General features: G+C 38.4%; 1 protein-coding gene across 5 annotated transcripts; it reads left to right on the plus strand.

The window, feature by feature from the left end:
* The first annotated feature begins 8,953 nt into the window (after positions 1 to 8,953).
* On the plus strand, positions 8,954 to 48,002 carry actn1 (actinin, alpha 1). Of its 5 annotated transcripts, XM_052151133.1 has the most exons (22): positions 8,954 to 9,344; positions 26,855 to 26,969; positions 27,272 to 27,391; positions 29,421 to 29,507; positions 30,457 to 30,544; positions 30,666 to 30,744; positions 30,957 to 31,038; positions 32,729 to 32,814; positions 35,830 to 35,922; positions 36,592 to 36,822; positions 37,192 to 37,339; positions 37,473 to 37,623; positions 39,507 to 39,615; positions 39,805 to 39,945; positions 40,059 to 40,241; positions 40,650 to 40,784; positions 41,178 to 41,357; positions 41,433 to 41,579; positions 44,781 to 44,849; positions 45,100 to 45,165; positions 46,496 to 46,654; positions 47,103 to 48,001. In XM_052151133.1, the coding sequence occupies exons 1-22, from the start codon at positions 9,201 to 9,203 to the stop codon at positions 47,259 to 47,261; spliced, it is 2,772 nt and encodes a 923-aa protein (XP_052007093.1). In that variant the 5' UTR covers positions 8,954 to 9,200; the 3' UTR covers positions 47,262 to 48,001. The 5 variants fall into 5 exon arrangements, with proteins under 5 accessions (XP_052007093.1, XP_052007094.1, XP_052007090.1 ...); XM_052151134.1 differs by lacking the exons at positions 32,729 to 32,814; positions 44,781 to 44,849 and adding an exon at positions 34,689 to 34,774 and having other exon boundaries at positions 47,103 to 48,002; XM_052151130.1 differs by lacking the exon at positions 44,781 to 44,849.
* The last annotated feature ends 17,259 nt before the right edge of the window (positions 48,003 to 65,261 follow it).

A 65,261-nucleotide genomic window follows, 5' to 3' on the forward strand; every position in this document is an offset into this window, starting at 1 on the left:
TGATGCCATTGCATCTACAATACACACTGCTCTCTCCCACCTGGAAAAAGGAGCATATATGTGAAAATGCTGTTTGTAGACTACAGCTCAGCATTCGACAGTGGGGGTACAGTGTATTTTTATTGTATTCAGTCTTCTTTTTTGTGTATACTGTATATTATTTATTTATTTTTGTATACTGTATATTGTATATTATTAGGTGTATATTGTGTATTGTGTAACAAGATGTGCAAACTGTGTTATGTGTAAATCAGATGTTTAATGTAATTGTCATACTGCTATGTTGCTTGGAACTGCACCCAAGACTTTCACCTACTGTTGCACTTATGCATATGGTTGAGTGACAATAAAGGGATTTGTTGATTTGTACACCGGCGCCTACTGTTACATCACCGTAAACATCTCTCATTCAGAAGTTACAAATATTTGTGTTGTTTTCTACTCTGATTTGATCAAAATATTACAAAACGTCTGTGATGATCCTGTCTGTATTAATGTAAGAGCGGTGTGGCAGGGCGGAGGGCGGGGCCGGGTCGTGATTCTACACCTGGTCCCTTATCAGGCTAAACAAGCCTCCAAGAGGGATATAGGCCGACTGCCGGAGAGGCGCGGCTGTCGTCCGTTAGAGGGTGGAGGAGTGGCCGAGGAACAAGCTACGACACCGGGGAACTGGCAAGTGTTTTTTTTTTTTTCATCTTTCTCTCTCTCTCTCACTGCCGCTCCACGTTGGCCTTTTCCCTCTCGTTTAAATTTCTCGTTTTTTTGGGGGGTACTACACTGTTACAGGAAGTACCCCCCTGTAACATTTTTATTATTTCTGTTTCCCTCCCTCATCCAGGTAGACGGAGATGACCTGCCGGCAGACAGGGTGAAAGGCATGCCCCTCCCCAGGGAAAGGGGGGTACGTCATGCCGGGGGCTCCCCAGCCTGAGAGAACGAGGGAGGAATGTGGCAGGGCGGAGAGCGGGGCCGGGTCGGGATTCTACACACCCGGTCCCTTATCAGGCTAATCAAACCTCCGAGAGGGATAAAGGCCGACTGCGGAGGATGGTGCGGGAGAGAGAGATAGTTTACGGACATGTCCGTCATGTGTGTGTGTTTGTCTTTTGTTTACGTTTTTCATTAAAATATTATTTATATTGTCAAGCCGGTTCTCACCTCCTCCTTTCATTGAACTGCTTTACAAGTGGCTTTTACCTCATGAAGAATACTCAGAAAAGAACCAATGCATATTACAGTTGTACATTGTTGTCTGGTGGCGTGAATAAAGACTATGTTTCATGATCTTATGATGTGTTGTTTATTGACTGACATGTACTATGCCTATATAGTCACATTTTAGTGCTTTTTATTTATTACTATGCGTTACAATTATGACAACTTTTTATACAGTCTGGGTGTTATAAATAACATTTCCTTTATTTCCATATATCTATATATTTCCAATTGAATTGTATCTGACTTGATTATGTTATTAATATAATAGACATGTGTATAGATAACTGACATGTCTGAATAAATGAGCAAAGACCATGCTCTCTCATCACTGCTTGCGAAATGAAGCCTTGTCGACTTTGTTGAAAGAAAAATTTAAAATAAACAGCAATATCAGCTTTTGAAGTTTTAGAAATAGAAACAAAAATGTTGCCAGCTTTTACCACATCCCACAGCACGGCACAATGCAGATCTATGAAATTTTGGTCACAAACATGGTGACGTGGTCATACAGTCTTGGCAAGGTAATGTAAACCCAGTCAGTTATGTCTAAAGTATCAAATTTGTATTGGATTTGTATCAAAATGTCAGACTTGAAATGTACATTAACCAAATAGACCACTATCATTAAAAGGCTTTTTTTAAATACATTTTTCTCCCCAATACGCTCTAGGTCCTAGTGGTGGTGTAGTGACTTGCTTCAATCTGGGTGGTGGAGGATGAATCTCAGTGGCCTTTGTGTCTGAGACATCTTATCACGTGACTTGTTGAGTGTGTTACCATGGATACCTAATGCATGTCACACTATTCTCTGTGGCATCTGCACACAACTCACCATGCGCCCCACTGAGAGTGAGAAACACATTATAGTGACCATGAGGATGTTAACCCAACATGACTCTACCCACTCTAGCAACCAGGCAATTTGGTTGCTTAGGAAGACTGAATGGAGTCACTCAGTACACCCTGGATTTGAACTTGCGACTCCAGGTGTAGTAGTCAGCGGCTTTACTTGCTGAGCTACCCAGGCCCCCATTAAAAGGCTATTGATCAAACAACTATAACAAGAAAACCATTCACTGCTTTTGTCAGAACAACTTTAGTAGCTGTAAAAGTATTAATGCAATATTTTTTTTAATAATATTGTTAATCTTTTAATAATACCGACCCTTGATGAAGAGAGTTTTTTCATTTAATTAATACATTCCCAGTGAAGTAGAGATGATAAAATAATGTATAATTGTGCTCAGCCTTTATCAAGTTTTTCTAATGCCTGATAGAAAAGTAGAGCAATACTTCAGGCAGAATTTCCCCATCAGTCACAAATACACTTCAGAAAGTTGTGCATAATGCATTAGAATGAGTACACAAGTATTTATTTCTTAGCTTAAAAGATACACGAGCTAAATCAATGTGGAACATTGCATCTCTAAAGGAATACAGTGTGGCCCCCCATGTAGTACTTTAGCCCGATGTGGCCCCTGTACTAAAAAAACTGTGGCCCGTGGACCCTGTACAAAAACTTTGCCCAACTCTGCTTTGTACTGCCTCTATTGTGTTGGACATGACATGCCAAGTAACAGTCTATTTATACATTTCTTAGATTTTTTTTGCATTCTTTGCATTGTTTTGAACATAACATTTGACGCGCTACAATAACTCGCTATGTCGCCATTAAGGACAATTTAGACACTACAAATACAATTATTTTATTGTAACTGTTTCATGCATTAAGATTTAAAATGATCAATGTATTGGTCATCATCTCCCTGTTATTTTTTTGGAATCAGAATCATAGTGTTTTTCATAAGTGATGTATTTTAAAAGGTCTTTTTTAGAATACAGTGTTTATTATAAGGGGGCATATGTAATGGTGGCCAGCTGGTAGATAGTTGTGCAGTGTGTAAATCTTACTCCCTTTGTCTCAAATGGCACACCAGCAACTCTAGAGCCTGTAGCCTTTAGCCTCCTCGTAGCGTGCCCGCCTCCCATGCTGGAGACCCTGGTCAGAATCCTGCTCAGAGGGGGTCGAACAGGACCGGTTACAGTGGTGCCATGACCTCGATGGGTGTGAGGTTTAAGTGGGTGTGTGTAATGGTAGCCAGCTGGTAGTTAGCTGTGCAGTGTGTAAACCTCACTCGCCTTGTTTCAAGAGGTGCACTAGCAACTGATGTTAGAGTTTGTAGCCCTTAGCCTCCTCGTTAGTGTGCCTGCCTCCCATGCCAGAGACCCTAGTTCAAATCCTGCTCAGAGTGGGTCAAACAGGATCAGTTACACATATACTTTAGCTTTCGCAACTCACAACTCATGAGTACTTTTAAATGAGCTACTCTTTTACTCTAACTTGAGAAGTTTATAGGACAAGTAATATTACTCTACTCCCTGCATACATTAGTGATTTTCATATGAATCCATTTACATTCTTGAGTGTGTCCGGTTGTTTTTATTTTAAAAATGTTGCCTGGAATTGATGCTGATCAGTGTCCTTTTGGAGACATTTATGGTAGAGCAGGAGAGCAGCATCCCTAAGGCAGTTGCTGAAGCCAAGACCAGCAGAATCCTCCAGCATCCCTCCAAGTCAGCCTTACCCACGTCACCACTGCCTACCAAAACCGAGCCAGGTCCAAAAATGTACAAAGAAAGTGTGAATTTATCTCAAACAAAACATATGAGTGTTTCATTCTGTTTCTTTCAGAATATATGGACATTTGTGTTTAGAGATTGACAATTTTAAACACACAGAATTTATATTGTTGACACCACTCAACTCAGAAAGAGACTGAAACTCACAGATTATTGTTTTTAATTAATGAGCCCTTTAATCTGCTGCAGTGTTTACTGTTTACATAATCTTTAGCTAAAGGTTTCCAAGTTTGAGGGTTTAGATTTCGCAAACTGCAGTAGCTAGACTGATGCTGTTTCAAGTCGTATTTGCCTCTTTATATACATAAGCCTTGTGTCCAATTACAACAGAGACCGAAAGGAAAACTTCAAGTGTGAACGAGAAGTAGTCCAATGGTGGCGAACACAAACAAACGCTGGTATAATAATTAAGTTGGATAAAAGTTTTCCTTATGTTGGCGAGAATGATTTACTCCTGTGACAAAATAGCAGTGTTCAGAGTTAAATATCGTTCTCACTGTCTGTGTGCCTAACATGTGACATGACTTTCCCAAACATTCACCTCTTGGATGTTTGTCCATATAAGGAAGTGTGCTCCATTTCCAGCAATCCAGTGTGCATACATTGTGCAGAGTGCATTAACGCTTGTGTGTTTCTCACCTATTTCTGGGTATACATTTGCTGTAAATCTAATTAAAAAAAATAAATAAAAAAAATCTTCTGTAGGTATACATCCTCATATTTAAAAAAGCAAAACTATTATTTTTTATTTCTGTCATTCTAACAAAGCCAAGTTTATTTTGGTAGTTGAAAATAATATGGTATTTGCCATTTAGAGTATGCTATCTAGGTGTTTGTGTGTGTATGTGTGTAAATGTTTGTGTTTCAGGCAGCCCCTTCGGCATCTGCAGAGGGTGACTTCTTTCTACCCGGAACACATCATTACCCTACATGGCAGAAGCTTTCAGTCCCAACAAACCAAACACGACACGCTGGGCGCCATCACAATCAAACGGACCTTCTTCGGAGTTGAAAAGGGAGGCAGGAGGCGAAGTTGAACCGTCTCTTTACTCTGGGAATGTAAAATAACGGTGTGAAGTTTGACAGCTCTGACAAACATGCAACGTGACATCACCAGGGGCGGAGCTAGGGGGTGGCCAGGGGTGGCCACGGCCACCATGGAAATAATCGCGGCCACCCCACTGGCCACCCCGATCGTAATTACGATCTATTATAAAAAAGAAAGACTAAACAGAGCTCAAAGCTCCATGGATATGTTACAATGTCCCAACTAGCTGGCCGTTCTGAAAGTACTAAAGACACTTTTCGGACCAGTATATCCTACCCCATGCTTGACAAGATGCTGAGTGAGTTAAACAGACGATTCTCAAAACCAAACTGTGAAATTATGATGGGAATCCAAGCTCTGAACCCAACTAGTGCAACATTTTGCCATGAGAAAGAACTTTTTCCATTTGCCTCTATCTACTCATGCAACATAGATGACCTAAGACATGAACTTCACCAAATGAAAAGAATTCTGGAGAGGAAAGTGCAAGCTGGCATACAGAAGCCCACTAGTGTTGTAGATTTGACTGTGCTCATTGAGCCATTTAAAGAGGTATTCCACGAGCTCTTTAGATTGTGCAAAATTGCAGTTGCCATTCCTGTGAGTACAGCTGCATGTGAACGCAGCTTCTCTACTCTCAAACTGTAAAGAGTTACCTGCGCTCAACCATGCATGATAGACTGAGCAATCTAGGTGTCTTAAGTGTGGAGTCCACAAGAGCCAAGTCTCTGAACCTTGATAAATTTGTGAATTTCTTTGCTTTAAACCACCATAACCGAATCCAACTAATGTAGGTTGTTTGTACTAGTGTCATGTAATTTGGAAACAGCTTGTAAGTTTGCTGAGTTTTCATAGTTTGCACTTACATAATTGACATGTACATAATCTTTTTTATTATAGATATTGATTGCTATTTGTTAAATAGGTTTGGTCAGCCTTTTGGCTGTTGTAATTGTGCTAAATAAAAAATAAATAAATAAAGTGATCTTGAACATGATTTTCTGGTCCTGTTTAAACTGTTTTTTTTTTTTCAGCATTGGGAAATATGTATTCTGTTTTCAAAGTGAATTTCCTAAGTTTTATTTGATTAAATAACTTGAGGGTGAGTAAAATTATGACACACAGTTATTTGGTGAACTTTAATAAAAATGTCATTGTAGGCTAGCTATTGTACATTATACATCATTGTGATTTTGGGCACCTACAATACTTTAAAAATTATTTTAAGGTTGGATGAGTGCCATGTTTGTTTGCAAAATTAAGTTTTTTGTGCCACCCCAGAGTAAATGCTGGCCCCTGCCCGGCCACCCCTATGAAAAATTCCTGGCTCCGCCACTGGACATCACGCCCGGTATAACAGTCACACAAGTAAAGGCTGCAATGAAATTCTAGGAGCTGTTCAGATCGAATGCGTTCTTGCGCTCACAAAGTGTCTCGAGACCCATTTTTTAGAGTTTGAACTTTAACATTAACATTAACGAGGCGCTCCTGGTCGAGACGTGGCGCAGCCGTTATTTAAGAGCTCCTAAAATACGGGCGGAACGGTCATATACAGTACATCCGTCTAGCGCATGTTTATAAAAGAAACCAATTGGAAAAACGCCTTCGATGTGAACTGCCCCTTTATGCACGTTGATCTTTCATTGCAGTTGCATGTAGGCTACTAAAACAGCTGACACATTACACAATAACAGTACAATACAACTAATAGCTAAACTATAAAGTTTTATAAGGTATAAAAGTAAAATATCGAGAATAAATCTGTTATGAATAATTATGTAGGCATATTTAGCGTACAACGGGGCAAAAGCTCAGATTGACAGATCCAATCACAGTGGAGATTAATTTGTTACTAGAATACTTGAGATTTTATGAAATGCCAAATGTGATTGAAATCAAGAGAAAATAAAAAACCCTTTTATGAAGTGGTTATTTTGTTACGTAATTTGATACTCAAAAAACTTTACTAAGTTAACACATTTTGTTCCTGAATAGTTTGGTAAACATTTTTTTTTTTTTAAATCAAAATAACCTTCATTTATTATTTATTTCTGCACAAATTATGTTGTTGCTCCATCAGTATTTAATAAAAAGAAATGCTTTTTTTTTTTTTTAATTATTATTATTGTTTTTTACATTTTGATAAACTTTTTGACCAGAAAAAGAAAAACACATTTTCCTTAAGGTGTGCATTTTGCCAAGTTGAAGCCTATATGCAGTAGAGTGATTAGTTGTCCAGTAAAAATGGATTTGCTAAAGGAATGAAAGCCACCAGCTGTCAAGGCAGAATGTTTGGCGTGAAAGGGTGAAAAGAAAAACAATTGGAGAGGATTACTTAAAAAAAAACTAATTTCCATGCAGAAATTGCTACTAAATTTAACAGACCATATTTTCAAGTAAAGCTACACACACTTCTTGGTGGCTTTAATTTAATTCTCAAGTAAAGTTTACTTGGTAATACTCTATTTTAGGTAACTTTTGCTCACTCTTTGTACACTTTATTTAAGCTATGTAACACTGAACTAAGCCATGCTTTTGAAAGTGTACTAACATTTCAATGCATTTTTAACATATTGGTAGCATATGACACTCAGAATCCTTCCTCTGGGAAGCTTAATGCATGCATGTCTATAACTATAGCTTTAATGGCAATGGAAACAAAATCCAGAGCTGCGCCCCTAGACCTTAACATTTGGTGCACAAAACACAATGACGGTAACATCAACATATAATATTTTTTTAAACAGGTAATTTTGAGTAGAAATGAACTTCAGACTTCACAAAAAGAGAAGTTCCTAAACAGAACAACAAAGTCAACAATAAAAACGGTTTACATAAAACTTGCAAATAGTGAAACCATGCAAGCTCATTAATCAGTGCATGCTGGGAACACCAGCTTCGAAAAGTTCGAAAGTGTACTTATTTCATTTACCTGTAAAATATACTCAAATTAGCAAATACATACGGCATGGTTTTATACTTGAGAATTGGTACATGCTTATCAATTATAAAGATAACAAACAATCATACATTGAATTTACTTATAAGCTAGAGCTAGAGATTCATTTTTACATGTTTGAATTGAGTAAAAATGTAGAATTTACTAACTTATTCAATGTGGAAAGTACTTAATACTTTTCTGCTGTATTTACTTCACATACATTTTTTTCAGTGTTGGCTTAACACAAATTAACTGCTGACCCTTGTTTAATCACAAGACACTAGAACCTCAGATACTCACAGTAGGCCTATAATCACAGGGGTAAAGCGAACATTTTTATGTGTACGCCAGAGTGCCTAATAGCTGTGCAAACATGCTCTGAATAAACAAAACTAATCGTTTCAATCCTGCTCCAGAAATGACCTTCTCAGGGATTCAATGGAGGAAATCTCTTCATCTTAAGATTCACAGCCTTTCTTTCCCAAGGATGTGATGAATGTGAGGGATATCCCCTGCCAAGTCTAGGCAGACATCTTTATAGATAAGGTCTGACCACAGGTTGCATTGATCTGTGAAATATCTGACCACAATGCAGCTTCCACTTTCACTTTGTATCCATTCCCAACGTTTATAACCACATACATTTTTCTCAAGCAAATTAGTGATGAAACAAATATAGTATAAGGTGTTTTAATGGATGTGGTACCCCCCCCCCCCCCAAAGAGGAACCTGTGCGTTGTCACCTGAGACAGGTAGGTGAGACATAACAATCACAAGGGTGTGGTCACCTGAAGGGCAGGGAGGAAACCATTTGATGGATTTATAATATACATAATTAGTGTAGGCTACCACCTTCGCCATTATTTACATATCATTAAATAACTGAAAACTACAGAGTAAATCATCCCAATTTAAGCTCCACAATCCTACCTAAAAGCTTTTCAATCTACGCCCCTGCAGACAACCTACACCAATTATATGAATGGACAGCGAGATTAGCCAATCATCACCGAGTCTTTGTAAATGGGCGGGCTCCAGGACTTTTCGCGGTCGCCAATCAGACGCCCTTCCAAGTCTTTCTTTTTATTTTTTTCGAGACAGTGAAGTTTTGCTGCCGATGCTCGAGCTGGAGGTTCTGCTTACTCGCCACTCTGGATAGCGGAGGTGGAAAGAAAGGACAGAACGAGAAAGAACAAGGAGGCAGGGAATTTGGGGCGAGTGAACGGGGCAGCAGCGCATTCACCGGGTCGTTAGTTTTGTGCACGTCGTCTTTAGTGCACGAGAGTGTTACTGCGCCGCGGCAGAGCTCTGTAGGAGAGAGAGAGACCGGAGGGACGGGAACGGTAGTTTAGCATGGATCACCATAATCAGCAATATCATCATCATCATCATCATCATCATCATCAATACGATGGGGAAAACGACTACATGCAGCAGGAAGACGATTGGGACCGGGATATGCTACTCGACCCCGCCTGGGAGAAACAGCAACGAAAGGTAGCCTATACTATAGTATCTTTCTGTAAACCAGCAGAAAAAAATAACATGTGGAAATGTGGATACCATGGTGATTTATAGGGGCTGTTGGTCCAGAAACTGGCTTTGCACAGCAACGCATGCATGAATGTGTTTATATTGTATGTCAGATTTGTTTATTCATCTCTACGCCACACGTCTTAAGCATGTGTGTTTATAGATAGAAGACCGTCAAAAGGTTTTATTGCACGACACTCTAAATGTTTATAAGGCATTAGAAGCATTTAGCATAAGAAAACTTGAGGAACATCTGATGTCGAATTGCGCATGTTCCTGTTCTCACGTCCGTCTGTCCATTTATTTAAGCGTTGTCACGGGCCCGCCCCTAGTCAAACGATCTGGAGGACCCTGATCAGCGGACACCGCGCGCAACAGATGTCAGCGACACGCGCTCTGGATGCGGCTAATAAATGATCCGCTGTGCGCGCGGAGAGCTCGAGCTCCAGTCACGGCGCGGAGACGTTGTCTGGCTGGCGCTTTAATGAATATGTGGCCCATGACAGTTCCGTAACGGAGCTATTTGTTGGGGGGACGGGTTGAAATGTGAGTTTGGGGTGATTTTTACACAGAAATCTGTGAAATATGAGTCCCCCTCAGTGTATTTCCTCCCTTTTGCAAAACAGGGGGAGGGAAAAAAGCGAACAAGTACTGGAATCTGCTGCGGTTTGGGCTGGGCTTGTCAGGGAGCGAGTCTGCCCAAAAATGGTAATAACAAACCCCGTACACTGCTGCTGGAAAACTTTCACCCGTTCCCTTTTTTTTCCTTCCTCGAGAGCTTGTAGACTCCTGAGTGATGTCATCAGCTACCGGCGGGAAAGACTCATGCTCAGGTATGCAGTGGTAGAGTCCTTCAGGTCAACTCGTAGTGCTATTAACCCCTAACAAAATCATGTGGCAAAAGTTTTATACTAGATTAGACATGATCAAACTTACATAACTGAGAGATGAACCCCCTAAAGAAGTTATGCATCAGTAGTTCAGGATCATCATAATTTGAATTTTATGACACAATTGCTATTATGAACCATATGTTTTGGTGTGTTTGTGTGCTTGGTCAAATGGAAATGAGAGAGAGACACTCACACACACTCACACACACACACACACACACACACACACACACACACACACACACACCACCACCACCACCATACAAAAAAGCCTGAGGTGTTTTTTCACACAACACATGTCAGCTCCATACTGCTTTAAAGGGATAGTTCACCCAAAAATGGAAATTCTCATCATTTACTCCATCCCAGATGTCTTTCTTCTGCTGAACACAAACAAAGATTTTTACAAGAATATTTATACTCTGTAGGTCCATACAATGCACGTGAATGGTGGCCAAAACTTTGAAGCTCCAAAAAGCACATAAAGGAAACATAAAAGGACGACTCCAGTAGTTAAATCCATGTTTTCTGAGGTGATATGATAAGTGTGGGTGAGAAACAGATCAATATTTAAGTCTTTTTTAAACTATAAATCTCCAATTTCTCTTCCACATTCTTCTTTTGTTTTTAGTGCTTTGCATTCTTCGTGCATATCACCACATACTGGGCAGGGAGGAAAATTTATAGTCAAAAAAGTCTAAAATATGGATATATTTCTGACCCACACCTATTATATCACTTTTGATTACTTGGATTTAACCACTGGAGTCATTTGGATAACTTTTATGCTGCCTTTATATGCTTTTTAGACCTTCAATGTTCTGGTCACCATTCACTTGAATTGTGTGGACCTACAGAGATGAGATCCATCCATCCATCCATCGTCAACCGCTTATCCTGTGTACAGGGTCGCGGGGGGCTGGAGCCTATCTCAGCTAACATTGGGCGAAAGGCGGGGGACACCCTGGACAGGTCGCCAGTCCATCGCAGGGCCACACATAGACAGACATACACTCACACTCACCTCCACAGAGATGAGATATTCTTCTAAAAATTCTCTCAAAAATGATTTACATTTTTGGGTGAACTACCCTTTAAACAGGCAAAGTGTTGCTCATTACACTATGACTTTAATGATGCTAGTGTGTGCCAGACAAATTGGTTATTGTTCTGCATTCTGCCAGGGCTGAAAGGGCAGTAGTAAAACGAGAAAAGTCTGTTCTTCAAACACACACGTACACACTGCAGGTCTAGTGGCAGCCGTGGCCTCCAAATTACAAAAATATTTGAGGAACCATCAGAATGTTTATGCATTCAAGAACTTCAGTAATTTCAGACTGGACCAAAAGAATCATTAACACACATTTTTCAGTGTATCAACCTTTGTGTTGGTCTGTGAGAATGTGTGTGTGTTTGCGTCTTGAGGAAAAGCCCCTTGGGCTGGACCAGGTGTGAGGTAATTCACCTTAAACTGTTAGACTAAACAGTAGCAAGACCTCTTGTAAACTCCTTCTCTCTCTTTTTCATCTGAGAGGTCAGGTGTTCATTGTTTTGTTTAGGTGTTCCTCCCCCATTTACTCAGCCAATCAGAGAGCACAGTGGGTATCCAGTGTTTTGGCAGTTTCAAATTGTTGTTTACCCCACTTAAAAATCAAATGCCACAAGACAGAGTTCTAACTAGTCTCACCGACCATCCTGTGTATTGATTTGTGTGTCAGTTTACATTGATTTACACTTCTGTTCTCACTCATACTTAAAGGAATGTTCCGGGTTAGGGGTCAGTTTTCAGACATTTTCATAATCGATCATCGTGGAAATTAACGTTCAATTAATTGATCAATCAATAACATTAATACCACAAAATGCATGCGGAGGACTCCAAGTATTATGTGCATGTAGCCTACTCTTTAAATATAATTTAATTTAATACAATTAATAAATTCAAGTATTGGCATTTTCCTTTTAAAATATTTTTAGGTCAGTGTATTTTAATACATTTAGGCTATATTTAGTATGAATTTGTGAATTGTTTAATTACTGTTAATGAATAACTGTTAATATTAACTTGTTACAAGCTATCTCACTTGTATACAGTACATATTTGAGTTCATTAAAACTTCACGTTGTGGATCGTGGGAAATTTATGACCTTTGAACAAATGTTTTATTTGAAAGTAAGTCAAATCATAACACGCTGCGTAAACACAGTAGCCTTAATAACATAGAGTTTCTCTGGTGCTGATGAGATGTCAGCTGAATGTGCCTTAGTGCTTTCCCTGCAATCACTGACATAATTGTAGGTTGAGATGAAACAAGTAGAACAGCTGAACAAAAGTGCTTGTTGTCATGTTGTACTTTAACCTAAAATCATCGTGTATACAGAAAACATAATGTTAATTTATAGAGAAACGCTCCAACACTGATCACACTGAGCTCATTTCATCTTCATCTGCGCGTCTTCTTCTGTGATGTGGACAAGACATGACATGCAGCACGCATTTGTTGGCAAACCCAGATGGCTAATGGCCATGGGTTCCCTCTGGAATTTCCTATGGGTTTTTATAATGGGTAAAATAAGGTCTGTGGTAAACAGTACTTGACGTTACTTGGACGTTTCGTTCTGCAACATAAATTACACACAGTCATACCTCAAATGTAAATTGTAAAAAAAATGTTGCTAGATAAGGACTACAAATAAATACAAGCATGTGAGTGAAAGTGCCTGAAAAAATGGAAAACCGTAGTATTTCTTATCTAGCAAACTGTTTGCAACATACTTTTTTTTTTTTTTTTTAAATATGTCCATGCGTCCAAATCCGAATGTGTTTTTTTTGACAAACACCAAGGTTGTTGGTAATTTAATTACCAGCCAAATTTACATTTGAGGTATTACTGTGTAATTTATGATGTATAAACAAACACCCAAGTATCTTCAATAATATTTACCACAGACCTTATTTTAGTCATAAATCCAAAACTGATATAATAAAAACACATAGGGAAATCCAGTGCAAAAAATGCAAATTCTCTTCAAAGGTTTTGGACTACAACCTGAACAGCTCTATTCTAAATAGATTATAAAGAGATTCTAAATAGTGTTGCTTCATAAGCCTTGATAAGTTTTATCTTAACAACTAACCATAAGCATTAAACTTCGGCAACTCGTAACTTGCCCCACAATGTTTGTCATTGCGGTCATTATTGATACCTCAAATTATGTGGCTAATTGAGAAGAGGTGTGCCCTTACTTTTCTAAGCAATGGTCAGATTTAAGATTTTTGTCAGGTAGTCCATAAAACAAACCAAAAATCCTAAAGACTTATATGAAAGAAGGACCCAAGTCATATATAGAGATCAGAATATCACAGAGAATTGAGGGTGGGTTTTTTATTGATTTTGACCAGTAAGCAACCACCCAAAACACCCTAGCATCATGGCGGCAAGTTTTACACTGACAAGCACCTCTCACAATGTATTCATTCTGTAATATTGACTTGTTTCTGTAGACCGTCGCTGTATGACCACACAGCATGTTTGTGAGCAAAATTCCATTGACCTTCAGTGTGCCGTGCTGTGGGATGCGACAAAAGACGGCAGATTTCCATTTATAACGCTTGAAAAGTTGACCAGAGCCAAAATGATTTTGGACCCACTTTATGTTTGGTGGCCCTAACTACTATGTACATAACCATTTGATACAATGTACTTAATATGTACATACATGTTGTTGCATTGTAAGTAGACTTAAGGTACCTGCATTTAATTACATTTGTAGTTACACGGTTTACTTTACCCCTAACCCAACTCTAACCCCTTATCCTAACCCTATCGCAACCCTTAATTCTAAACCTACCTGTACTACAACCTCAGTAGCAGCAAATGTGGATACGTAGTCTTGTATTTAATGTTAGTACATAGTAGTTAAGGACACCTAATATAAAGTGTGACAACGTTTTTTTTTTTTCTTTCAATAAAGCCATATCTTTATAAGTGACATGGCTTTTGTTTCACACAAGTCAAGCAGCGATGAATGGGGAGAGCATGGATAAATCATTTATTCAAACATGTACAGACATGTCAATTACATTTATAAAATAATCCAATCTGATACAGTTAAACTGGAAAAGCACATAGGACGATGTTAAATTCATAACACCCAGACTGTTTAAAGGTACCGTATGTCATAATTGTAACATATTTAAATAAATTAAAAGCACTATAATATCAACATACAGTTCTATATATTTAATGTGTATGAACTAATGTTAGTCAATAAACATCATAATATTATGAATCTCAGACTTTATTTACACCACCAGGCTACAATGTAAACATATTAGTCATATACAGTTGAAGTCATAAGTTTACATACACGTAGGTTGAAGTCATTAAAACTCTTTTTTTTAACCACTCCACAGATTTCATATGAGAAAAACTATAGTTTTGGCAAGTCGTTTTAGACATCTACTTTGTGCATGTTTCCAGCAATTGCTTATAGACAGTTTGTTTCACTTTATTTCATCACAATTCTAGTGGGCCAGAAAGTTAACTGTGCTTTAAGCACCAGAAAATGATGTCAAGCCTTTAGCCAATTAGCTTTTGATAGGCTAATTGGAGTCAATTGGAGGTGTACCTGTGGATGTATTTTAAGGCCTTCCTTCAAACTCAGTGCCTCTTCGCTTGACATCATGGGAAAATCAAAAGAAAATGGTGGACCACCACAAGTCTGATTAATCCTTGGGAGCAATTTCCAAATGCATGAAGGTACCACGTTCATCTGTACAATCAAGAGTACCTGTTGTGGGGGTGCTTTGCTGCAGGTGGGACTGGTGCACTTCACAACATAGATGACATCATGAGGAAGGAAATGTATGTGGATACATTGAAGCAACATCTCAAGATATCAGCCAGGGAGTTAAAGCTCAGTCACAAATGGGTGTCCCAAATGGACAATGACCACAAGCATACCTCCAAATTTGTGGCAAAATGTCTTAAGGACAACAAAGTCAAGGTATTGGAGTGGCCATCACAAAGCTCTGACCTCAGTCCAATAGAAAAGTTGTGGGCAGAACTGAAAAAGCATGTGCAAGCAAGGAGGCCTACAAACCTGACTCAGTTACACCAGTTCTGTCTGAAGGAATGGGCCAAAATAAAAGCTGAAATAATTAATTCTCTACTATTATTCTGACATTTCACATTCTTAAAATATAGTAATCCTAACTGACCTAAGACGGGAAAGTTCTCTACGAGTTTAAATGTATTTGGCTAAGGTGTATGTTAAATTATGTCTTCAACTGTACACTAAAATGCCTCCATTGCTTTGTGTATTCTTTAAGTCAAAAGCAGCTCTTACATTTATACAGACAGAAGTTTTGTAATGTTGGGACCAAATCAGACCACAAAATATTTTAAATTTCTGATTGAGAGATGTTACTGGTGATGTACCAGTAGGTGTGTGTACATGCTGGTCACACATCAGACTTGCCGGGGTACAGAGATGAATTGTGGATAAAATATATTTAAATGTCTGTGAAAGTCAAATTTGGCAATACTTGTGCTGACTGTGGTTTTTTCTTTATATCGTTTCATGGGTGTTTTTCCATTCACTGCCATTGACCTGATGGTCACAAATATGGAGGTTGCAAGGAAAAAGTGACATCACTAAAACAGGTCAACATATACTGAAATAGATGCAGCTGTCTGCATAGTTCCATTGTGTTGAGTTAAAAGGTGTCACAGAGAGACTCACTGAAGTAGAGATGAGCTCAATAGCAGGGTTTTTGAACAGATTATTGAAACAGTGATGTAAACATCATGTGAGTAAATCCAGTTGAACAGAGTTGCAAACAGCAGGTGAGTAATATCCAGACAGGGTATAGACATGAAGAACAGATGAAAGAGATTACTCACAACAGTCTTATATTTGCAGGTAATAATGAAGACACAGGTATGTTTGACATAGAAGAAAGGCCTGGAGTCTCAGAGATACGATCCATGAGAACAGACAAAGTGTGTGTGTGAAAGCGGGGTATATATATGCAGTCGTTGATTAGCCACTAATGATATGCAGGTGCGTGGAATCATAACTCAGGGGAGAGTGAGCGCTGATGGCAGAGAGGAAGAAATAGAGAGAGAGACTGGTGGATCCATGACAAAAGGTGCATAATTGAGATATATTACTATTATATTATTATTATTAATAATAATTGTAAAGACATTCTAAACTGATTTTGCAAAAATACAACACTGGTATCGGATCAGGATCGGTATCGGCCGATACTGAGATTTCCAATATCGGAATCGGATCAGATGAGAAAAAGTGGTATCGTTGCATCCGTACTTGTTATATGGAAAATTAATAGTTCACAAACTGTATCCTTTGTATTTGCATTTAAATATGTTTGGAATTATGCTGAAGTGAAAATAAAAATTGTAAAGTTTGAGGTTGTGCTGCAAAGTGCTGCAGACATTTACAGTGTACTATTTTACTGTCACATATTCCGTTGTCTTTTGTTTTTGTGCTTTTATGTTGAAATTCTTGTTTTGTTCCTGTTTCCTGTTAGTTTTTGTAGTCCTTTGTAGTTTCATTTTATGATTGGTTTTCCCCTGATTGTTTCCACAGGTGTTCCTTGTTCCCTTGTATATTTAAGCCCTTGTTTCCCCCAGTTAGTTTGTCAGTTCTCACATGTGTTGTCATGCTCTGTGCCTGGTTTCCTGCATTTTTGTTATATTCTGAGTTACTTTGTATATCTTTTGTTTTATTAAAGCTGCACTTAGATCCCCATTCTTTGCCTGCCTCATCACATTTACATACGGAACAAGCCAAATTTCTTGCGAAGAGCAATTAAACGAATCAGGAAAATGTAGGGACAAGACTGTTTATCAATACAGCCAAATAAATCTTTCACGTGTTTCGTCACCCGCATTACTCTGTCAGTGTTTAAAAAGTGGAGGTGGAAATTAAACGTTTTAAATAAGATAGACATTAACCCGGCAACTTTTCTGGGACTACTCGACCCGTATAAATGAATAGTCATGCAAGCCCTGTGTATAAATGTATTTAGTAAACGTTGCTACATTAAAATGTGATATATTACAATTTTATTACATTGCTGCCATAATAATGGACCATTTAAAAAGTGTATGTGATCTGGCTCTCGTTTTTCTTCCCCTTCTACTTAAGAATTCCCACTCATTATGGTGGAGCGGCAACATAATTTTACTATTGTGAATGATTTCAAAACTTCCAGAAATGTGGATTTGGACGGTAATCAAATTACCAACCAACCTTGGTGTTTGTCAAAAAAACAGTAGTTAATTTGGCCGGGAATTTTCTTGTGGCAGGTGAGAGAAAAACACATACATTTCGGATTTGGATGGTAATAAAATCACTGACTACCCCCTGTAAATGCTGGACCTCACATCCCCATGTAAAATAACTGCCATACGAATAGTGCTTGAATTGAATGTTGGTGAGATTAAAAGACCATATTCCACAAAAAAATGGCAAGTAGGTCTTTCATGGGCGGAACACAACAACATCCATCAGGTGCCTTATGAACCAATTATTGTTTGTAAATCAAATGAGACAGCTCATCCAGTGTAGTCAAAATTGACTCCCAAACTGACTGACTAATTTTCCTTATGTCAAACTGTATTAAAAGATAAATATTTGCAACAGGAATTATTTTATAAAAAGTATTAAAACATCACATTTCTCTGCAATAAAGAGTATTGGCAAATAGCATGTAAATTTGATTGAAGAGGTTTGCCCAAATCATGTAAACATCTTAATCTAATTATTCCTTATACTCAGATTATTGCAATAAGTATTGGTGTAGGGCTACAAGTAAACGTAGCCACTGTTGGGTTCTGAAATCTGGAGGTCTTCCCATGAATCTAAGGTATTACTTTTGTCTTACAATCTACACTTGTCTATACATACAATGTTTACGGTTGTGATGTTGTGTGCAATAAGTATTTTCCCAGTGTGTGTGTGTGTGTTTAGGGTAGTAAAGGGTTAATTTAGGAAGAGATAAATCACCTATTGCTTTTAGTCAATCTAAAGAATTAAACTAGTTCTGCTGGTCCCAATCAATTCTCTCTTTCATTTTCGGTCTCTCTTCCTCTATTAGAGAGGGTAAGTTAAGTGTCCCATGGGGATACAGGGGCTGTTTTCTTTTAGCAATAAGGGTCTCTCTGTGGACATACTGACATGCAGAGTGTATCTTTACACATAGAACATATCTTTACCCAAAACAGATGTCCTACCTAGACACTGTTTCTGCCATTTCCTGCCCTGGAGATTGATGCAGGATGTGATGAGGTACTTTATCCCTCGCTGTGCTCTTTCAGCCAATAAAAGTACAGTCTGAATACATCTGTAACAGTTTCAAAAATGTGAGACGGTAAGCACACGCTCGAGCTAGACCAAGATGCTGTTGGATACAGTTTGTTGATGTGTGTGCATCTTTTTGTGTGTTAATTTAATCATGGTATGAAGGCTATGCAGTTTAAATAGTCAAATATTTCAATTCAGGCTTTTTATCTTAGTGAAAGTCAAACTCTTCATGCAAATAATTTATCATGAGCTGCTCCTAACATGATGATGTGCTCAAAACATGGACTTTGTTCATTGTGTTTGACTGCAGTTACCAAGAAACGGTATTAATGTTCCTCTGATAAAAAGTAAAATAAAATAACATTGCCCCAGACTTTATTGTGCTGCAGTGCTGACTTACCAAAGCCAATAAACTTTATACAGTACATATACAGTGTGTCTTTTAACTTCAATTTCAAAGGTGAAATTAGTTATCAGACTGAGTCAGCTTTTAGCTCTAACTAACTCATCTATGGTTGACAGAATGTTGCTAACTAAATTAATGATCAATTAAACTGTGTGTCTGTAAATGTAAAAATAAGAGACAAGTTCACCTTAAAAGGTGGTGGTGTGTGTAAGTGGGGATTTGTGGAATGTGTGTGGGACGTAGACAGTGGCCTGCATATCTCAGGGTCTGATTAGCACTTCCTGTCTGGAGAAGAGAAAACCAACAGACACCAACAAACAGCCCACAAATAGAGAGAGAAAGCAAATCAAACCAAAATAATCACACAGAAAAAAAGACATCTGCTTCCCAAAGTTAAAGCATATTCACATTTCCCATTTGCGCTACTGAAAGTATGTTGCATGTACAATCTTCACAACATGAGTTCTGGTCCCATGTGAACCTCTAGGAAGTAATAGTGTTCACATAAACAATGGTAAGTGCTAGGAATGCAGATTTTGCCAATTCTTTTTACAGAGTAACTGCCAGCATTAACTGGTAATATTAACCAGTTAACCGATTAGCCATGAATCAAACATGTGACCAAACAGGTTTGCTAATCCTAATCATTTTTGTTTTTAAAAATCAACATTTCTACCTGGGTATGGGTCATTATGGTATACAGCCAGATGATGGCAAGTTCGGGAACCCACTCAGAAGGGACTGACATCCCGTCTTGCATTGCATCACCCCTCCCGTTTCCCGTGCAACATAAGTTAAATGCGGGACTGTAAACATATGCTCATAGATGTAGAGGCTTGCAGATTTCTTGACATTTTTATATGGTACCATATTGTAATTGTGCTACTACTAAACTTTAAAGTCTTATTTTACAATTTGTTAGGGAACATGCCATCTTCACGGACAAAATAGTCCCACATTGCATGCTTTATTCTTTGTCATTCAGACTGAGAGGAAGACAGTGGTTTATGTGTTAACAGCTACCTCATGTGTACATAATATGCCCTACATCAAGTTATCTCTCTGTTGTTTCTTTAATTAAGCTCTTGGATAATTTTTAAACAATAGTATTAGTAAAAAAAATTGTTAATGCTAAATAACCATCTACATCCCTAGTAAGCGATATTCGGAGGTAAAATATTTTCACTAAAATAACATTTTTACTCAACTGACAATTAGGTTTAGGCCTTGGGTGAGGTTGTAGTAAAAATGCATTCTTGTTGACTATTACATCATTTACAACAAAAATACAATGCATTTTTGGCTCCTCTCTGTGGACGCTTAACCTCAACAACACTTCCATCTTCAGCCACTGGGGGCTGAAGTTTGAATTTCGATAAGCACAGACCGATTTCAGCAGCAGAATTTTCAACCTCCTATTGCCGATTTCACAGTGTAATCAGTCTTAATAGAGATTGAAAAGATTGAAACAAAACTAGATTTTTAAATTTTCTGAAGAAAATGTGAGTGGCAAAACTCAATGTTTGATTTTTAGTGGGATTGATCTCCTCAATGGCACGCATGGTATTAAGCTGTAAAAAGCTCCTAGATCACATCTGTTTTTCCACAACTCATGTTGTCTGGAACTTTTTGTCTATTGAATATTTTGTCCACAGAACAATCCAAAAACACTTTAAAATGTTGTGTGTGGTTACTGAGGAGGTTGATAGGGTACTGCTAGCTGGTTGCTCTTTGAAGCACAAGTGGAGCAGTTACATGCCACAGTTCAAAACTGAGGTATGGTGTTTGTTTAGATCCATAGACCAAAGTATGAGCAATAGTATTAACGATGCCTTAGCAAGCACCACTAATTAATAAAGATGTATTGCTGGAGAGATGGCGAGTCAGGCATTTCATCATTGTAAAGATATTTTAACACAACATTACTGTGCTGCAAACATTATACTGATAGATTGTATTTTCGTCAGTGCAAATATGAGAATAATGGGGTATATGTGCAGGAATTTATGTCATTGTGTGTATGTATTTGTGTGTGTGCAGTCAGCATTTTGTGTACACAGGTAACAGCTGTTATACCTGTCACAAAAACACCTGAGTAGGCAGACAGAGCTAATATGAGTACACAGGCCACCGTGTTGTGATACAAGGACTGTAGTTGTTTCGCTCTCTCTGTGTCTCTTTCTGTCTGTCAAAACTATGAATGTGTGTACAGTGACCCTAAAAATGTAAAAAGGGACCCTAAGAAATCTATGATAAATGTGATTGCAATAGAAACAAAATATCAAATCAGGAGGTGTGTATTTTAAAGACAGCACAAGAATACCTTTCAAGCTAAATATTATTATTTTTTTTTTTTAAGTTTTAAGTTATAAAACAATATAAGATCGGAAAGGCATTGCATAATTTGTGTTGCAGATGCCACTTGGTTTGTTAATTTGTTTCTAATGCAGTCAAATTCATAAATTTTAGGGTGTCCAAATACTTTTTGAGGCAACTATGTATCAGACAGTGTCTTTCCTGGCATATGGCAGAGTTTGTTTGTGTGTATGTGTGTCTCGGAATGACTGATTTGTTATGTAGTTTTCCTGGAATACGTAGTTGCTATAGCAACCCCACAACGAGTTGTGCTGTATTTCACACCAGAGCAAGAAAGAGTAAAAGCAGGAAAAATAGGCAAGATGGAAATAGTTATAGATGGAAATAGAGGTTATAGAGAGAGCACCCTCCTTAGCTGCAATGAAGAATTGTTCTCATGTAGGTGTGAGGAAATCTAGCAGCATTCCTTCTGAGTGAGCAGAGATGTCTGCTGTTTGAGTGACTAAATTTGCATGCATTTGTATATGTGTGTGTCTGTTTGCATGTCTATGCATATTTTTTGTGGGATTGTGTGAATGTGTCTTTTTGTTTAGGTGTAATTGTGTTTATTTTTGTGTGCATTTGTGCATGTTATGTGCTCATTGTGGAATTTATACATGTTCTGTATTCGTCTTGATACACACCTAATCCTCACACAACCCTATTTACATTTTTACATTTTCATTTAGAGTTTCACCCCCCACCCACCCACACACACACACACACACAGGGTCTCTTTTAGGTATGGGAATCATAAGAAATTTGGCAATTCCAATTGCTTAACAGTCCCATTAATGATTATACTTTTTGAGGAAGAAATATTTTGAAATAAGAATTTTTTTTTTTATTGCATAACTGCCCTCAGCAATGTGTTCCCGAATGACTAGATCATTTCAGATTTCAACTGAGCAAATTAAACTAATTGGAGATAAATTAAATACAATTCTTACAAAAGGCGAACTTACACCGAATATTTAATGATTTTTCAAATACTTTTTAGAGGCATATATGCAATCCAATAATTGTTCCTAAATATAAACAAAAATTCTAAACAAACAAAAATGTGAAAACATTTTTCATTATGCATTTTCCACAAAAATCATAATGTATAGGCCTATTTTTAACTACACATTGTCTAATGAACAACCATTCAGCTTGTGCCTCAACTTAAAATGTTGTATTAAATGTGCTTGCTAACAATAAGGAGGACAAAATCATCTTTTAAAAATACCTCTAAATGACATTCACTGAATTAAAGGAAAAATACTTTTTATTAAATTTTATTCAGTAAAGAAATTCAAGGCAAAAAAAAAAAGAAAGAGAAGCAACATTGTGGCAGCGGGGGCGTGGTCAAGCGCTCGTCCGGGAGAGAAAGCGGTAAGGGCGCTTGCACCTGAGCTAAATTGTGTTTTTGTGGTAGCGGCGCTCCCCTGGGTGGACGGTAGTGTCGAGGACTGGCATCCCTCCATGCTCACTGAAATTAGAGACAGGTGTTAGACACAATTTAGCTCAGGTGCAAGTGCCCTTACCGCTTTCTCTCCCGGACGAGAGCTTGACCACGCCCCCGCTGCCACAAACGTATAAAATATTTACATTTATGCATTTGGCAGACGCTTTTATCCTAAGCGACAGTGCACTTATCACAGGGACAAACCCTGTGGAGCAACCTGGAGTTAAGTGCCTTGCTCAAGGACACAATGGTGGTGGCTGTGGGGATCGAAACAGCGACCTTCTGCTTACCTTCAGTGCTTTAGCCCACTGCACCACCTTTAAGAGAATGTATCTTAAATATAAGTGTATTTTGTATTCAAGTGTATTTTTTACTTGTTTATACTTCTGCGAGTGCTGTAAAGACAAAATATATTTATATTGAAGATCTATTCTCTAAAAGCAAGTCTAAATATCTTATATGCTGCTTCTCAGGTGAATGCATCTTTTTTTTTAAAGGATTTTTAGATCTTTTTTAAATATATGTATTTTTAGTAATATATTCAACATTCTCAGATAACAATTTTTTCTATAGTTCCTAAAGTAAATGTACATTGTTTTAAATTAGTTTTAGATATTCTTATTGGAAAACAAACCATAAAAAATCGTAAACGTATTACCCTCTCTCACCTTTCTGTTCACTTCAATCCATATTTAACACACTAAAACAAACTCTCTATTATTAATTGGCTGTATATTGCCAATTTTCTTCACGATAAGAAATGCACAGTGACACATATATTATGATTCAATAAGTCACGAGCCATCACGTTACAATCTAGCTTTAGCGAGTGTGGGCTCGAGGGATGAGCATCCCCGCAACAGAGTTCGCATCAGCCGGGTGCTGTTTCAGACTCTCCCCCTTAGATCGGGACATTAGCGCAACTCATAGAAGAGGTACTGACCACATAGAGAAATGCCTGTTTCGGAGTTTGTAGTTAATTAAATGTTAATTAAATTAAGCTATAACGCATGAAATATAACTGCATTTAAGATGTAACAACGGGGTGTTTCCTTTAAAGAGCTCCGGCTCCACTTATTCCACAACGAGAGTGATTCTATCTTTATTTATTTGTTATTTTTGTATAATTCCCTTGTACTTTGCGATCTACATAAGCTGAAGCTAGTTGGAAAGTTTGGAGTGCATCTGTGATCTGTTTAATTCTTCCTCAGTCAGGCGTGAGCTGCAGTACTGCTCTCACGAGTCATCATTACAGTTTCATATGATCTCATGTTACGTTAAATGAGATCAAACGACTATTCAACATCGAACATTTTCGTCGACAATTTTTATTGGCGACGTTGTCGATAATGTCGACTAATCGTTTCAGTCCATATTGGCAGAAAACTGGACGTTCAAGAGCCGTGAACAGAACCGAAAGTCATGAAAATCATATGGTTCCAGAAAAATGGAACCAGTTCAGAAAAAGAACCGGCTATCTGTTCCCAAACTTAGTCTTTTGTCTTTTACATTTTGATTCACATTACTGTGGTATTGACAGTAATGGCTGCTGTATGTGTGTGCTAGTAAACCAGCATCTGCTAACTGCCTCTTAAATGAATCCAAAACACTGCTGCTTGACTCACATTTGCCTCCAGACATTCCCATGTTACAGCATTTCCTGTTAGTAGCTGCCAAATTCCACACGTTTTCTTACCTGACCTGCCCCCTGTTACCCATAATCCATCATTAAACCGCACACTCCAGCCCACCCAGTGAGATTGGATATATCCCGTCATGTAGCAGGCCCACCTCGCTTTCTAATCTAGAACTTTCTAGAAGTTGGAACAAACATCAGAGCACAGTTCTAGCCGTCGTTCCTGGCTGCCTTTAATTGCATAAATTGAAATGTCCTTGATTATATTAAGTGGCATATCAATCGTAGAAGTGTGTGTGTGTGTGTGTGTGTGTGTGTGTGTGTATGTATGTGTGTGTGTTTAGCTTCTGTTCTGCTCCACAGCTGTTCTTCATCAGCTCGCTAACATACCGAAGAATCCTGAAACCATGGATACTCAGTGCTGCCATGACAACTCACACTCCCATACACTCTCACAGTCAGGCATGATTGTAAAGGATTACAGTTTTACCAAAAGCATTGAAGTACTTGCCTAGTACAGGTGTATAAAATAAATAAAGCAGGTAAAAAAGGGGGAGTCCTGAGGATTAAATACCATAACCTTGAAAATTCGAAACTTCCATTTATTGACAGTAAACTTGGCCTGCTTATTCACACTGAGGTAATACCGTAGAAGTAGTATAGATACTGTTATTTCTAAACAAGAGGACAGCTAACGATAAGCATAAAATGTGAGAAAGTCTGTTTTCTTGGCTATGTGTAGCACCTGCTGCTTTGCATATCTTCTATAAGATACTCTAACACTAGAAATGAGTGGCTCAAGTGTATCTGGGTCCCTGATGTTTATGCAGCTTGGTTCACCATGGATTGTTTTGCAAAGAGGCTATTATTGAAGGACGGGATAGTTAACAATTTTGAAGCCGACAGCAAACCTGCAGCTCGCAACAAAGCACTGTTGCTCATTTCACATGTAAAGAAGGCATGTACTCTGAAGTCTTAAAGGAATATTTTGGGTTTAATACAAGTTAAGCTCAATCGACAGAACAATGTTGATTACCACAAAAGTTAATTTCCACTCGTCCGTCTTTAAATATAAATAAATAAATAAATAAAGCAACAAATCTGAGATATGTGAGGCTCTTACAATGCAAGTGAATGGGGCAGTCTGTAAACAGTAAAATAATCTGAAGTACTGTTTCAAAAGTATAGCCACAAAATGTAGAAAAATATACATGTTAATATGATTTTAGTGTGAAAAATCACTTGCTAACCTTTTCTGTGTAAAGTAAAATGTTACAGTTTTTTTGCCATGACGACATAACGATGTAAATACTAAAACCCTAAAACGACCGTAAAAACTATGATTTTAACATCTTTACAGCTCAAATAATTGAAACGTTTTAAAAGAAGAATTAACGTAAGTGCTTTTATAAAATGACAAGCTTCATATTTCTGAGTTAAACTCTCCAAAAATTGGCCGCATTCACTTCCATTGTAAGTGCCTCTCTGTAACCTGTATGTGGTAGTATGGTGGTGGTGTAGTGGGCAAAAGCACATAACTGTTAATCAGAAGGTTGCTGGTTCGATCCCCACGACCACCACCATTGTGTCCTTGAGCAAGGCACTTAACTCCAGGTTGCTCTGGGGGGATTGTTCCTGTAATAAGTGCTCTGTCGCTTTGGATAAAAGTGTCTGCCAAATGCATACACGTAAACCTCCATTTTTTTTATAAGAATGTTTTTTTTTGTTGTAATCAACATTATGCCACAAATTTTGTTGACTGAGCTTAACTTGTATTGAACCCGGAATATTCCTTTAAAGGCACAGCTGCAAAATGACCCATGTAAATGTAAGAGTGGGTGGAAAATTGTAATGGACAACTAAATGTGTTTTTTAAAGCAAAAAAAACAAATCATAACATTATAAGTGGACAAGAGGAAATAGGAATGAATAAATAATTAATTAAATGAACCATTTAAAAGAGTTAATAAGTTATAAACTGTCGCTCGGGCTGTGGTGGGCTGGCCATATGTCCAGGGGGTTTCCCTACCATCGGCCGAGACAGCTGGGAGCATAGGACAAGCGGCTAAAGAAAATTAATGGATGGACTGGCCATGATGTGCAATCACACAATTAGCTGATTTGGGGCAGTATAACTATATCCAAAAATAATTAGCATTTTCATTATCTATTTTTATGAGATTTGGAATAGATTTGAAAAGAATAGAATAGAAGTATGTATTGTATTTTTGTAGTGCTTACTGGATATTTTCCACATTTAAAAAAAAAAGTGCACGTGTTTCTCACTCTGGTTTGGTTTCCAGAATGTCAACATCTAGGTCATTTGTCGCATATAAATTTGCATTGTGTTTTAGTTTCATTTCTCTTCTCATGTTCTAAACCTCTCTCTTTCAGACATTTACAGCATGGTGTAATTCTCATCTACGGAAGGCAGGAACGCAGATCGAAAACATCGAGGAGGATTTTAGAGACGGGCTCAAACTAATGCTGCTCCTAGAGGTCATCTCAGGTGGTCATCCTGGTCATCCGGACATTCCATGCATACAGACAATTTGGATACTATGCATAGTATATATATATATACTATACTTCATAAGTAGTTATATTAGTATGGTAGGATGCTCTTCTGAATATAGCCACAGGTTCGAATTTGGCATGCTTTGTGCTTTTTTTTGTTAAAATGGAATTTGCACACTTAAAGCAGTCAGTATTCAGTATTCAGTTTTAGTCAACAGAGGATTGTGTGTGACCTATATGTGTGATAATATTATGGATCCTGCACATTCAGACTGTCTCTCTCTCTTTCTGTAGGAGAACGATTGGCCAAACCAGAGAGAGGAAAAATGAGAGTCCATAAGATTTCCAATGTGAATAAAGCACTGGACTTCATCGCCAGCAAAGGAGTCAAATTGGTTTCTATTGGAGCAGAGGGTAGGTCCCCCAATATCCTGCAGGCTTCCAGGGTCATGAGTTCAGTGATCCAGTATGTGGGATCAACAGCTTATGTTATCTGATGCTCTTTTTGTGTGTGATGTGTGCATATATCTCTGGCTCATGTTACATTGAGCCCCTCTCCCTCCCATTAGCATCAGAGTTAAATGGGTTAAGCATACAGTATACATCTGACATATATTAGACCTGTCTGACAGTGTGTGTGTGTGTGTGTGTGTGTGTGTGTGTACTTTTCCTGTTACCTGCTCTCTCTCTCTCTCTTTCTCTTATTCTTTCTCATTCTATAATCCAGAGCAGCATTCCCGACAGATTAGCTTTCTATAAAACCATTTGCCTCAGTCACGTACTGTTACCAGTTTGTGTGTGTGTGTCAAGCAGTGTGTGTGTAGAGTGTATTATGGTATTAGAGTAAGAAAAGAAGGTAGACAGACAAACATAGACATACTAGATATCTAGATGGGGACTTCTAATCACATCTACAGTATAGTTGTTCATATCTAATAATAATATTTTTAGGACTTTTAAGATTGTTTGCATTGTGAGATTATTTTCATTACAATTAAAGGTGCAGTATGTAAGATTCACAAACCCTTGTTATTATGATTATAAATTATACTTGTGGCCATTAAGTGAACTACAGCCAGCTACCTGTTTCTCTTGCACATGCACACACTCCATAGGGACGCGAGCGAGCAAGCGTCGACCAAAACACGAGTGAGCAGTTTTATCAATAACTGTTTGCTAAATTTGGTGGATGATGACAGTAGCTTTTTATAAAATAGACTGTACATTATAAATATGTTGACACAACTCAGTATTGACCTGATTCCATCACAACTGTAATTTTTATATATTTATGCGCCATTGTTTTATAATAATAGAATGTAAATATTTTCTGTATAACCAAGTTATGTTACACTAATGAATGGAGCTTTTTGCATTATCTTGAACATTGTCTAGCATTCATTTCATGTGTTATTGTAGTCTACCTTGCTGAATAATTATAGATTATCATTGTTTATGACAGTTACTGTGCTGGCAAGATCAAGTTAGCAGAAATAACACAGATCAATCCTAATGGCTCTATATTTCACATGTTTTGCAGTTATGTAAGCTTACCTATCCAATAAGAAAAACGCCAATTCAGGGTTTTGGTCCCCAAAACCGAACGAAATGCCCTGCCAATGTTCACTCTAGTTTTTGCTCGACCACGATCACATTCCCACTTAGCCAGATGGGATTCAGTTTGGCTTACTCAAGAGTTTGTGTAGGAGTCGGTGTTGTGCTGGGAGCTGGATGTTTGCTGGATTCCATTTCTAAGATAACGCTACATAGTATTGCAGACTGTTGTCACTGTTGAATAGCAGAAGAGAAGCTACTTTTTGAGGCAAGGCTCTCGGGAGCGTGCATAAACTTCACATCCTTTGGATTTTCCCGGCAAAAACGACCAGCTCCCTTTGCATGAAAATCAGCCTACAGGCTTTAATAGGCAAATTAGGAAGTTGTGTTATAAGCCGTTCACACATTGGCAAAAAAGGGGCAAATATTACATGCAAATGCTTACATAATGCACCTTTAAGGAAAGTAAAATAGCTAAATGCAGTGCAGAGTAGAGAATTTGTGGTGAAATGTGCTGTCATGAAATAAATGTCAATGCAAAAAATTCTAATGGCCATTAAATGCCAATTTTGTATTTTTTTATTACCTTTATGCTAAATATTGTAGAATCTTATTTTATTTATTTTGGGTTTGAAATGTAATCTTGTAATGTTTCCATGAGATTAACACGCCTACAGTTAAAAAGGAACCCAGAGAGAATTTCATCTCTACTTATGTTGTATGTTTGTTATACTTGTGTCTTGGGAGCAGCTTGCCAGTGTAATTTCTTGTTAATGCAAAATTATTTGGCCAATAACCTGCTTTCTGATTGTAATGGGGATTTTCCACGAAGCATGATCTTATTGTTGAGTTGTTAAATGCACTGTTGGTGTGTGTTTGTTCTGCTCAGAGATTGTTGATGGAAATGCAAAAATGACTCTGGGAATGATCTGGACCATCATCCTTCGCTTTGCCATCCAGGACATCTCAGTGGAGGGTAAATATCTCTCTCTCTCTCTCTTACTCTCTCTCTCACACACACACACACACACACACACACACACACACACACACACACACACACACACACACACACAATCATTATTATTCTCCATAGACATAATGATTTTTATACTGTACAAACTATAGGTTCTACCCCCAAAACCTAACCCTCATAAAATCTCTCTGCATTTTTACATTTTTTTTTTTTTAAGCAATTTGAATTATGGGGACACTACACATGTCCTTATAAACCACATTTATAGCATAATACACTTGTAATTACCAGTTTGTAACCTAAAACAAGTCTTCGTAAACCACTTAAACCTGGTTTGTGGTGTGTCCCCCCACAGACACACACTTTTTGGTTTGTAAGTGGTGTATTAGATCTTTACAAAAAGATGGAATGTTTGGTTAATAGCCTCTTTTGGAGTTTTAAATATTTCCTGTTAAATAAAAACATAAAATCAGTCTGAGTCATTTAAATGGCACATTCATCTTTCCTCTGCTTAGATGGGATTCTATTTTATATGAGAGTATGCCAGGCTCAACAGAAAGGATTTTTTTCTGTTGGGCTAGTTGTTTTCTTGCCCTCAATATTTTTACTTGCCCCCAATTCCAAGACTATCACAAGTCACTCTTCAAATTTAAATGAAGCCTCATCTATTTGGCCAGCTGTATAAGTTTACCTTTGAGATATTATTAAATCAGAATTCAATAAAACAACATTCAAAACCGAAAACCAAATGTTAAAGTTTAAAAGGCTTAAAAACACATGTACATGATCAACAAATGTACGGCTTATAGGGAAAGTTACTGCCCCGAAACTATCACATTTTAGCCTGACTTCCTTATTGTTGACCCCTAGTATTTATGTTTAACACACTGTGTGTGTGTGTGTGTGTGTGTGTGTGTGTGTGTGTGTGTGTGTGTGTGTGCACATGTAGAGACCTCAGCTAAGGAAGGCCTGTTGCTGTGGTGCCAAAGAAAAACAGCTCCCTACAAAAACGTTAACATTCAGAATTTCCACATCAGGTGAGATGACAGGAAATGAAGCATGGGAACAGACCGTGTGAGACAGAGATACTGCAACTGAATGCTGAGTTGCACAGTCATATATTACCTTTCACTTTCTTTCTCACTTTCTCTCTGTCAGTTGGAAGGATGGATTGGGGTTCTGTGCACTCATTCACAGACATCGTCCAGAGCTCATTGATTACGGTAAACTGCGCAAGGTGAGCTATCTATCTATCTATCTATCTATCTATCTATCTATCTATCTATCTATCTATCTATCTATCTGTCTATCTATCTATCTATCTATCTATCTATCTATCTGTCTGTCTGTCTGTCTGTCTGTCTGTCTGTCTGTCTGTCTGTCTGTCTGTCTGTCTGTCTGTCTCTAAAAGATTATGTCACATGCTTTGATCTTTGCTTTCCCCCTCAGGATGACCCAATGACTAATCTGAACACTGCCTTTGATGTTGCTGAAAAATACCTGGACATACCAAAGATGCTGGATGCAGAAGGTAAGACATTTAGAGAAGGTCAGTTCTCCTCTCTGTTCTGCTTCCCTGTAAAACTAGGTTAGACCAATCTAAATATAGAGATGTAGGAGGCATGCAGGTATATGTGTGTAGGTTGTATTACACCCAAATTCTGCAGACATGATTGTGGATGTTTCCTTTACAGTTGTCCTGTTTGGAGGGATTTTTAGAATTATGGTCTGTGATGCTTCATGTTGAGTTTGTTACAGTGCTTGCAAAGCAACTTACTCTATTGATAGTACTCAAACATACTGGTTAGGGCTTTGTTCTTAACCCCTAAACTTAAGAATTAAACTTCTGTAATTAATTCAGCCCTGACCACTTAACATACAGATTTCATAATTTGTTTGAGCATTTTCCTGCCTTGCAAGCACTGGTATTTCACAGGAAATGCAAATTTGGTATAAACGTGTTTTTATAAAAGGTTTGAAGATGGTTAAATTAAGGGATGCTCCGATCGATCGGCCACCGATCCGTATTGGCCAATATTCACATCCTATTACTCGATCGGTGATCAGTAATTTGGCCAATCGCATAAACCGATCACTCGTATCGCAAAAGTCGCATGGCTCCTTTAAGACATCAGAAGCACTGTCATGGGATTACGGAGTTTGGGCAATACTAGCATAGTGTTGTAAAACAATAAACTTGATTCAGCAGTTAAGAACGGTGCAGTGGGAGACGTATGGCGAATTTGAAAAGTCTGTATACTGTACGGTTAATGTAGCGTTTCACATGCAACAAGCAAAGGGAAAATAGCGCAAGCTGTGAAACGGTTCTTATTATCATTCATGGTTTCACCTTCTCAGTCTCCGCCGAGCATAGATACCTCAATAATAACATGAGTTACAAGATGTGGTGTAATTCAAACCTCGATTAAACAACAATAACAATAGTAACACCTGTAGAGTCCAGAAACATGCACTCTTTCATCTCTTGCCCTCATGAGAGAACATGTGTTCATTAAAGTTCAAGCAGCAACAAGGGAAAATGAACTATTAATACAATCATCCAACTAAATGAATAGGCAGGGAAGAATTTATAAATATAATAATTCTTAATGCAATATTAAGATATCATGATATAATGTATTAAATATAGTGCAAAAATAAAATATGGAATAATTATAATTATATGAAATAATGACAATGAATCAATAAACAAAAACGTCACATTAAGTTTAATTGCACCTGTGGGTTATCAATTTGTCTTCAGTTTTACACTAAGCGTCATTTTTATAGGGCTATCTATCTCAATTTAGCCAATAATATGTTATCCGATACTTGTTTTAAAGTCTGAAAAGTATTTTTTTTATAAGCCTTTTAAACTGATATTTCTGGGATGAGGGAAATTCAATTAATAGTGGCAGTGTGCAGAAAGCTCACATGTAGCCAGTTATTACAGAGATCCTGATAAAAGGTGAAATGATCAGGATCGGTATTGGCTGATCTGTTGACATGAAGATCTGCGATCGTATCGGCTGTAAAAATCCTGATCGGAGCATCCCTAGTTACATTTCAGCTTTGTGTCTTTTTTACATTATAGTTTTATTATAATGGATTAACGTCTCCATTCGCTTTGATAACTTTTATTTTACACAGGACATCACCTTAGATGGGCCTCTGAATTGTGTGATTGTGTGTAATGTGCTCACCCCCTTCTTTCTCTCCAGATATTGTTGGTACAGCCCGTCCTGATGAGAAGGCCATCATGACCTATGTTTCTAGCTTCTACCATGCGTTCTCTGGGGCGCAGAAGGTATCGCAGGGCACCCTTCCTCCCAATGTCGTAAACTTCTGCACTCGCCCTAAAAGCCCCTTTCTTTCTGTTTCTGCTCACTGGTTTTTGTGATTAACAGTAGCAGTGATCACTGGTTGCCAAGGGTTCCTGTTACCGGGACTACTTTCCTAACAGTCTGGCTTTCTCTGTCTTTTTGCAGTGCTAAGCTCTGACCTTCAGGGCTCATGCTTGTCCTACAGTTGCATGAGTCTTTCCACCTGTTTCATGAAGGACAATACGTTTTATGATGAAGGCATGAGTGTGTCTCCAGTCTCCTAAAAGTACTTTCAGAGACACACAAATGTTCATGTAAGGCTGGGTGATATATCAAATAGTTATAATATATAATTAAAGTTGGCGTGAAATGGAAGTTGCGACCGAATTTACTTCGGTATTGTAATGCATTTCCAACTGAAATGGCTTTTCGAACAAGAAAAAAATGAATGGTGGGGACTTGATTTTATCCATTGGTTTTTGCATACAGGAATGGAGGCAGATCTGAATGCGAGTTTGCAGTAGACTCACAGACACAAACAAACACATCTTCCAACATGCTGCTCGAGCCAGAGCCAGTTACTGGGGAAATTGAGCAGCGATCTAAACACATTGATGATCAAACTGACAACATAAATGCACAAGCACATCTTGGTCTTTGCTTATGACAAGGCTGTAGCCATTGAGAAACAAGCTAGATAAAAATGTTTTTAATACTTTTATTTAGTTTTAGAAGAACAAAGTTGCCAGACATCTTTTTAAGTTTTCATGAAACACTATTTTGATGGTTTGTCCGGTTTCCGCCTCCTCATTGCCCATTTAACCCTGTTACAGTATGCTAAGCCAAAGTAGGTATGTGAGCTTTCCTATTTCTTGAACTTCTGCTATTTGAAACCATTGCTCTTTAGTTGGTGCGTCCTCCTGGTACCATTAACATGTTACAGCCTTTTTTACTTAATTTAGTAATATTTTAAACAAATATCTGTGAACTATTTTGGGGGTATATCACCCAAATAAAGGACAGAGAAAGACACTGGATTTTGGAGACTTAAAAACTTTTCTAATAATTGACCACACATCCTCCCAGAAACCCTTAATCTTTGGGCATTGCCAAAATGTGTGAGAGTGATGGGCCTCTGAATTTATCATTAAATAGGGTAAATTTTCATTTTATGCTGTTCCACAGAAGGAAAGAAAGAAGGAAAATTAATAGTTTTACCATCCTTCCTTGTCTCACGACTTGGGAGCATGAGAGTGTTACAACAAAAATGTTTTAATGAATCGATTCAGAACTCTGATTCAGCAATTCATCAAAAAGTCATCACTTAAAAATGTTCATAGAAGCCTCTGTGTGTGATTTCATTATTCATATATTAAAACATAGGATGTAGGTTATACTGTATGTAGATAAATGGAACTGTTTATTACTACATTGGTGCATATAAATAAAAAAATATGACGCATCATTTTTCTTTGTGCTCATTCAGTGAAAAACATGTCTTGATTATTTTTAACCAGATTTTTACTTTTTTGTTTTGTATTGTTCTTACATTAAACATGTTCAATCTACTTTCCAACAATGGCTGTTTGGTTGAAATAAAAAGCACCCATCTAAGTCATTTCAGAACAAATGAATATTGTCAAAAGTCTGACAAATTTGTAGCTATTGTAGCACCCAGCCCTACATTCACGATACCGATGAGATATTCTGGAGACCTCTACATGCCTTTTATCATTCCTGTGGAACTGTGCTCCATTCACCTTTGTGTCTATGCAGTCTTTTACTCTGTGCTTTTTTCTCTCCCTTCCTTTCCACCTTTTATTCTCTGTCTTCTCCTACTCCCCTTTTCCCTGGGCAGATATCATTAGTACATTGCGTCCAGATGAAAAGGCCATCATGACGTATGTGTCATGTTACTACCATGCCTTCTCAGGCAAACAGAAGGTGAGCGCAGACCAACAGCCATTTAGAACAGAGCTTCCACATCACAATCACTGTCAAGTCACGGCAGCGAATCAGATCTCTGCTTTAATGTCCCAAACTCCAGTACCTGTTCCAGAGAATGTTTAAAAGCAACAATTTTAATTGAAAATGTGCTGATTAATTAATCGCATGTATAAATATTTGCTGTGAAAGGCCCTCAAATAACAATAATTAAATATATAATGATTAAATAATTGTAGTTTGAATAAATATAATGTATTATAATTGTAATACCGGCACTTCAAATAATTAAAATGCGTTACACTATTATTGAATTATGTGGTGTCGCACTCGCTAGTGTCAAGCAAGCCAGCTGAATTTCTTGCACCTAATCATTTTTAACCTGTTGTTTTGGTTAAAGTTTGTTACGTTTCTTGTGTATCAATAATGTGCTAGATTTATGACTCATCACACAAAGTTATTGAATGGCTTCAGACGTGTTATAGAAGGAGTATAGCACACAATGCATTTGGAATACATTTGTGGTATTTTTTGGTCCGTTTATTTTATTTGTGAACTGTAACTTTAACACTATTCTGTAGAAATGGTGAAATCAAGTTGAAAGAAAATCCGGTTAATTTTGTTTCACAACTTTAATCCACTATTCATCATTATTTTGTGCCAATATATAAGCAACAGTATTGATAAGCATTCATAAGACAATTGCCGTGGTGGGGCACAGTGCAGAACTCTGTCTATCATTGACAACTAAACTGAGCTTATCATTGTTTTTTTCCTCTTCCTTTCTGGCTTTTAAACTGGCAACTCACTTCCCTATACCCTGTCCCCCACCCCCTCCAAAAAACAAAACAAAACACATCTATATTTAAATGTATAGTTAAGCAGAAGGGCTATTTGGTGTGCACAGTAGCAGTTGATTGTTTTTGGAACAGTAATGTAATGACTTGAGCACCTCAACACACTTAAACACATATATTACCTTAACAGTGTTGCCATGGCACTGATGTGGTTTCCACAGAAACAAAGCAGATTCACTCTGTGTTTTCACCTCTCAGGCCGAGACAGCAGCCAATCGGATCTGCAAAGTGTTGGCTGTCAATCAAGAGAATGAGCAGCTGATGGAAGACTATGAAAAACTTGCCAGTGATGTGAGCACAGTCATTCATGTTCTCTCCTCTACACTCCTGTCCTCCTCTCATCTTGTCTCTTTGTCTCTCCTCTCCTGCCATCTCAACCTGTGGTCATTTAGGGGCAGTGAGATTTTTGATTATTAGCTTAACTCAACCGAAATTTGAAAAAATAATTGAAAGTAATAAAATCAAAAAAAAATAAATCAAAAAAAAGCAATGGAGATTTATAATGCTTAGTGCTGAAATATTGCATCTGCCACAAATTACTTTTTGTGACTGCAATCGCTCTCTCTCTCTCTCTCTCTCTCTCTCTCTCTCTCTCTCTCTCTCTCTCTATATGTACATTTCTGTAGTTAATATACATTTTTGGAGTTAGGCCCATCCCTAAAATATTTAGTCTGCTACCGTTTGTGCTTTGTGAGTGCAAAATCTATTAAATTATTTAAATCTTTATTCAGTATTGCAGAAAAAGCAGAAAAGAAATGGAAATGTATTAGTCAAATAGTGAGTAATTCAGAATGAAAACATCAATATATACCATATTAACAATCCAATCTCATTCTCTCTTTTTCTCTCTCTACCTCCTCCCCTTGTGTTGCTCATTCTGTCTGCTCCCAATTTTTTGCATTTTTTCCTCTTTTTTTTTCCTCTTCTTTTGTGGTGTTTTCTCTTACCTGCTCTATCCAGCTTTTGGAGTGGATTCGTAGAACCATCCCATGGTTGGAGAACCGTGTTCCTGAGAACACAATGCAGGCCATGCAGCAGAAGTTGGAGGATTTCCGGGACTACAGGCGACTTCATAAACCGCCCAAAGTTCAGGAGAAATGTCAGCTGGAGATCAACTTTAACACACTGCAGACTAAACTCCGCCTCAGCAACCGACCTGCATTCATGCCCTCGGAGGGGAAGATGGTGTCGGTGAGGACTTAACACACACAAACTCTTAAAAATAGCCTAAGATGGTTTGCTGGTTTTAGCTTGTCTTCCAGCCTGGTCAGGCTGGTTTGTTTGCTGGTTTCAAAGGGGTTTTGGGCCCTTGTCAGCTGGACAGGCTTTGAGACCAGCTAAAACATCTGAGCACCAGCTTGGCCAGGCAAAGAGAGCACCTAGACCAGTTGAAGAACAGCTTGGTGAGGCTGGAAGAGCACCTTAGACAGGTAAACCAGCTCAGTCTGGTTACGCTGGGTTTTTTTCAGCAGGGTACCAGGATACAGAGCATCGGAGTCTCTTAGAGAGTTATAACTGGATATTCAATATTGAGCAGTAATTTATCGTTTGTGTGTATAGGATATCTCTAATGCTTGGGGATCTCTGGAGGGAGCAGAGAAGGGTTATGAAGAGTGGCTACTTAACGAGATCCGCAGACTGGAGAGACTCGACCATCTCGCAGAGAAATTCCGTCAAAAAGCCACCATCCACGAGGCCTGGACTGAAGGTATCATCACACAAACACACAAGTCACACATCTGCGTGAATACATGTAAAAACATACTTTTGCTTTGTTTATTAGATTTCTACATTTTTCATTCTCTCTGTTTGGTCTGTCTTATCTTTGTGGCCCCATATAGGTAAGGAGGAGATGTTACAGCAGAGAGACTATGAGACAGCGTCCTTGTCTGACATCAAAGCTCTGCTGAAGAAGCACGAGGCATTTGAGAGTGACCTCGCAGCTCATCAGGACAGAGTGGAGCAGATCGCTGCCATCGCACAGGAGCTCAAGTCAGTTAACACACTGAAAACCTGATCCATATGCAATTTCATGCTTTAGAGGAATAGTTATTCTGATGTCATCAAATTACTCTCATGTCATTCTAAACCACTACAAATTTCTGTCTTCCAAGAACAGTAAATTTAAGGAGTATTCTGGCCGCTCTTTTCCATATAGTGAAAGTAAATGTGCATTGGTACCAAAATTACAAAAATAATCATAAAAAGTGTCATAAAAGTGATCCATATTACTTGTGCACTGTATTCCAAGTCATCTGAAGCCATATGATAGCTTTGTATGAGGAACAGCCCAAAAGTTGTTATTCACTGTGAGTCTTGCCATTCCCTAGAGCTCTAAAATCAAACATGGTGCCTTAACATGTGTTGCATCAGGTTTGGTCACAAGACATGGATAACCAATGATGTTTGTTGTCATTGATGTCATACCTGACGCAATGCATCTATAGGCACCATATTTTTATGTGCAATATCATTATGATCACTTTTATAATTATTTTATAGAGCTTTTATGGTGTGGTCATTTTCACTTACGTTGTATGGAAAAGAGTGGCTGAGATATTCTTCAGAATTTCACATTTTGTGTTCCACTAAAGAAAGATAGTGTAAGTCTAAGGCCACGGTTTTCAAACTGGGAGGTGGCCTCCCCTGGGGGGGTACCAGAGCATGTCAGAGATTGATGATAATTTCACCAATTAAAATCAAAATATACATAACTACAATATACAATTTATTGTGAAGATAAATAAAAGTTATTGGCATAAAGGACCATAGTCCAGCTTAATAGGCCTTAGCTCTATGGCTTTGTAATACTGTTAATGTCAAGAGAACCACATGCATATCATATGAGAGCACATCCATGTACCTGGTTGCGCCAGCATGAATCTATCCACTCACGCGTGGACGTTCTTGGCTGTCACTCAAAATTATCTAAAATAAAACTACACTGCTCTGAAATGTCCCTGCTCTTGCTCACAGGGTGTGTGCGCTCAAATCATGTCCTATGCATTCGCAAATGTATTATTAATCCAAACAGCTCTACCTCTGTTCATTCATATTCTGCCTCTGCGGACATCTTATTTCAAGGGAGAAACAATACTGGAGTTTGAGTAATCAACTCGCCATTTGGCTGGTAACTTTTTTGTTAGAAAGTGCATAATGCATAATACATGGTTAAATTCAGATTGTAAGAATGATATTCCGATGCTCGCTGACGATGTAAGTGATGTGAGCAAATAAAACCATCAACTAAACGTCTATTGCGACTGACATTTTCTGTCACCTCAGTGGAAAACAGATGAACAAGTTTATCCGGGGCGCAGAAAATCCAAAAATCACGCATGTCCATTATTACGAGTTCAACATGAGACCAGCGCGATGTGTCTTCATGTGTTTGTGACAGGTGCAGTTTCACATAGAGAAGGAGATTGGCTTTATCACAGATATAGGCTAAAAACTGTTAAGTGATCCCATTGTCATGAGGACAAACCAGTATTTTTAATAAAAATAATGCAGAATACGGGTACAGATTATTAATAGAAACTGTTAATCACGCATCAGTGTTTAACGCATTGGCCAAATGAGTCAGTCTGTCACTAATCAATGGTGAATTGCGCCAACACATGAAATATTATGCATTTTGATAATATTACACTATAGGAAAATATCTGATAAAACTTCAAATAAGTGGCCAAAATGTACCTGCTGTCATATACATAATAGATAGTTTTTTTTACTTTTAGCATAGGCTATGCTATTTATTATTTATTTGCTAATGTAAATGCCTATACAACTTTATTGTATGTTTGTAAATAAAAAAAAAATTATAATAAATCTTTACACTCATATGGCAGACTTGTTATTGTCTCTCTCTGTAGTGAGTTGGAGTACTATGACTCTCCCAGCGTAAATGCTCGCTGTCAGCGGATCTGTGATCAGTGGGATTCACTGGGAGTTTTGACTCATAAACGCAGTGAGGCCTTGCAGGTAAAACATCTATTGAAAATACACCCCATTAACACACACAAACACCTTTCATATACACACCTGAAATTAATAAATTTCCACGCATGGCATTCTGACCGGCAGCAAGCGGTCCCACCTCTGTGGTGACATGCTGTGTCTGGCACTTTTTTGTTTACTTTCTTCCTTTGCTCATTATTTCTCTTTCCACAGAGGACTGAGAAACTATTGGAAACGATTGATCAGCTGTATCTGGAGTTTGCCAAAAGGGCAGCACCCTTTAACAACTGGATGGAGGGAGCCATGGAAGATCTGCAGGACACTTTTATTGTCCACACCATTGAGGAGATACAGGTATTGCACATTAATCTCTCTTTAATTCATTCATTCTGGGGCCTTTGATGCAAAAGTTTAAAAGTTGATTAAAATTTGCAGAGGGGAAATGTTTGTGTGTGTGTGTATATCAGGGTCTCAGCACAGCCCATGAGCAGTTTAAAGCCACACTGCCTGAGGCGGATAAGGAACGACAGGCCATCCTGGGCATCCATAATGAAATTGCTAAAATCGTGCAGACATACCACGTCAACATGGCTGGCACCAACCCCTACACCACCATAAACCCACAGGAAATAAATGCCAAATGGGATAAGGTTTGAGCTCAGTTACACTCAGAACTTATAGCTGTGAAGTGAATCAGAGAAAGGAAAATAAAATAAATATATATTTGATCGACCTTTAATGTGTAACCATGTTTTACTATATATTTTATAGTTGTCAAATGTAACATGTTAATGTATGCAATTAATAAAATATATATTTATACATTTGACATTATAACTTTCATAAAAGTTTCATTCTGTTCTGTGGGATTTCTAAAAACTGATCAGAACCTGCAGAATGTGTTATTATTAACAATAAAAATTATACAATTTAGCTAAAATGTTCTATATATTGTAAATATATCTACAATAAAATTGGGAATAAGAAAATGGAATCAGATAGAGACTCAATACACATCTACTCTGCTTTCTTTTTTCTTTTTTTTGCTCTCCTCTCAGGTGAGGCAGTTAGTACCCCAGAGAGATCAGGCCCTGATAGAGGAACACGCCCGTCAGCAGAACAACGAGAGACTGCGCAGACAGTTTGGTAACCAGGCGAATGTCATTGGACCATGGATCCAGACAAAGATGGAGGTGGGACATGAGAACCAACATAAAAATGAAACTAACAGAAAAGCAGAGCTCTTATAGTATCGTATAAATGGTCTGCACCTATATTGCACCTTTTTAAACTTAGTGGTATTCAAAGCACTTTACACTACATCTCATTCACCCAATCACACTCACATTCACACACCAATGATGGCAGAGCTGCCATGCAAGGCGCTAGCATGCCATTGGGAGCAACTTGGGTGCTCGGGTTCAGTGTCTTGCCCAAGGACACTTTGGCATGTGGAGTCATGTGGGCCAGGAATCGAACCACCAACCCTGGAATTAGTGGCCAACCTGCTCTACCACCTGAGCCACAGTCGCCCTGACCAAATCTGCCCCAAATCTTATAGTGCTCTTTAAATCTTTTGTGTTTAGGAAATTGGCAGAATCTCTATCGAGATGCACGGGACCCTGGAGGATCAACTGACCCATTTGCGGCAGTATGAGAAGAGCATCGTAAACTACAAACCAAAGATTGACCAGCTCGAGGGAGACCACCAACTAATACAGGAAGCACTTATATTTGACAACAAACACACTAACTACACCATGGAGGTATACATACACAAACTCTCAAATGAACACATCACATTATTGCTTCTGTGTTTCTGATGTCTCTTTTCTCTCTAGCACATCCGTGTGGGTTGGGAGCAGCTTCTCACCACCATCGCTCGCACCATTAACGAAATTGAGAACCAGGTTCTGACCCGTGACGCTAAAGGCATCAGCCAGGACCAAATGAATGAGTTCAGAGCCTCGTTCAATCACTTCGACCGAGTCAGTATCACACTACACAGTCCAGCACCACACATCAGTTTAACATAATTTAGAACAGAAGGGCTTTTTGAGACTGTAACTCTGAGACCATAACTCACTTTTCATGGTCTTGAAACACATTTTAAAAATGTTATCTATTTCTAACTCAGCATGTTTCTTTTGATACAAAAGACATTGAGACAAGTGCAATAGGGCTGCAACTAATGATTATTTTGATAATCGACTAATCTAACTATTATTAGATTGATTATTCGACTATTCGGGCGATTATTGCAATGATTAATCATTAGCCCTTAACCAATTATTCAGCCTGTGGCCGACTTAAAATGTTGTATTAAACGTGGTTACTAACAATAAATAGGACAAAATTATCTTTTAAAAATACCTTTAAATAACATTCACTGAATTAAAGGAAAATAATAATAATAAAAAATAATAATAAAATAATTCAGTAAAAAATTCACTGCAAAAAATCCTATTGCTATCAATTGTTTTTGTCTTGTTTTCCATTTAAAATGGTCTAAAAACCTTAAACAAGATACATTTACTAGAGAAGAAACATATGAAATATTTAGACTTGCTTTAAAGGAATAGTTCACCCAAAAATTATAATTTGCTGATACTCACCCTCAGACCATCCGAGATGTATCAGAGTTTCTTTCTTCATCCAAACAGAATTTACGATTTTTAGGATTTCATTTCAGGCCACCTCAAACAATGCAAGTGAATGTACTCCACACGACTCCAGTCGACAAATAAAGTTCTTCTGTTTGAAATTGTTTTGGACTGTTTTAGTTTGTGAACGGCGCTTGGTCTGTGGTCTGTGCAAGTTTCTCTAGTAAACAATGACGTGCTTCCTGCCTCCTCCTCCAAGTGACGCGTGACCTTACCAATGAGCTTACGTCATACCTCTCATGAGAGCAGGTCACAGAGATGCACGGAAGCGAACATTTGTAGTTAAAAAGTATATAAGTATTGTTTTGTTTCTAAAAACAATCAATCGTTTGGTTTCAGAAGAACTTTATTTGTCAACTGAAGTCATGTGGATTATTTTAATGCACCCTAAATATGCATTTTGGACAGTCAAATAATGTAGTACATTCACTGGCATTGTATATAGGAGGAGGCCTGAAATTAAATCCTTTAAATCTTAAATTTTGTTTTGATGAAGAAAGAAATTCAACATCTTGGATGGTCTGTGGGTGAGTAAATTATCAGTAAATTTAAATTTTTGGATGAACTATTCCTTTAAGAGTATGTATCGTAAATATAAGTGCATTTTGTATATAAGTGTATGTTTTCACTCGGAGTGCAGTAAAGACAAAATATACTTATATTCAAGATCTATTCTCTAAAAGCAAGTCTAAATATGTTATATGCTGCTGCTCAGGTGAATGCATAATTTTTTAAAGGATTTATAGATATTTTAAAATATTTGTATTTGGGTTTTTTTTTCTCCCCTTTTCACGCCAATTTGGAATTCCCAATGCACTCTAAGTGCTCATGGTGGCATAATGAATCACCTCAATCTGGGTGGCGGAGGACGAATCTCAGTTGCCTCCACATCTGAGACAGTCAATCCGCGCATCTTATCACGTGGCTTGTTGAGCGTGTTACAGTGTGACAGTGCGTGTAGAGGCTTCACACTATTCCCGCAGCATCCACACACAACTCACGACATGCCCCACCGAGAGTGAGAACCATATTATAGCGACCATGAGGAGGTTACCCAATGAGACTCTAACTTCCCTAGCAACTGGGCCAATTTGGTTGCATAGGAGACCTCAGCACACCCTGGATTCAAACTTGCGACTCCAGGGGTAGTAGTCAGCATCAAACTCTCTCTTATTAATAAAGATACGTATTCTCAATTTTCTTCACAATAAAAAATGCCATATAAAGTGACACATAATGATGATTCAATAAGTTACGAGCAATCTATCTAATGTAGCTGCTGCAAGTGTGCATGCTCGAGGGATGAGCATCCCCTTGACAGAGTGTGCCTCAGCTGGGTGCAGTTTCAATCTCTCCCCCTTAGCTCGGGACACTTCATACAACTCATAGAAGAGTTACTGACCACACAGAGAAATGCCAGTTTCGGATTTTGTAGTTATTTACATACCTGCTTCCTTATTATTTGAACTTTAATAAAGCTATAACTCATTAAATATAACTGCATTTAAGATGTAATGTCGGGGTGTTTCCTTTGAAAAAAGCTCGACACGCAAGTTCCGCTTCAGCAGACGGCAGCTCTGGCTCTGCTTATTCCACAACGAGAGTACTTCTGTATTTACTTATTTGGTATTTATTTTATAATTTCCGGATACTTCGTGATCTACATCACCTGAAAGTTTGGAGTGCATCTGGACTGTGAGTTGTTTTCTTCCTCTCCTCAGTCAGGCACGAGTTGCAGTGCTGCTCTCACACACCATCATTAGAGTTTCATGTGATCTCATGTTGCGTTAAATGAGATCAAACGACTATTCAACAACAAAAATGTCTGTCTGCAATTTGTTACTGTCAACGTTATCAATAACGTTGACTAATCGTTTCAGCCATAAAGTGCAAAGACATCCTTCTGATGCATATGTTCTGTACATTGACCAACAATTAGAAAATATCGAAGACACAACTCACTCCATCATCCTCCAACCCATGGCTGATTTATTGTGTACTCAAGCATTCAAAATGAACATTATACACATTCCTAGTCTGCAGTTTTCAAGTTTCTGAGTTTTTACTTTCATAGTGATGGGTTTGTTTAATTGACCTTATGTGAGCAGAGTGTTTATGCAATATTTTTCCCACACAAGCCCCAGATTCCAGGCTGCCATGCTAAAACCTTATATTCCACTAAAAGCCCACACAGTATCACACAAGACACTGAAGCACAACACCTTAACATTGTTAAAACAACACAGCAGAGTTAAAGAGCCCCACAATACAGCTCTATACAGCCCAGGTTTGAACAGCACATGTCAGATCTATTGTCATAGTCACTCTCCCCCTCACCCCAGTCACAGCACAATACTGCACAATTTGTCCTAATGTTTGTGCACTGTTCTCTTCTTTTCTGCACGGATCAACACCCTCTTCTACCCCTCCACACGTCTGCATGACATTCCCCCACCAATCACCCCCATGCGTGTGCTGCATTTCCACCCTGCTGAACTTTGACCCTGCCCACGTATCAACACTCAGGACCACTCGGGCAAGCTGGGCGCTGAAGAGTTCAAAGCCTGCCTTATCAGTCTGGGCTACGACGCACAGGTACACACACAAACACAAACACCAGCCAGGGAGTCTTGTCATTAACCATACTCTTTTTTTCCCCCCCCCACTCTTTCTTCTTTTTTTCCCCATGTGTTATCTATTGTACTATTTCTTTCTTCTCTTTCTTTCATTCTTTCCACTTTCCAAACATTTATTCAAAAACTTCTGCCTATACCTCCTCTATACACCTTCCAAACCTTTTTTATACTACTTCCTGGGTCTGTTTGTCCCTCGTGGCTTCCTATAGAAGAAAACAGGCATGATGGATGCAGAGGACTTCCGAGCTTGCCTCATCTCCATGGGTTATAATATGGTAAAACAGAGAGTTAAAATCTTCATGGATTGTAATCAGGTTGAACTGAGAGTTATAATCTCCATGGATCATGAACTGGTAAAATGGCGAGTTATTATTGAGTTATTATCTAGTAAACCAGAGAGCTAAATTATTCAAGAATTATAATCTGGTAAAGGAGCCGGTAATAATCTACATGAGGTATAATCTGGTAAAGTATAGAGTTTTAATCCACATGAGGTATAATCTGGTAACATATAGAGTTTTAATCCACATGAGGTATAATCTGGTAAAGTATAGAGTTTTAATCCACATGAGGTATAATCTGGTAAAGTATAGAGTTTTAATCCACATGAGGTATAATCTGGTAAAGTATAGAGTTTTAATCCACATGAGGTATAATCTGGTAAAGTATAGAGTTTTAATCCACATGAGGTATAATCTGGTAAAGGACAGAGTTTTAATATGCGTGGAGTATAATCTAGTAAAGTATAACATTTTTGATTTACATAGGCTATAATCTGGTAAAGCACTTAATTTGTATCTACATGACATATAATCTGGTAAAGTAGAGAGTTTTAATCTACATGGGGTATAATCTGGTAAAGCAGTGAGTTTGAACATACAGGGGGTATAACCTAGAATATTAAGGAGTTATTGTATAATCTCCATACATTGTAATCTTGGGCCGGTTGTACTGTTGTAGACTTTTTTAATTTTGGTCTTAAATTTTTCAGTCAGTTGCATAAAAACTTAGATTTTTGTCTTAAATTAGAACAATGTAAAACTGCAGACCCATAGGCTAAATTTCGTTTACATTTCATGTTGCCATTTAAAATAACTGTCAGTTGAGCTTGTGGATTTTTTTTAATATTATTATTTGGGTTAAAATAACCACATTTGTTCATTACAATAGATTTTTAAACATTGCATTCTTCTAATAGGCAAATATTTTCCAGCAAAGGATAACCGTGTGTGAGTGCCCACTGTCGGACATTTTATTTAAGATGTTTTATGTCTTACTTTTCCCACAATGCAATGCCAATTAGGCTGTCTTACTAAAAACAACTGTGATCTTGTTTTTATGCAACAGGCTTTCTATGTTGGTTAACATGGTTTCTTTTGCTAGTCAGACTTATTGTTAGATGAATTCTTAAATTAATGGCTATGTTTATGCAACCCTGGTTAAATTTAGTTATATTCTCCATAGACTGTAATCTATGAAAACAGAAAGTTATAATTGCCATGTATTATAATCTGAAAAACCAGTTATACATTTCATGGATTATAATCTGGTAAAGCAGAATATGGCAAGTTGGCAATTTCTGAGACCCATTTCACTATTCTGTAGGGAGAGGCGGAGTTTGCTCGCATCATGAGCATTGTGGATCCTAACAGATTAGGAGTGGTCACATTCCAGGCTTTCATTGACTTTATGTCTCGTGAGACGGCCGACACAGACACTGCTGATCAGGTCATGGCATCATTTAAAGTTCTTGCTGGAGACAAGGTACAACACATTTAAAACATCCAGAGTCATTTTCCTTTATCATTTTTGAATGAATAACAAAGATGTGTTTTATATTAAATATGTCTAGATTAAAAGGGATAGAAAATAAATCTGTCATAATTTACTCATCCTCATGTTGTTCCAAACCGTATGACATTCTTTCTTCCAAATAACACATGAAGGAGATGTTAGGAAAAATGACAGCCACTTACTTTCATTGTGTGGGAAAAAGATGCAATGAATGTGATTGATGACTGAGACTAACATACTGCCTAACATCTCCTTTTGTGTTTCCTGTAAATCATACATGTTTGGAATAACATGAGGGCGAGTAAATAATTACAAAATTTTAATTTTTGGTGAACTGTACCTTGAAGATATAAAGATTACAAATATATTAATAGTAACTTTCTATAAATATCTGAATTTGAACTCTTTCTATGCATAGAACTATATCCTGGCAGATGAGCTGAGACGTGAGCTCCCCCCTGATCAGGCCGAATATTGCATCGCCCGTATGACACCTTACACTGGACCTGGCGCTGTCCCGGGAGCTCTCGACTACATGTCCTTCTCCACCGCCCTGTACGGTGAGAGTGACCTTTGAACCATAACCCCTGAATGTGGGGTCCTAAACCTGCCTTCTGCTATAAACAAACACAAATGCTCATATTCATATACACATACATTGCTTGCAAATTATGAGCATACAAATTGCTCTTCAGTGCTGTTCTAGCACCAACAAGCAGAGCAGCAGAACTGGTCCAAGATCAGCCAATCAGAGCAGCTTCCTTCAGCAACACTCAATGACATTCATCATTTTTGTATCCTCCTGTTAGCCCAGGCCCATTCTGTGTGTCATATACAACTTCCTGCTCTTTCATCAGCCATTTTCATGAAGTCTGTTTAGACTATCTTCAAGATTGTTGATCCAGAGAGGGGAAATCTCTCACCCCTATTTTGCTTGAATCTCAAAATGCAGTTTAAGAGCATCATGTCACACTTGTGACTCGTGTGAAACTGCATGACCATGTGGTTCCAATTGTTTAACTTTTTTAAATAAATGCTTGTAGTTTTTGAACTTCTTGCGATGGAGAGTCAGATATCATGAACAGATCATCATCTTTCTGCTTCCAAGTGCAATATTGTAAAACTCCCCCCGGGGGGAATGTTTTCTGTATTTTTACTTCCATTTTTTGGTTTGTTGTTTTTTCCCTCTCTTCATAAAGGAATAAAGTTAAGGTATTTTATTATACAGAACAAAAAAGGTATTTTTCTTCACCTGATTAAAAAAACTTTAAAAAGTTGTGAAAATTTAAATAAAGAAAAAAATCACAGTTGTGTGTGTTTGTGTTTAAATGCTTGGCTTAACATATGAATTAATAATTACTGATTAAATGTTACTATTCTAAGTGATGTGTTCAATTAGAAGAACTTCATTAATCATTAAAATAATTTACTTTATGCAAAAATGGAAACGTTGAATAAATCAGTTGATATTTTCATAATTGTCATTTTCATCTAATATGATTGATCTTGTGTATTACAATATAATTAAAGCTGATGTAATTTACACCAAACAGAATTGCAAAAATAAACTTTGTTTTCAAAACAACTTTCTGAACACGCCCCTCATCTGGCGTTATTCAAACTAAGTGATAGTCCCGCCATCAACGCACACCATTGGTTTGGGAACGTTGTTTGGGCGGATGTAAGCGCGTCGCTCAAAGCAACAGAAAATTCCCCTATGAATGGCTTACTTATTGCTGTCTCTGCATATTAAGCACAAATAGGAGAAAGAATTTTAACACAAAAAAATGGAAATAAATACACGAATGAAAATTTATGTTGCAATATTTTGTTATTAAAACTGAACTAAAGCTTCGATTCCCCGTCTGTCGCTCTCTTCGACGTTGTGTCGGAGAAGCGACACTAGGGGTCTCTCTTGAGGACCGAATATACCTCTGATCTATGAAAAAAGACCAATGAGAAGTTGGCAGCCAGTATTTGCATGCCCCGCCCCCAGACATATGGGTATAAAGGCGAGGAAATACTAGTTCATTCAGAAAATTTCTTCGGAGCCGATGGTTGTGCATGCTGTTCGCATGAAGACACACCCGTTCCTGTATTCCTCTGACGCTACTGCATGCAGTTGGATTGAGGGCGCATTACAGCGGCGATTTCTCTTTGCACGGCAGTGCATATTGCCCCTGGGCGCTTCGACAGCGCAGTAAACCCAAACTTGAAAGAGTTATTAAAAGAGTGATTTTCTCTAAAAGAGTGATTTTCTCTAAAAGAGCAAAAATACACAGCGGCGTTGAACGTCCTTTTCAGGACGCATCTTTATAAAGATGCCCTTCCGCCCCTGTGTAGTTCCTGGATGCGGTAGAAAGCTCTCCGCTTCAGACAGCCACAGGCGTTGTCTCGTGTGTCTGGGTAGCGATCACACCGAGGCTGCGTTTGTGGATGGTTCATGCTCTCACTGCGAGAGCATGACCATGACAACGTTGCGGTCGCGGCTCGCTTTCAACCGAAAGCAAGCCACTCCAGCCGTCCTCCGCATTGCTCCTTCTTCCCACGGGATTGAGGACGATGCGAGTGGCGCTGGAAGGGATCTGGGGATGGCAGCGGGTGTGGCTCCGTCGGGTACCGCCTTCAGACCACCCATCCCCCGGCATGCTCGTTGACTCCCGTCCGTGCTCGAGGCAACAGCGGCTCGCCTCACAGTCAGCTCGCTTATCCTCTAGAGCTCGAAGCAGATGAGCTCGCCGCTGCATCGGAGAATGCGGCGTCTGACGCGGATGACTCCCTCGGGCTGCCGCCAGCGTGGGCTTGGACTGGAATCCCCCGTCCTCCCCACAGCCATCGCGGTTGGATGACCGGTTCCTGGGGTCCGGGCGCGCCCCCCCCAGTCCCGTTTTTCCCGGAGGTGTATGATGAGCTGACGTCGCTGTGGAGGGCACCGTTCACCACACGACATCACAAAGCCACGCGCTCATCCGCTCTCGCTACCCTCGACCGCGGGGCGGCCCACGGGTACACGGCGATTCCCCTGGTGGATAGGGCTGTTGCACTCCACTTATGCCCCGGAAACCCTACCACCTGGCGGGGTCGCCCTGTACTCCCTTCCAAGGCCTGTAGGACAACATCCTCGCTGACAGCGAAGGCCTACAGCGCCGCTGGAAATGCCGCTTCCGCCCTGCACACCATGGCCCTCCTGCAAATCCACCAGGCCAAGGCGCTTAAAGAATTGCACGTGGGTAGCCCTGATCCCAACGTGCTGCAGGAACTGCACTCAGCGACCGACCTTGCCCTTAGAGCCACGAAGGTCACGGCGCAGTCACTCGGGCAGGCTATGGCCACCCTCGTGGTCGAGGAACGACACCTATGGCTGAACTTGGTTGAGATGCGTGAGACCGACAAGGTTCGCTTTCTCGATGCCACAGTCTCCCAGTTCGGTCTCTTCGGCGACATCGTCGAGGACTTCACCCAGCAGTTCTCCGCGGTGAAGAAACAGACGGAGGCAGAACCTGCCGCCTCGGGCCATGCCCCGTCTGCTCGCCGAGGGCTCCCAGGCGCTCCTGAGACGGACAACCCAGAGCCCAAGACATTAGCTCCGGAGATGGTAAGACCATTCCGTTCCCCGGTGGAGGGCCGGGAGGAGAATCTTTTTTTTAATTAATTTCATTTGCCGCTCCTCTTAACCAGGGCAGCAGTTCCCAAATTCTCAATAATAGAGCTATTTCCTTTGTCTCTGGGTCATCTGGCCCGCAAAGGCCGTTCTCACGGCACTCTGCCACCAGATCTCAACAGTCCCAGCATGCTGGACGCGGTCCCAGATCCGCCTTCATCCCCATGACTGTTCCCCAGCCGGCCGGTTCTGACGAGTCCAGAGGACACCATTACAAGACCTCCTCCTCAGTCACTAACCTGCCCCCTGCAGGGTGTGCGGAGCAAGGTAAGTGCTTTGAGACTTTTCTCAGCACCAGAGCCTCGGGACGCGTCCTCGCCTCCCGACGGTGTACTACCTGCTCCGCCCCGCTGCTCCGCCCCGCCAGGTACGTCAAAAATACTCATCCCTTTGGTGCCCCTAGCACGGAGATTGGATGCGTGGCTCTCACTTCCCAAACAGTCTTGCTGGCTGGCCCGGACATCCGACTCGGTTACGCAATTCAGTTTGCCAGGCCCCCGCCCCCCTTCGCAGGCGTCCGCTTTACCGCAGTGCACGGCCAACATGCCAAACTCCTGTGCGCGGAGATTGCTACTCTTCTACTCAAAGACGCGATAGAGCCTGTCCCTCCAACCGAAATGAAGAAGGGTTTCTACAGACCTTACTTCATTGTACCCAAGAAAGGTGGCAGCTTACGACCGATCTTGGACCTGCGAGTTTTCAATCGAGCGCTGCTCAAACTCCCGTTCAAAATGCTCACGCACAAGTGTATCTTGACATGCGTGCAGCACCTAGATTGGTTCCCAGCGGTAGACTTGAAGGACTCGTACTTCCACATCTCAATTCTGCCGCGACACCAACCCTTCCTGCGGTTCGCGTTCGTCGGCCAGGCGTTCCAGTACAAAGTCCTCCCCTTCGGCATGTCTCTGTCCCCTCGCGTTTTCACGAAAGTCACACAGGCAGCTCTTGCCCCACTCCGAGAAGCCGGCATCCGCATACTCCATTACCTCGATGACTGGCTCATACTGGCCCACTCCCGATAGTTACTATGCGCTCACAGAGACCAGGTGCTCTGGCACCTCAGCCGCTTGGGGCTTCAGGTCAATCGAGAAAAGACCAAGCTCACCCCGGTTCAGAGCATCTCCTTTCTCGGCATGGAGTTAGACTCAGTCTCAATGTCCACACGTCTCTCGCGACAGCCCCTCTCTGGCAAATTCCCCTGAGGAAGGACCTTCTTTAGACGGCAAGTCCCTTGGTAAGCACAACTTAATCATCAGGTTCCTAAGAGATGCCTGGAGGTTAAATCCCTCCCGTCCAAGCCTGTTCCCCTCCTGGGATCTCTCGGTAGTCCTCGCAGGCCTCCAGAGACCTCCCTTCGAGCCGCTAGAATCAGTTGGACTCAGGGCCCTCTCTCTTAAGACTGCCCTGCTGATCGCGCTCGTTTCCATCAAGAGGGTCGGGGACCTGCAAGCATTCTCTGTCAGCGACTCTTGCCTGGAGTTCGGTCCAGCAGACACTCATGTGATCCTAAGACCGCGACCGGGCTACGTCCCCAAGGTTCCTACCACGCCCTTCAGAGACCAGGTAGTGAACCTGCAAGCGCTGCCCCGGGAGGAGGCAGACCCAGCCCCTTCGTTGCTGTGTCCGGTACGTGCTTTGACGTTCTGAGCAGCTCTTTGTATGCTTTGGGGGATAGCGGAAAGGAAACGCTGTCTCCAAACAGAGACTATCCCACTGGGTAGTAGACACCATTTCATTGGCCTATCACACCCAGGCCGTGCCCCCCCCACTTGCGGGTCTGAGCTCACTCAACAAGGAGTGTTGCGTCCTCATGGGCACTGGCCAGGGGTACCTCCCTAGCAGACATTTGTAGAGCAGCGGGTTGGGCAACACCCAACACCTTTATGAGATATTACAGTCTCAGGGTTGAGTCAGTTTCATCCCGTGTTTTCTCAGGTCTGAGCCAGTAGAACTCGGTAACACGCTGATGGGCTGGCCGGGTGAATCGCTTGCATATAGCGCCCTTTCCCTTGGTTGAGGTGAAATTGAGCGTCTTTTTTTCCCAGGAGATTCCACATCTCGAATCACTGGTCGATTCCTCCCCAGCCCTCATGGGTCCACAGTTCAGCGGAGGAACTTGCCGACCCAATCCACTGCGAGTACTCAGTCTACCCCGTACTGGAGTAGGTGCTCCGCAGGGTGAGGACTCCTACTCGGACTCCCCCTGTGTGTATTTTCCGCGATACGGTCCCCTTACGAGCGGACCCGCGTTTTCCTTGGGTACGTTCCACCTCGCTGAGGCTGGATCTACCACCGCGCCACTTCCACTTCGCCTAAAAACACATGTGATGTATTCACCACTTTACCTCCCTGCCGGGTAGGTGTGGTCTCCGCAGGGTCTTTTCCCCCTGAAAGAATAGGATATTGGGTAAGACCCCCTTCCCTCGATGCATATAAGGGCCCCGGCTGTCTATTGCTCTATGCGAGAAACTTAGAGAGAAAAGAGGTCCGGCCAGGCTTGGCCCGTTCCCAGGTTGGCAAGCGTCGCCTTGTTCCCCTGTCTAGGGTAACCAGAAGGATTCCGTCGTCTTTTTTGGGGCATTGGGGAAGGGTATGTGCAGTCTGACACAGCCGGTCATTTGGCACGCAAGAAATGCTTGCTCCAGTGTCAGCAGAACACGTACACGGCTCAGCGCATGGCGTGATTTAAATTGGACCCCTAGTGTCTTCCCGGCCACGTCGCTGAGCCGAACCGCTGTAGTGGCCAGAACCATTTCCGGCTCCTCAGAAAAATCCTGAATGAACTCTAGTATTTCCTCGCCTTTATACCCGTATGTCCGGGGGCAGGGTATGCAAATACTGGCTGCCAACTTCTCATTGGCCTTTGTTCATAGATCAGAGGTATATTCGGTGCTCAAGAGAGACCCCTAGTGTCGCTTCTCCGACACAACGTCTCGTTCCCTGGAGGTTACATCCGTAACCTAGATGATTTCAGCTGGGCTGAAGACATCGGGTATGTTCCAAAACAAAACCATTGTGCATCAATTGTGCATCCATTGGAGGCAGCATTTTAAGGTATCATACTCCGAAGGCTGTTCCAAAAAGTAGGTATCTTAATTATGCTGCCACATAAGATATCTGGTTTTGGCCAAATTTTAAGGAAGCATTCAATATATTCAAGTTGGCGGACAAAGCGAGAGAAATTCATATTATAAATATAATCTATTCGATGCTGAAATGAATCGTTAATTTATAAATATATATATATATATATATATATATATATATATATATATACACACAAATCTAACAATTTTACCAAAATGTGTGTGCACTATGAGTATGCTCATTAGAGTATCGTGACATTCATCTGGTGTCATCTGTTTTGAAATCAGTTGCGAGTCAGTTCTCGCGTGTGATGAGCGGTATTTAAATGATGTGCGGAGCTGCCGCCTATATAGAGCGTTCCAAATCGGTCTCTTATGAGGCTTAATTTCAGTAAGGATGCTGCCATTGAAGACAGTAGCCTGTGTTGGCAGGACACAGCGAGAGAGCTCACTAAGTTTTAGAATGTGGGGCAGTGGTGGCTCAGTGGTTGAGGCTCAGGGTTACTGACCAGAAGGTCAGGGGTTCAAGCCCCAGCACCACCGAGATGCCAATGTTGGGCCCTTGAGCAAGGCACTTAACTCCAGGTTGCTCCTGGAGGACTGTAATAAGTGCACTGTAAGTCGCTTTGGATAAAAGCGTCTGCCAAATGCATAAATGTAAATGTAACATCGCTTACATATATCTCTTATTATTGGACTGATCATCTCACTAGTGGAATCCACTGACATTTAATGATATTATGGTGGAACCAATTACACTGTTTTACATGGAAGAAATAGATATTGCAAGTTGCCGTCCTTTTTGGTTGTGACAGTGTCTCGTTTGGATGGACGCGACCTCCGGAGGACGCATCCTTCCAAAAGAGTCACAACCAAAAAGTCCTCCGGAGGTCACGCCCTTTGAAGGCTGCAGTATACCGAGGGTCTTCCTTAAACAAGCCTCGTTTAAACGAGACGGCGACTAACTTATATATAGTAGAATAGTAGAAATGTTTAGTAATGCAAAACTAGTAATTGGAGGGGATTTTAATACAATATGGGATTCTGAAAATATTGTTTTCCTCCTCGTCCAAATGTTACATCTGTTCTTCCAGAATTGAATAATTTATGTTCTACATTTGGCTTAATTTATTTATGGAGACATAAGTATCCAGATAAAATTCAGTTTACATGGTGTAAAAGGAACCTTTATGGGCTGAAATATGTGCCACCAGAAACCTTACTCAAAAGTCACGTATTGATTATTGGTTAATTTCAAGGTATTTAGTGAGTTATGTTAAAGAGGTCACTATAGAAACTTCTGTTCTTACAGATAACAAAGGCATTTTTTCCTCACAAGATACAACAAAATCCAATGATGTAAAAACTATTACGTACTGGAAAATGAAACAACATATTGACAGATGAGCAGTTCAGAGATATTATAAATATCAGTATAGATTGTTGGAATGAGGAAAATTCAACAAATATATTCAGTTTAAATTGGGAATTAATGAAATATAACATCAGAGCTTTAGCCATAAGGAGAGGAAAATAATTAGCAAAATATAGGAAAAAATAAAGAAAAAATTATGTGTGAAATTATAAATCTCTCTGGAAATTGCAGTTTAGATCAAGAAGGGAAAAATAAATTAGTACAGTTACAATTAGATTTAGATCACATATATGAATATAAAGCAAAGGGTGCCTTTATTATATCAAGGAAGAAATGGTCAGAGGAAGGATAAAGACGTACAAAATATTTTTTTAACATGGAAAAAAGAAATGTAGAACTCAAACTCAAAATACTCAAACTGAGTATTAATGGACAGTTAACAGAAAAAATGATGGAAATATCAAGATATGTAGCCAAATTTATGACAACAAATTTTGTAATGCACAGTTATTCTTAGATTATATTAAAGAGGATGCTAAAAAGATAAAAGTGAGTCTTCTATGAAAATGTGTGACCAAGAGATATATTTAAATTAATTACTTTATTGTATTAACAAACTTAAAGACAATAAGTCACCCAGGAATGATGGTTTGATTGAATTTTATAAATATTTTCAAAACGAATTGTCACCTTTTTGTTAGCTGTATTTAGAGAAACTATACAATATGGTTGTTTACCAAGTTCACTGAGACAAGGTTTGATAACTTAATTACCAAAGCCCAATAAAAATGTATTACTTTTAGAAAATTTGCACCCGATTACATTGATTAATAATGATGCAAATATTTTCGCACGTATATTTGCTGAAAGACTAAAGGAGTCTTGATCCCATTATTGATGCATGTCAATTAGGATTTATGAGAGGTCGACACATCTCATTATTTGTAATAATATAAGGCTCATTTTGGATTTAATTGATTACAACAATTTTATCACAGATAATAGTTTTTTTTTTTTTTTTTTTTTAAGCATTTGATACTATTGATCATAATTTCATGTTTGAGACCTTACATTTTTGGGGGAGGGTTTGGAGAATTCTTTAAACGAGCTATTCGAACATTATATAATGACTGTAACAGCTCAATTAATTTGCCATATGGAACAACATCAAGGTTTAAAATTATAGTAGAGGCATACGACAGGGCTGCCCAATCTCCCCCTTTCTTTTTTTACTTGTAACACAAACTATGGTCATACATATTAAAAGAGATAATTTTCATGGTATTAAACTTTTGGAGAAAGAAATAAAATGCTCTCAATTAGCGGACGATACTACCAATTTTGGAAAATTTAATTTAATTTAAAAAAGCTACTGATTGTCTTAATACTTTTTCATCTGTATCTGTTTTTTTCCCCCCCTTTGAGAACTTGTTACATAAATAACATACATGGTATACTAGTGAAGGAGGTGGTAGATTATTTAGGTATGAAGATCTGTAAAGATCAAAAGGAGAAAAATAATTTGAATTTTACACCAATTATTGGGAAAATTCAACAAAAATGTAATTCATGGTTAATGAGAGATCTATCATTGAAGGGTAGAATATTATTATCCTAAACTGAATGGTTATTGTGCTTAGTGTATACAGCTCTTGCATTAGACATAACAAGAGCTGTATCCACAATCAGTCATAAAAAAAGTAAATACTATTTTGTTTAATTTAATCTGGAAGAACAGACCGCACTATTTAAAAAAGACGATTCTATGCAATCCAATTGAAGAAGCTGGTCTGAATAATTTTAATACTGCTAATTGCATATTTAAGAATAAATGCATAAATATTTATTTGTGCTTAAAAGACAAAATATGGAACATCATCCCTGACCTGATTTTTGAAAAGTTGGGAGGTTTGGAATTTTTTTTAGATGTAATTTTAATGTTCCGATAACGCTATCTTGTTTTAATAGACAGTTTTTTTTATTATGGATGCTCATTTATAAACATAACGTCTCTCCACACCAATCTGTAATTTGGAATAACAAGAATATTGTGTTTAAAAACAAATCTTTGTTTTTTAGAAACTGGTACGATAACGGTATTGTATAGGTGAGACAGTTATTTACGAGTAATGGACAATTTTTTAATTATTGTGAATTCCTTAATTACCATAAGATTCCTGTAACTGTTAAAGAGTTTGCAATAGATTTTGATGCCATTCATTGTGGCCTTATTCAACTCTTATCAGGTGATATATCCTCAGAGTGTATCTCTGTATATAATACTCAGTATTAATGATTTTAGATTAAAAAAAAATTTACAACATCTTTATAAAAACATTATGCTGAAATACATCATTATCTAAATACAAAACATATTGGAATTCATTGTATAATCAGATTGGATGGAAAGAGGTCTGGAAATTACCTAAATACTGTGTCACCAATAAAGTTAGTCACATATAAAGTTATTCATTTAATTTATACAAGTAGTCTCAAGATTTTTAGAGACATGGAGAGTACATATGTCTTTTGTAACTTAGAGGAAAAATCCATAAAACATTTATTCTTTGAATGTGTGTTTACCCATTTTTAGGGGATTGATATCGAATATCTAATACTTAAACACACAAAATTTAAGATTTGGCTATTTATTTTTTTGTATAAGAATAAGAGTTTAGAACAAAATTTAATTTAATTGAATTTAATTGATCAATTGTCACACATTATACATACATTTCTGCATATACATGGTGAAATTATTTATTTTTCACATATCCCAGCTAAGCTGGGGTCAGAGTGCAGTGTAATACTTAAACACACAAAATTAAAGATTTGGCTATTTTCTTTTTTTTTTTTTTTTTTTTTTGTATAAGAATAAGAGTTTAGAACAAAATTTGGTGATTAATCTGTTAATTATGTATGGAAAATATCACATACTCAAACAAAAATGGGCAAACAATAAACCTAACATCATACAGTTTAAAACTGGACTGATGCATTATATTGAGACTCTAAAAGATGCAAGAAATAAAAAGGCAAAACGAATGTATAGAATACTTGAAACCTTTTCTCTTGTTAATCCATTTAAAGTTATCCCCTGGCTTTATTTGGTTTATTATTATTATTTGTTGTTTTTTCTTTCTCTCTTTCTGTTTAGGCCTATACTCTTTGATGCTATATGATTGTAACAGTGAGTACATTGTGATCCTCTATATATTTTGTTTTAAGTGTTCTTGATCTATAATAAAAAAATAAAATGAAAATATGCTCCAGCACACACACACAAATTATAAATAAATAAACGAGATGGCCTTCAAAACGGAAGGAATGAGACAAAGCCACACACACTCGGGGTTTGGGAAAGCGGAAGTAAACGTTTGCAGGGTAAACTTCGACAGCGGTGAATAGGAGATCATTTAGCAAATATTATTTTCATTTGGTCCAAGACCAAAAAAATAAAAAAACATTACTTTTAAATTACTTTCCAGAAGAGGAAAAAAAATAGGTGTATTAAAGGTGAATTAAGACAATATAACGGGAGAAGATGCCAAAATTACTGTCACTCTCTCGGCAGCTGTAATAGAAATCCCCTCACAGCTGAGGTATTTTTTTATTTAATTATTATTATTTTATTTTTTTAATAATTCCAGGGTAATATGACACATATCACAATGTAATAAAAGTACACTACATATTTAAAAAATATACAATATAACAAATTGCGAGATTTACGGTGACAAATAATGCGGAAATGCGTCATCAGTCTGTAAAAAATGTCTGTTGTGGGTTTGCATAGCGGCGCCCAGTGGTCATGTTGAATTCTACCTTACAGACATTTTTCTAATTAATATGAAATTGTAGGATGCTGTACACGATCTAAATATGTGAAACCAGGTTCGCAAACTGCAAACTGCAAAAAAAAAAAAAAAAAAACACCAAAAAAAAACAAAAAAAAAAACAGGACAGGACAGGACAGTGAGATGTGGCATTTCGATGCTGACGAGTGCTTTAAAATCTATGTGATGTGTCTTAAATTAGCTGTCATAATTAACTGGTGTTGTGTTAATGTTTGTGTTTGTGTTTTTGTTGAAATGTGTGCTTTAGTAGTTCTTCTTTAAATAAAAATCAATGCCCGTTATATAGATATTAATCTACATAGAGAGGCAATCTAAATGTGTAAAAACTTTGTAATGTCATGCTAGCGTTATGTTATAGCTATGATGAATTTCTTTATTTATTTATTTCGTTGAAGGTCTTAACATATACTTCGAGGTCCAGAAATAAAAGCAATAGTTTGTTTAATTTGTTTATAAGTAAAAACCAGAAAGCATTATGCATATCAAGCCACTTATGCATAATGAGGGAACAACAAGTAAATAAAATAATTTAAATCCAAATCACACTCCCAATATATGAATAATTGAATACATACTATAGCTAATTCTTATATAAGAATGCTAGTCTGTTACAATCTAGGTCAATTCAGCAGCCCTGAGTTACAGAATTTGACAAAGATGTTTGATCTTTAAAACTATGATAGAGTCCATTATCAATAATATCAGAGCTGATTACCTGCAAGCATGATGAATGCACCTGTCTCTCTTTTACTGCTCGAGAAGAATTAATTGTCAAGCGGTTGAGTAAGATGTAAAATGTAAAGGCCTCAGGAAGAACATGGAGGTGGGTGGTTTGAACGTTCCCAAACTATTGTACTGTACTCTTGAGCAAACAATTGAATCCCTCTCTCACAAATCTTCTCTCCTGTTTATCACCTTATGTTTTGGATGTGCATGTTCAAGATGGACTCTGCCAAAGTGAATTTTCAAAAACAGTCTGTCATCCTTGAAGAAGAGTATGAGGTAATGAGAGAGAGAGTGATGAATAGATGGGCGATTGATTAGCCATCGGTCCACCTACAACCTCACTTAGTAGTGAGGTTGTGAAAGCCTGATGGTTAGATATCTGGCTTGCTACATATCTGGTTTGCTACATTCAATCTATTGAGTTCTCCAAAAAAAAATTTAATGAAAGTGTGTGTTTATCTGTTTAGTCCCAGCTAAGTACAGTTGATGGCCCCTAGTTTATCAGTCTAGATGGCTGAATCCATCCACAGCACTGCAAAAAAAAAAAAAAAAAAAAGACACCATCAGGTTGTCATTATACTGCACTGGTGACTCTCTCTATCTTTAAAATCTTAATTTTTTCCCCAGAGCCATTATCAGGGGTTACAGTGCCTGAGCTTCAGCAGTAAATACTTGTGCATTAAATTTTATCTGTCAGTACCAGACAATTAATAGAAGAGTGCTCTCTAGTGAAACCAGGGAAGTTCAGTCATTAGAAAATAATTTTCAAGCTGAAGTTAAATGTTTTTAGATCAAAAAAATTAAAATATAAAATACTTATAAATATTATTTTTAAATACTTCAAAAAAATAATAATAATACAAAATACTATATCTCATTTTAGCCAAATATAGAGAAACAAGAAATATCGTCAATTAAATTCCCCTAAAAGTAACCACTGTGGCTCTGTGGTGCTATCAAAATATTGCTCTGTTTGTTGGTGCATCATGACCAGCCTAACATAGCAATCTCATGTTGTTCCAAACCCATATATTGTTATTTTGACAGTGAAACACAAAAGGAGAAATTCTGAAGAATCTTTAAGTAGCTTTTATCCATACAAAGACTCCTATCAGGAGAAAAAAAAGAAACACCATTAAAGTAGTTTATATAAAAATATATATGTATATGTATAGTTGAAAGCTATTTGGTTCGTTAAATGAAACTTAACATTGTCTTTGTGTTTGGTTTTGAGTTGCCACTTTATGCAGTAGACTGGCAAGTCTTAGGGTCAATATTAGGTCAAAAATGGCAAAAAAGAAACCACTTTCTCTAGAAACTCATCAGTCAATCATTGTTTTGAGGAATTGCAAAAAACTGAATATTTCATACAAAGGTGTACACTACAGTCTTCAAAGACAAAAGACAACTGACTCTAACAAGGACAGAAAGAGATGTGGAAGGCCAGATGTACAAATAAAAAAGAGGATAAGTACATCAGAGTCTCTTGTTTGAGAAATAGACACTTCAAATGTCCTCCGCTGACAGCTTCATTGAATTCTACCAGCTCAAAACCAGTTTCATGCACAACAATAAAGAGAAGACTCAGGGGTGCAGGCCTTATGGGAAAAAAAAGCCACTTTCGAAACAAAAGTGAGTGGGCAAAGAAACACAGACATTGAACAACAGATAATTGCAAAAGAGTGTTATGGATATTAACCCCATTGAGCTTTTGTGGGATCAGCTAGACTGTAAGGTGCGTGAGAAGTTCCTGACAATACAGCCGGGAGTGCTACAGGAAGTGTATCTGGACAAACTGACAGCTAGAATCCTTTCCTAAGCTACCTTATGACAAAAAACAAAACAAAAAAACAGAATTGTAGTGCAAGAGTCATATAAACTAATTGTATGTACTTTTATGGCACATATTTTTTTTTTAATCTAGCTTGAAAGCCATGGTCACTATAAATTGTTGTTGAATGGCAAAGAGAAGTGAAAAGATTCCCCTGTTGTGTTATATCGAAAAAATAGTTGTATGCTGGTTTGGAATTACATGGGTAAATAATGGAAAAAGTTTTGAGTGAACTATTCCATTAACATGAGTCATTTCATTTTAGAAAGGCATCTGGTAAGAGAGCATAATGTAATGCAATTCCTTGTGCGGTTACAGAAACTGAAGGGTCTGGATTTGCAGGAATCGAAGAACATTCGCTCGCCCTGGGAGAATTCCAAAGAGTACCAGGAGCAATAGCGAGCTAGATTCAATAAAGGCACATAGAACTATAAAAAAGGTCTCCCCCTGCTGGCCTAGAGGTTTGAGACATTCATCAAACCTGTGAAGTGTGCCTGCATAAGGGTGACTGTACAATAAATCAGCTCTATTATATTTTATTATATTTGACCAAATACTTCCACTTTGGATTCTATTTCCGATTGCCTGGTTGTGGAAAGCCACTACTTATTGTTATTTTGAGACTTGGAAATATGCGTCCTCATACATTTTTTATCAATATGTGGCTGTAAATATATATTTTAAACATTCAGTTCTATACCTTTCAAATTATTTAACTTAAAATATTTTCTAATCATTTTAGATGTCTTGAATGAGTTTGTTGTATCATAATTTAAAGTTGAAGTGTGCAATTTACTTGTGTTAAAATACTTTACCCCATCCCGGCTTAATATGCAGAGACAACTATAAGTAAGACATTTGTAGGTTGACTTTCTGAAAAAATGTAAAAATATTTCCTCTGTGGTGCTATTAAAACATTGCTCTGTTTGTTTGAGCGATCCAAATTTTGGCTCAACCAATTGTGCTCGTCTTGGGCAAGACTTCTGTTTGGTGGTGCTAATGGTGCAAAAAAATTATGCAACATCTTCAAGATTAAAGGAATAGTGCAACCAAAATTTTAATTCTCTCACCCTTTGCTTGCCTTAATCCCATCCCAGATGTGTAAGACATTCTTTTTTCCTCAGAACACAAACAAAGATTTTTAGAATAATATCTCAACACTGTAGGTCCATATAATGAACGTGAATGGTGACCAACATTTTGAAACTACAAAAAGCACAAAGTCAGTATAAAAGTAATCCATATGACTCCAGTGGTTTTGGGTGAGAACAGGACAAAATATAACTCTTCACTGTAAATCTCACCATTGCAGTCTCTCGGCACGATCATGATTTGAAGCTCGAGTACACTTCCGAGTGCTCGAGTGCTAAATGGTGCCTTAGGAAGTGTAATTAAGTTTAAAAATCATGATCATCAGGAGACTGCTGATGTCAAGGTTTATAGTGAAAAGAGTTATAATTTTGGTCTGTTCTCACTCAAAACTGATTGGATCGCTTCAGAAGACATGAATTAAACCACTGGAGTCTTATGTGTTAATTCTATGCAGCTTTTATATGCTTTTTGTAGCTTCAAAGTTTTGTTCACCATTCACTTGCATTTTATATGGACCTACAGAGCTGAGATGTCTTTCTAAAATCTTTGTGTTCTGCAGAATGAAGAAAGTCATACACATCTGGGATGGTGTGAGGGTGAGGAAATGATGAGATAATTTTTATTTTTGGGAGAACTATTCCTTTAAGATTATAAGATAATGTTTAGAAATTTATGAGATTTACAAGAAATAAAATGGTTAAATATGCCAATAAATTGAACTCTTATTAATCTGGTCTTTCACTTTGTGTATTGTGGAGTGTGCTCACTGGCTATATTTGGAATAGCATACTGCCATACTACTGCTGTATCTTTCTATATACTGCAGAAAAAATAAGAGTAGTATAGTAGTATGCTATTCAAAATAAAGCTTATGTCTGTGTTGGAGGTGCTGTTAATACTAGTCAGTGCTGATAATTTCTACGTGACCTGTTCATCATCAAACACACACGTCCTACATAGAAACATCTGTGAAATGCTACACACCAGGCTGAAACACTAATACTGCTCTGTGTGTGTGTGTGTGTGTGTGTGGGTAGGTTTAAGTGGTTTACGAGGACTTTTTTTTTTAGGTTACAAACTGGTAATTACAAGGGTATTAAGCTATAAATGTGGTTTATTTGGACATTTCTAGTGTCCCCATAATTTAAATAGCTTAAAAGGCATACTAACGCTGTTTTATTGAAAATGTAAAAATGCAGAAAGTTTTTTATGAGGGTTAGGTTTAGGGGATAGAATCTATAGTTCATACAGTATAAAAATCATTATGTCTATGGAGTGTCCTCATAATGATAGCTGCACTAACGTATGTGTGTAAAATATCCCCAACCACTATTTTAATTAATGCTACACCCATGGCTGATTTAGAAGGTTTGATCTCTAGGATACACTGTGTCCAACTGTGAAGCTGCAGTCTGTCTTGATTCAGTCCTGGAGTGTACGTGTATTACCAACAGGAAACGGGCACAGACTGCCACTCTCAGGTTAATGTTAACGCCAGCACTGACTAATCTTTGTGATGTGAAGCTTTTGTTTCGAGGCACATTTTAACAAGCCCCTGCTGACTCTCCCTCACTCCCTCGTCACTCTCCTGGAAATTCCAGCACTGTCACATCATGTGTTCTGTCACTTTAATTGCTCATGTGGGAATGACCCTGGAGGGACGAGGGGGACACGTCAACAAAACTGGCTTCAGGAGTCCAGATATCCTCAGGGGCATCACTGCCACTATTGTGTCCAGTTCAAATCCAACGGATTTGACAGGGAAAGCCTCTACTATGTTTCAATAAACATTTGAAATGCATTGGCTGAATAAAGAGACTTTATCACAAGAAGTGCTTTTATTCCACTGATGTTTCTCCCAAGCTGCCATATTACTGTGGGTTACATGTGTTCGAATTATTATTAATTTATCATTCATTAATTATTCATTAGTGTTATTAATTTAGTAGTACAACCAGGTTTTTGTTCTGTAGTTTGCACATTAACCAAGTGCTTGTCATGATATGGTCTTTGAACAAGGCAAAATACCACAATTTAAATTTTTAACCTGACAGATATCACTGAAATGATTGTCCTGAAATATCATACCTGCCCAAGGCTCTGTAAATAGCAAACAATGTAGTAACAATATAAGGAACTGCTCACACTTTTTAGCCAATTAGTTAAACACTTAAACAACTGAAATAAAGCACCCTGGTAAAGGCAAAGTCTACTGATATATGGACAGGGAGGGAATTTATTTTCTGAAATACGTCTGCATTCCCTTGCTATAAGATTTGCATTCCCTTACAATTACTTTGGGTTCCTTCGTAATAACTTTATCCATCCCTTGCGAAGATTAACCATGGTTTTGCTACAATAACCATTGATGAACTATGGTATTGATAGTAAAAGCATAGTAACCACAACAATTTCCATGGTTTTACTACAGTAACCATGACATCGTAATAAATATTACAGCAAAACAAAACCTATGTTAAAATCATTATGGAAAAAAATACATCTTACATGAAATGTATAAGTCTGGTTTCTTAAAAAAGTAATAGCACATTAATAATACATCTAATATATCTCACGCTGTTGTACATTTGTTAACACTTGGTTGATTGTTGTTTGTATCTGTATAATACGTTTGATTGAGTACATATATGTTATTATAAGACTTGCATTAGGAGGGCTCTACTCCTTTCAAAGTGTTCTTCAGAATTAGACTAATCCATGAAGGACAGATGACAAAGTATAAAAAAGGTCAAAGGTCAGACAGGAATTTGTGGTCCTTTACAATGGTGGCATAAAAGAATACATTTTTACAGAAAGTAATTGCATTTCAGAAGTCTAGATAGAAAAAATAAATAGGGTGCCTTTCTAGGTCAATTGCTTAGCAATCAATATACAAAACCTTATGGCCACAGAATTGTGCGATTGACCATTTAGAATCAAGTATTCCAG

This window comes from Xyrauchen texanus, chromosome 20 (genome assembly GCF_025860055.1).
Source record: "Xyrauchen texanus isolate HMW12.3.18 chromosome 20, RBS_HiC_50CHRs, whole genome shotgun sequence".
NCBI lineage: Eukaryota > Metazoa > Chordata > Actinopteri > Cypriniformes > Catostomidae > Xyrauchen > Xyrauchen texanus.

Bases quoted from the DNA above. Each gene is read 5' to 3' on its own strand.
- actn1 (XM_052151133.1), top strand. From the start codon at position 9,201: ATGGATCACCATAATCAGCAATATCATCATCATCATCATCATCATCAT. The intron at 29,508-30,456 runs GTAAATATCTCT...GTGCACATGTAG, and splicing joins CCAGGACATCTCAGTGGAGG to AGACCTCAGCTAAGGAAGGC. The intron at 45,166-46,495 runs GTAAAACAGAGA...ACTATTCTGTAG, and splicing joins TCTCCATGGGTTATAATATG to GGAGAGGCGGAGTTTGCTCG.